Below are 72,089 nucleotides of genomic sequence, written 5' to 3' on the forward strand. Positions count from 1 at the left end.
AAGAAGTTACGAGTCTCTGTGTATGACTATTTATTTCTATGGCAATTTTTACCCCCCTCTAGTAAATTGCCCATATGTTTCCGATCGCTTCTCTGTTTCTTACAAAACTTATATCAAAGCAAAGCCCTAGTTTGGAGAGTGTTTTGCGCTAAGTATAAAGGTGTCTATGAAGGAGGTGCAATGTTTCCTCGGAATGTACCCATCCGACCCAATCAGCCCCTTCAAACTCCTTGATATTTTTCAGTTCATGTCATGTTGAGCCACAAGATCTTCTTTCAACAAACTATCACTCTTCTCTTTGGCGCAGACCGGTTTGGCGCAGACCGGCTTGCTGAGATTATGGCCTCCGCTGATCCTTTCCTTCTCCCTATGCTTGGGTACAACATCTCTTGGGATATTACCATCTTCATTCTCATATAAGGGAGGATAGTATGGTGTGGTCTCTTGGTATAAAAGCTTCTTTTTAATGTCCCTTTCCTAGTGATGAATATCTCTATCACTCAGTTCGAAAGCAGTAGGAAGTGAAGAGGTGTGTGAAGTTTATTACCCCCAACTTCATGTCACATCTTTTGGTGGAGATGCCAGGTATGTTTGGTATCGGATTCATCCCACCTTACTAAATGGTCTCGGGTGTACTTGATTGCATGTTATGCCTAGTATAGGGGACGAGCATTTTCTGAGCGAAATCTTCCGAGCGTCCGAGCGAAGGAAAAAAAAAGCTTCCAACTATGCATAAATATGGCAAAAATCGATCAGAAGAAAACATAGTTTCACTTAGAAATATGCAAAGTATTATAGCAATGCCTATTTTATACAAAAATCTTTAGGTGAATCTGTAGGAATGGTGAGAGCATAATGGGATGGCTTTTGAAGAAACCCACATGTAGAGTAGACTTCTCTATGAAAATTCCCTTATGATCCTTCTTACAACTTTTACTTAATAGGAGGTGACATTGAAAACCCTCTCTCAACCTATCTTCATGAAAGACTTTCTTCAAAGAAAACTTATTGAAGCAAGCCATCCAGGTAGTTTCGCCAGCGAAACCCCTTTGAAGCAAGTCTCCCAAGGTAGTTTCGCTGGCGAAACTACCTTGGACAACACTTTTAAAAGTGACATAACTTTCATATCCAATGTCCAAATATAGTCATTCAACCACTCAAATTGATCGGAACACCCCATTTGAGCACATCTATGGAGTTATATTTTGGAAAATCTTTCATATATAGTATTAAATATTACATGTATTTTATGAGAGTGATATATAAGCCTAAGTTAATACTTATTTATAGTAATTTAAACTTCTTTAGAAACATGTCCATAAATATGCTATAAAAACACTAAAAAGATATTGCCATATGATATAAATGTGTTAATAAGTAATTATATATGCATAGTATTATTACATTGAGAGTGATTATGAGGAATATTTCTTAAAGGAATCAACACTTTTTTAAGGTAATAACAGGGGTACAAAGGGATGTCTCTAAATAAGAAAATTATGTTGTGTAAAAATGAATGAGTGACTAGTCTGTATATTTTTATGATAAAGGGATCTAGTTCTAGTGAAAATAAAAGTGTAAAAACCATGTTTCCTAAAGAAAAACATTTTTAAAAATCTCTTGAAAAACACGCTCGGATAAACCTGCTCATAGGTTTTTGCTCGTAAAATTGACGCATCCCCTAGTATAGGCATGTGTTTCTGATGTGATAAAGAAGATGCCTGGAAGAACTCTGTTAGAAGAGATTGCAGCCCATTTAACAGAGCTTGAAGATTGTAAAGGTGATGCTCAATCTATTCGCATAGTCATTTTGATCATATCATTTATGTTTGCACTCTTGAATATGTTGGTGAATCGACAATGCCTTCAGCAGACACAATGATAGATTGGGGATTGTTTCATGCACTGGTAGCTTGGTGTGAAGAAGAGTTGAGTCTTTGGGTAGTTTTTGACTATAACAATGGAGTGGTGATTCTCAATGCTTTCAGCTTTCTTTGCTATGCAAATGATGAAGAGTACAATATCTTGAAACTGTTAACTTCCAATTGTGAGAAGGGTGATTCTTGAATGCATGTATACACAATGTTTTCATGGTGCTGGTTGGTCACTTATTTTTGAAGATTTTGTTGAGGATCACATTGTGGAGGGTTTTTAACAAGTGGTTATGCATAAGAAGTTGGTCTTGGTATACTAAGGCTCTGTGGGATCTTGTTTGGATCTTGTTTGGGATATTAGTTGGATCTTGGTGTTTCCTTTTTATGTTTCATCATGGTGAAGATTCTAGTGTTTCGAGGGACCCAAGGGGAAGACCCAGAGTTTTATCTTTGAGATTTTGTTCGAGGATGCCGGCTTTCTGGATGGTCCATGAAGGATTGAGTGGAGATTTTGCCTAATTTTCTTGAAGGCGTAGCCTTGAGTTGGCATGAGGCCTTGCCGGACTCTACCAAGGAGGACTGGGACCAAGTGGTGGCTGCAATGAAGCAGAGATTTGGGGTACTAGAGTCGTCAAATGCTTTGATGTTGCAATTGGACCGGTTCTATCAAGGAGAGGGTGAGATGGTGGTCTCTGCATTGGTAATCCGATATGAAACTTTATGGACAAAGTATGAAAGGAAAGCTTTGTGAGCTGTGGCATCTACATCATCGGCCCCTCAAAGTCTCTCAAGGATGGAGCACTTAAAGATGAGAAAATTTGTTATGGCTTAAAAGCCTCGTCTTCGCTCAAAAGTAATGATTAAAGATCCAACAACATACATGGAGGCACTTCGCATTGCGACCAAGAAAGAAGCTTCTCTAAAGATTGAATCCTCTTTTGTGTCTTCAACAACTTCAACTTCTAAGGTGGAGGTAATGGGCACTCCTTAGGTACCAAAGTCCTCTGAGTTAGATCATAATATCTCCCAATTGATGGCAGAGTTTGCTGATTTGAAATTGCATTTGGTTAATTCACGACAACCTAGAGCACCAAAGAGTGAAGATAGGCCTCGAGATAAGAGTGGGGTCACTTGCTATGAATGTAATGAAAAAGGTCACTATCGCCCTGGGTGTCCTAGATTGAGAAAGAAAGAGGAAAAACAAGTATCCTTGTTAGAAGCTTCTTCAGGGGATGAGGAAAGAGAGGTAATGATGGCTAAACGGGGGCGTGGTAAAGCAAAAGAAGAAGAAGAAAGCAAGGAAGAAGAAGAGGAGGAACATTAGGAAGAGGAACACCGTATTAAGAAAAAGAGAGCATCTAGAAGGAGAATTAGCTAGTCAGACTTTCCTTTAGGACAAGGCATTGGAAGCTATGACTTGTTGTCCGACCTTAAAGAAAAGGAAGCTCATATCACCTTTGGTCAATTACTTGCTTTGTCTCCAAAACTACAGAAGAAATGGGGAAAGCTAGCAAGCACAAGAGTGTCAAAGAAGAAAAAGAAGAAAAGTGCCATTCCTGTTGTTAAAAAGGTTGATATAGATGTTGGTGATGATGTACCTGTGGTTGATGTGATCATGATGGTCAAGTGATTTCTAATGTGTACATTGATGGAGGTGCATCGATTAAAGTCATGAGTGAGAAGACCATGTAGATGCTGATTTAAAATACTCTAGTACTACCTCTCCTTATCGCATCAAATTGGCTGACAACACTAGGGTTAAGACCTTGGACTTGTGAAGAATCTAGAAGTGGATGTATGTGAAATTTTTGTGTCGACTACTTTTCACCATGCTGATGGGAGCTCCCAAATATTTGACAACCTTCCTTGATGGATCCAGAGGATAGTTAGGGACTTAGCCCAATCAAACAAGGGATCCAAGGTAGTTCTCAAGGCAAATGATTTTTGCCAACTGCATGATGGCCTCAAATCCTTATAAAAGAGGTCCATAATCCACTTCAAAGCTTCCATTCCTTGCACATTCTCCTAAGCAAAGGTCATAATGTCATCAACAAAAAGCTAAGAACAAATATTGTGCATGTTGTTTAGATAATCATGGACTGATGTAATCTCATGACTTGGGAGTAGAAAAGGACAGCCAAGTCCGGACAGCAATTGAAAGGTCTCAAGAGAAGCATAAAAGAGGTGTAGATAAGCATAGGAGATAGTTAAATCTCAAGGAAGGGGATTGGGTACTTTCAAAGTTCGAGAAAGCTAGGCTCCGCAAGTTTAAAGGCAAACAGAAAGTGTATGCAAAGTTATCTTTCAGATATTATGGCCCTTTCAGGGTTATAGAACGAATAAATAAGGTTGCATACAGGTTGGCATTACTAGAGCAATGGAGGATTCACAATGCATTCCATGTGAGTCTTTTAAAGAAATTCCAGGGGCCAGATCCTATAGAGCCAGTATCAAAGGATCCACTAGAAGTGGATGAGCTAGAGGAGGTCCTTTAGCCATAGCAGATTGTGTACCATATTGTATGCAAAGGCCTTCAGGGCAAAGAGTTTTACAGATATCTTGTAAAATTCAAGAATTATACGGCATTGGATGCCAAGTGGATGGATGAAGACATGTTGTCCGATCATCCACAGCTTTTGGATGTTTACAAGCAGAAAATTATGAGCGTAAGGTTCCACGAGAGAGAGATAGCGATTGCATTGGTCATAGCGATTGCAGAGGGAGCAAAACATAGAAAAGGGCCATTTACTGCTGTTTTCTAGACTTTAAGAAAGCATTTGACACAGTACCATGTAAAAAACTATGGGAGAGACTCCAAGCTCCCCTAGAACTGAGAGAAGCCACGGATAGACTCTACGAGAAGGTTTTAGCTGAGCTAGCACAACCACGTAGATGGATCCAATTCCAAAGGAAAGGTCATCATAAGTAGCGATATAGGGGTCAAGCAGGGATGCCCCTTGTCACCAACTCTCTTTGGTTTCATCATAGACGAGTTGGAGAATTGATGACAAAAAAAAGCAAAGGAGGAGCTTAGGTGGCTAGCTACGCACTGCTATTGCTCATTTATACGGATGGTGTGGTCTTCTTTGCAAAAGATAAGAGCGATATGCAGGCACACTTGGATGCCTTATATAATTTCTGCCAATATTCAAAAATGCTGGTCAACATAGCAAAAACCAAAGTAATGGTGATCGGGTCTTGAAATAAAGACTTTGGAAGTAGTTGCTTCATACAAATATCTAGGGCTGGATTTTACAGATAATTACAAGTGGAATGTATGTGTGGAACATACGATTCTGGGAGGTTTAAAAGCATTGTACGGCTTCCAAAATAAATGCAAAACACATTTGTGGAATTGGGAGATGAGGAAATTTTTATACACCATGCTTGTGCAAATAGTGGTTCTCTATGGATGTCCAGCACGGGCGCCTGGGCTCTCCAGGGCTTATTGGAAAAGGATAGAAATAGTGCATAAATGCTTTATTGTAGGCGAGTCGGGAGTTAAAACATAGACACCATATCCCATCCTGTTAGCTGAAACAGGTATGATACCATTGGAACATGAAGCACTATGCCATTATCTGGGATACCTTAAAACCACTCAAACCTCCCTACCTATTGCGTACGCAACAACTTCAAAACAAAATTTAATCATAAATCTCTCCAAAAAACTCTTCTCATGACACTTTATTACAAATTTCTCTCTTAACCTCAAAACCACTCAAACCTCCCTACCTATTGCATATGCAACAACTTCAAAACAAAATTTAATCATAAATCTTTCCAAAAAACTCTTCTCACGACACTTTATTAATATAAGAAATCCATTTATAATATTTTTACTCCATAATATAATAAATTTTTATTAACTAATATTAAAATATAATTTTGCTAAAAATAAATATTATTAATCTATAAATTAATATAAATATTATATAATTATTATATAAATAAATGTATAAATACATTAATTAAAAAAATATAACTTGAAAGGGAGGTCTTCTAGCATATGTGCTTTATATAATACTTATTCTTAAAACAATGAAGAATTAGTGAATATATTGCTATTCTATACATTATTAACTTAAAAACTAATATAAATATAAATTAATTATTATATAAATTTAAATAAATATATAAATAATTAATATTATACATTAATAACATTTAAAATTATGTAGATTATATACTAATAACCTTTCAATTTTAAAAAGTAGTTAATAAAAGAATTGAATTAATTTTAAAAAAAGAAAATATTAAATTTTACACACTTACTTTTGGCATGTATGCTTTTATTCCATGTGTATAATACTTGTTAGTTAGTCGAAGAATGAAAAATTAGATAATGTATTTGTAAGGTAGGTATTTAAAACCATAGAATCTAGAAGAGGTTTAGCATACTTACTTATCTTTATTACTATGTGTAATACTTTGCAAAAACCTCAAACAAAGTTTAAGGCTTTGCACAAATCTACAGTATCATTGCATCCATATCATTTTTTTACTTTAGCAACCACTCAGCAACCACCAGATATCCATGGTATCCATGATATGGAATACATATTTCTTCTAAATATTTCTTATCACATACTTTTTCATTTCTTCTGATACACCATGCAGCATGAATGTAAGAAAATATGAATCGGTGTGCCTTTAGCCTATGTACTTGTCCCTAATCAATAGGATAATTTGACTAGGTAGACTTATAACTACTTAAAGTAAAGCCTTTGCAAAGGATCGTACCTTCTGATACACCATGCAGCATGAATGTAAGAAAATATGAATCGGTGTGCTTTTAGCCTATGTGCTTGTCCCTAATCAGTAGGATACTTTGACTAGGTAGACTTATACTTACTTAAAGTAAAGCCTTTGCAAAGGATCGTACCTATAAACAAAACACTTTGGAAAGCATATAACATATAGTCTATATATATCTAAACTAAATACTTTAGAATGCATATTTTATATAGTCTATATAACTTAAATCTTACATTTGACCAAAGTAAAAAGGCATAAATATGAGTGTGTGTTTGTATGTGTGGCAATAGTATAATAAAATATGGTGTGCATAGGGCCCAGGGTTGAGGTGGCAGGGCATGACCATGTGCCACCCTTCCACGTAAGAGGACCCATAAGGTGTGATGTACATAATCCATGGTAGTAATATTATAAAATGTAAGGTGGCATGGCTCCTCCATGTGCCACCCCTCCACCTAGGCTGCATTTAATGAGATATGGCCCAAATTCCATGGGAGAAGTAATATAAAATAGGTGGAGATGGATATTATATTGGATTATTCCCTCCATGTAGGATAGGCCCATGTGGGGGAGGTATAGAAGGTCCAAGAATGCAAATTAAATAATGGGGAAAGTAGGATGAGGTGGCAAGATTCCTTGTGCCAACCCTCCACATATCCTCCTAGAGGTTTGAACGTATTATAAAATTGGGGAGAGACCAAGGGAGTATCATAGACTTGAGATATGGGGCTTGATTTATGTGGAAAAATGAGGCAAAGGGTTGTCATACACAATTGAGAGTGCGTAACCACCTAGCCCACATGGGAGACTTTTCCATGCACACCATGCATGTGGGAGGATGCATTTATTAGGAGAGACCCCCTCTCTTGGCTATAAAAGGAGGGGGCTATTCCTTGATGGGACACACTCATTCTTGTAAAGCCACCTAGCTAGTACTTTGATTTCCTCCTTCCCTTCCTTTCAAATAAAGCATGGCCCTCTTCCCTTGATGTCTCCATCTTTACATTCCTCCTCCCATCATGTACATGCTTCTCTCCCCCCTCTCCCTTTCCCCTTGTGCCATAGTCTTCCTCTTCATTCCCTCCCCTTCTAATCCCATTTCCCCTCCCATGATAACGTTTCGCCCTCACGTTCTCCTTTCCTCTATGGCCCTTGAGTGTCGCCATGCTTAGTGTCTAGCCTCTTGTCCTGATTTCTTTTCCAGCTAATAGTGTCCAACCAACAAAAACCCAACTTCAATCTCGTTGAAGATTTGATGAGAGATTAGCATTGAGAAAAATGCAAAAATGAGTACATTCTTATTCTCTCATCTGCAATTGTCTACCTGTATTCTCAAATTTGTTGGTAGTATTAGCCGGAAAAGAAATCAAGACCAGTGGCTAGACACTAAGCATGGCGACTCTCAAGGGCCATAGAGGAAAGGAGAACGTGAGGGCGAAACATTATCATGGGAGGGGAAAAGGGATTAGAAGGGGAGGGAATGAAGAGAGAGACTATGGCACAAGGGAAAAGGGAGAGGGGGAAGAGAAGCATGTACATGAGGGGAGGAGGAATGTAAAGATGGAGACATCAAGGGAAGAGGACCATGCTTTATTTGAAAGGAAGAGAAGGGGGAAATCAAAGTACTAGCTAAGTGGCTTTACAAGAATGAGCGTGTCTCATCAAGGAATAGCCCCCTCCTTTTATAGCCAAAAGAGGTGGTCTCTCCCAATAAATGCATCCTCCCACATGCATGGTGTGTGTGGAAAAGTCTCCCATGTGGGCTAGGCGGTTATGCACTCTCAATTGTGTGCGACAACCCTTTGCGTCAATTTTCCACATAAATTAAGTCCCATATCTCAAGTCTATGATACTCCCTTGGTCTCTTCCCAATTTTATAATATGTTTAGACCTCTAGGAGGACAAGTGGAGGGTTGGCACAAGGAATCTTGCCACCTCATCCTACTTTCCCCATTATTTAACTTGCTCTCTTGGACCTTCTATACCTCCCCCATATGGGCCTATCCCATATGCAGGGAATAACTCAATATAATATCCATCTCGACCTATTTTATATTCCTTCTCCCATGGACTTTGAGCCATATCTCACTAAATGCAGCCTATGTGGAGGGGTAGCACATGGAGAAGCCATGCCACCTTACATTTTATAATATTACCACCATGGATTATGTACAACACACCTTATGGGTCCTCTTACATGGAAGGGTGGCACATGGTTATGCCTTGCCACCTCAACCCTGGGCCCTATGCACACCATATTTTATTATATTATTGCCACACATACAAACACACACTCATATTTATACCTTTTTCCCTTAGACAAATTTATCCATAATAGTAGGCAATCTTTTTCTGCATGTACACTGTCAGTTGCCTTCATAACTAACGTTACAACTTGATTGCTATCATGTAGATGCAATGAATCAATCCATATGTCTACAAAAAATTCAAACCCATGCACTAACACTCCACATAGAGGTGTCTTCAAAAAGTATTTTCCTTGTAGCTTAGGTGGAGTATTAATGAATCGAGGTAATGTTGTTGTGTTTTGATCCATACCATCTATAATAATGCACATGTACTCATTTGGATGAGAAGACGCCAGGGAATAAGGAAAGGGGGATAATACTCCCCCACCCCTTATTCCTTGGTGACTGTGACCGCCAGGGAATAAGGGGAGGAAGATAACCCTCCCCTCCTCTTATTCCTTGGCGGTCGTGGAATAAGGGAAGGGCAAATACCCTGCCCCTAACGATGAGTGGGCGACGGCAATGATGGACTAACGGGGACAAACGACGGTGGGGAGCGACGGACAACACACAGGGAGCGACGGGCCGAACGAGCAATTGCAATGGACGGAGATCGGACGATGGAGACAACAGATGGGCGATCGAGTGGATCAACGATGAATGAAACGGACATTCATACGGTGTTGCGGTCACCACCATGGAATAAGGGAAGGGGATGTTAATTATAATTAGTGAATTAATAAGCTAGTTACTTAATTAATTTGTTAGTTAATTATTAGTTAATCGAGCATAAAGGGTAGAGGGAGGGTTAATTAATTATTAGTTAATTTAAAACTAATTTTTTAAGTTTAAAATTTTATTTTTTATTAGGTTGTATGTATTATTGAATTTAAATTCAAATATTTTTAAATAATGTATTTATATTTTTAATTTTTAATTCATTTAATATAAATGTATATTTAAAGTATATTTAAATTAGCTGAATAAATTTAATTTATTTTAAAATAATTTGCTAAATTAAATATACATGAAATGAATTCCATATATATATACATATATATGCATATATATAAGAGAAAAAAAATGAAGGATTTTCTGGATGTCTACCATTTCACCATCTAGGCTTTACTCCTTATATTATTTCTTGCTTATTAATTAATTTATTTTTATAATCAAATTATTTTATGTTAGTTTATAATTTTATTTTTAATTATTTTACTTTAGTTTATAATTTGTGTTTACATAATCTTTATTAGCACTGCCTTTAGGCAGCGCTCTAGGTACACTTTTGTTAAAAAAGTGTCCCACACACTTTGTTGCCAAGTGGCCCCCTTCCATTTTGGTTTTTCTCTCTCCCACACACACTCGTCGCTCACACACACTTTCTTTTTTTAAGAACTCTCTCTCTCTCTCTCTCTCTCTCTCTCTCTCTCACACACACACACACACACACACACTTACACATGGAGTTTGCAAATCATTCAAACTTTCCTATACATGGCTTCCATCACATGTGTTGCAAATTAATCATTTATTCATCTTGAAAATTGTTTTCCTTTGATAGAACCAACTTGAAGGCAGCTGCCTCTAGGTACTTTTTTGTTAAAAAAGTGTCCCGCACACTTTGTTACCAATTGGCCCCCTTCTATTTTGGTTCTTTCTCTCTTCCACACACACTCACTCACACACACTTTCTTTTCTTAAAAACTCTCTCTCTTGTTAGAGTTATATATAGCTTGCCCTAACTTGAACTAGGTCTCACCTATATATATGTAACTAGTGATCAATATGAATCAGTGTTTGGGAGTCTATTTGGTGTGTCTATCATCTCTTCTTCTTCTCTCTCAAGATGGTATCAGAGCTACAAAGGTGTTGCTATTGTATGCTCACTGTAATGAAGAAAGATAGGAAGTGTTAGTTGTTGATTTGATTACATAGCGCTTTCAGTATCTCATCGCTTATTTTCTCTTGTTGATTTTCACATGTCTAACTTGATGTGGTTTTTTGGAGATCTTATGGTGTGAAATTGAAAAAGTTATCAGTGGCAAATAGATCATATATCATTTGTAGAGTGTAGCTCTCATCGTGCTCTTCATTCTGAGTAATTAAACACCCTAATCAGACTTCGAAGCAGAAAGTTACATTAGTTTTTGTGACGACTACTTTTTTCTTAGTTTCGTGATTGGCATGCTCGTATTGCTTTTTTCCAAGAATCTCGTGGCTTCGTGATAAACGTATTGGTTTCATGATCGGCACAATCGTAGTGTTTTTTGCCAAAATTACTTTTGTTTCGTGATCGACAAGTTCTGCTTTTCTCTAAAAATATTGTGGTTTTGTGATCAACAATCTCAAAGCGCTTTCTTGGCATGCATGCTATTTCTAGTATACTCTCGTCTCACGTTCTATCCTTTTTTGGGGTATCTTGAGTTCTATATTTTCAGAGCAACCATTGGATTCTCGATCATTGTTGTGAGCTCTGACAAACTTATTCTCCTGAAGTATGATGGAAACGACTATAATCATCAACAGCTTTCCTTCTGGCCAACAATATGTTGCTCTGTTTCAAGGAGACACGCTTTTTCTTGGTTGGAAAGTGAAGATGTTATTGATACTCGAAGGTAATAATCTTTTAGATATTGTTCTTGGTGATCTCTATTTCAAGGACACGCTTTTTCTTGGTTGGAAAGTGAAGATGTTATTGATACTCAAAGGTGATAATCTTTCAGATATTGTTCTTGGTTAAAAAAGTGTCCCACACACTTTGTTGCCAAGTGGCCCCCTTGTATTTTGGTTTTTCTCTCTCCCACACACACTCGCTCACACACACTTTCTTTTTTTAAGAACTCTCTCTCTCCCTCTCTCTCTCTCTCTCTCTCTCTCACACACACACACACAGACACACACACACTTACACACAGAGTTTGCAAATCATTCAAACTTTCCTATACACGGCTTCCATCACATGTATTGCAAATTAATCATTTATTCATCTTGACAATTGTTTTCCTTTGATAGAACCAACTTGAAGGCAACTTCCTCTAAGTACATTTTTGTTAAAAAAGTGTCCCACACACTTTGTTGCCAATTGGCCCCCTTCTATTTTGGTTCTTTCTCTCTTCCACACACACTCACTCACACACACTTTCTTTTCTTAAAAACTCTCTCTCTTGTTAGAGCTATATATAGCTTGCCCTAACTTGAACTAGGTCTCACCTATATATATGTAACTAGTGATCAATATGAATCAGTCTTTGGGAGTCTATTTGGTGCTTCTAGGACAACTCATATTGACTCATTCAAGAATATCGTCAATCAACTTGCCACTGCTGGTGCACCTGTTCTACGAAATCAATTGGTGACCTATCTTCTCCACACAGTCCAGGATCCATTATATGATAATATTGTTACCATCCTTTCCAACAAAAACGAGATTGATTTTGATCAAACATGTATTTCTTTGATTGAGTACGCTCAACGACGCGAGCATCATAAAGATCCTCATGAATCTGTCATGATAACAATGGATGATGCAGATTCAGAGATAGCTTGTGTTGCTCACAAGCGTCCTTTCTCCAAATATGGACATGGTGGTCATCTGTATAGAGGTGGCAATTCTTCTCGTCTCAAATATCCTGAGAAACATTGTTCTCGTCTCCAATAATTCTCCTTACGAATATTGTGGTAGAAATAATCCATCCTTTTGGTGTTACAAGAGGTGTTATGATCACGAACATACTCAAGCATATGCTGCTCAACAACAAGATGCCCATACGCATCAAGAGGCAAATCATATCTATTCTGATGTCTCTCCAGAAAGGATACTTCATGTTCGAGATGGTTCCACTTTTATTGTTGATTCTCATGCTACTGGTAATATGACATATCAATCTCAATGGTTACATAATTATCATGCTCTTCCTCACAAGAAATTGGTTTATCTTGCTGATGACACTACTTGTCAAGTCATGGGTGTTGGTGATTTATATCTTGGCACTTTTTCTTCAACAAGAGTCTTGCAAGGCATTCTCCATGTTCCAGAGCTTTAGAGAAATTTTCTTTTTGTTGCATGACTTGTTGATCTTGGTCTCTTTATTGGCTTTGACCACACACAGTGTCAGATTGAAAAAGATGGACATACCATAGCAGTTGCTCCTTGGAATGGTAACCTATTTCAACTTTCCTTAAATGATGATATTGCTAATGTGGTTACAACCCCTGGTGATCTGGACTGCAAGCTATGGCATCATCGTTTTGTTCATTCGGATTTTGCCAAGCTACTTGCTATCAATCGTCATGATCTTATGCATGGTATGAATCTCCCAGCTCATCCTCACATGGGCCTCTGTGAATATTGTGCTCTTGGCAAGCATCATCGAAAACCCTTTCATGCATCTACTTCAACTCATTCATATGCTTTATTGGATCTTGTTCACACTGATATATGTGGACCTTTTCCTCCATCTAAGTCTTTCTACAGGTATTTCATCACTTTCATTGATGATTGGTCAAGATATACAATTGCATTTCTCTTGCGACATAAGTCAGAGGCCTTATAAGTATTCGAGCAATATAAAATTGTTGCAGAACTTCATACTGGTTTTCGGATCAAGACCTTTCATAGTTACAATGGTGGAGAATATATTTCTAATCTTTTTAATAATTATTGCATTGAGTGTGGCATTCATCGTGAATATATTGTTCCATACTCTCCTCAACAAAATGCTCATGCACAGCGTAAGAATCGCACTTCTCTTGATGCTATGCGATGTATGCTCCTTCATTCTAGATTATCTCGAAGCTTTCAGGTAGAAGCACTTCTGATAGCCATCTTTGTGTGAAATCATCTTCCTACAGCTGCACCTTCTGGTCAGATACCAATCATAGCTTGGACAGAGGAGACTCCTTTTGTATCACATTTTTGAACTTTTGGTTGCATTGCTTATATTCATGTACCAAAAGAGACATGAAAAAAGCTAGATCTTCCTGGCAAAAAGGACATATTCATTAGATATTCTCCGAATTCCAAAGGTTATAAATTCTATGATCCCTCTTCTAAGAAGGTGATAATCAATCGTGATGCCATATTCAATGAGTAGTTAATGGGAGGGCATGGTCTACCTAGGATGTAGAGGACATTGAGTCCTTACTTTTTGCCTTTCCTTTCTATTTGATAATGATTCCACTTCTAATGTCAAATGTTACTACTCGTTCATCTGATGGTGTCGCTGCTACTCCATCTGCAGAGCAATGTGTTGACAATATTGATTTGGATCCTGCACATACACAGGCCTCTGATGATATTGTTGATATTTATGTTGATCTACCTATTGATTTTGAACATGGTTCTACTCATGATTGTGTTGATGACTTTGAAATCATTGATCATGCAATGGCTACTCATGAAGACCCTACTACTTACACAGAAGCTATCTCTTCTCTGCACAAAAGAGTCAATGGCAAGAGGCAATGGAAGCTGAATATGATTCTTTGATCTCTAAAGCTACATGGGTTCTTATTGAACTACCTCCTTATCGCTCTCCTATCAAATGCAAGTGGGTTTATAAAACCAAAACTATATGATGGTTCTTTTGACAAGTTTAAAGCTCATCTGGTTGCAAAAGGATACTCACACATTGCAGGAGTTGATTATCCTGATACTTTTTCACCCATTGTTCATAGCACAAGTATTCGGGTACTCTTGGCTTTTGCTTCTCAATTTGATTTGAAGATTCATCAAATGGATGTGAAAACTGCTTTTCTTAATGGAGATCTTAAGAGGAGATTTATATGGAGCAACCAGAAGGGTTCATACTTCCCGGTCAAGACCATCTTGTTTGTCGCCTTCATCGTGCTCTTTATGGCCTAAAACAAGCTTCCCATTCTTGGTACATGAAAATTGATCAGTTTTTAACATCTCAAGGTTTCAACTCTTGTTTCTCTGACCCCAACTTATATGCCAAATGTGATGGTGCTCTTTTTGTCATTCTTGCTCTTTATGTGGATGACACCAGACTTGTTTCCAACAATCTCAATTTCTTGCAACATGTCAAGAAAATCTTATCCTCAGCATTTGATATGGTTGATCTTGGTGGCATTCATTCATGTCTTGGTATTCAAGTTCAGCAATTTCATCACAAGTGAATTCTGCTACTTCGACAAACAAAATCCATTCAAGATGCAGTTCAAAAGTTTGGCTTGATGAATGCTCACTCTGCGACCACTCCTAGTCTTGTGAGCTCTGTCAAAAATACTCGATTGACTCATGATGTTGAGGTTTCACATCAACCTTATGCCAATCTTGTTGGTTGCCTATAGTTTGTTAGTTTGAACACTCGACCAGATATTTGAACTTTCCTATACATGGCTTCCATCACATGTGTTGCAAGTTAATCATTTATTCATCTTAACAATTGTTTTTCTTTGACAGAACCAACTTGAAGGTAGTGCTCACGAGTACATGTACTCACTTGTTTCATTAGTTTGTATATATTTTTGTATTTAAATCAAAATTAGTGAATTTAATATATAATTGTTTTGTATTTTCAAATTTAAATTTAAATATCTTAAATAATTTATTTCTATTTTTAATTTTTAATTCCTTTTATATTAAATGTATATTTAAAGTTTATTTAATTTAGTTTAAAATATTTTGCTAAATTAAATATATGTTAATTATATATGAAAAGAATTAAATTTTGTTTATAACTCTTGTCTTGCAATTAACCTATCAAAATGAATATGAAAAAGAAATGCTTTCTTACCTTTTCTTTGATTTGACAATTGGTATAGCTTAGTTTTCAGCTTGGGCACATTATAGTATGATGGGCAAAATGCATTGTCTTTCAGCTTGGGCACATTACAATATGATGGACAAAATATATTGTCTATTAGTTTGTACTTTAAACCCTTATTGGCTCTTTTATTGAAGCATTGTATCTAAAGTCTTGTGAATTATTTTTCATGTAGGGTTTTCAATTATTATGGAGCACTCTCAAGAGATTAGAGCTTTTGTCTCTATCAGCACCTTACATTTCAATGGAAAAGAGTATGCCTCTGATAACTTTGAAGGGAAGTGGACTCACATGCACATGGGAAGAAAAGTTTGGTTTCTCATTCAAAGAAAAATCGAGCTCATTCAAAGAAAAACTGAGCTACATCTTATGATGTCGAGGAAATGTATGTAGCAACATGAGGAGCCATGGAATTCAAGCTTCTCTAAGAAAGATATAACTTCTAGCATGGTTGTGAGAATTACGATGGAACCAAAGAGCCCATACTTAGATATTTTTGTAAAGTATTCACAACCTAATATTGGGGGCTATCATTTTATCTTATCAAGGGGCCTAAACAGGTTCGCAATGCCACCTCCTCCACCATCAAACTTTACAGAATAACAAATTGCATTGCAGGCTCTCATGGATGAATGGAGGACATTTTCGAGTGCAGAGGCAAGTAGGTTGCATCAAAAGATTGTACTTTAAGATGTCATTACTCAAGATAGACCATGAATTTAGTCAAGAGCAAGGAGGGCACAAGTAGGATGAGAGGGCACGAGAAAGATCAGATGGATGCTAGTTTGGTTCAGAAACAAAGAGGACACAAGTAGGAGGAGAGAGCTCCTAGTTTGGCTTAGAAGCAGCCTAGTCAAGGAGCCCCACATCAAGGGTCTGTATGCAAACTCTTTGAGATAGGAACAAAAGCAGATGCTATGTTCGAACAGAAAAAAAGAAGAAGTAACACAACCATTGTGGCCTAAAGAAATACAAAAGATAGAGGAAGAGGAAGGATGAGCCACGGTCACGTTGGTGCAACCTATCAAAGGAAAAGAAAGATGCTAAATAGAAAATATTAATGCTGCAAGGGCCACAGTTCCAAAGGCTACTTTCAGAAGAAGACAACGTTCCTCCATTCAGAAACTATGGGTAAAAGATAAAGAGGACACAATTCCAAAGGCTACTTTGAAAAAAAGACAACGTTCCTCCGCTCAGAAACTTTAGGTACAAGAGAAAGAGGAGGATACTAGAGAAAATCTAGAGGAAGAAGAGTTAGATCAATAGGTTGAGGAGGATCAAGATGAGCTCATGTCAATAAAGAACCTCAATTTGCATCTTAATGAGATGATCACAGAAGATGATGTCGGATATATATGGGGACAAAAGCCCTATGCTATCAATGCTTGAGATGTCGAGTCAGCAGCTATTTTTACCAATAATAGGAATCTTAATATATCTTATGCGATGCAAATATTCAAGGCTTTGGTGGATGGAAAGAAACCCATGGTCTCTAATGTAGTCTTATGTCCAATCATGTTCTATCCAAATATAGGTAGCCGTGACAAGAATTATGTTTGAAGGACCTACCCATTTTGAGGAGACTTTCAGCAAATTCTTCACACAAAGCCTTCGACAAATTCCACATGAATAGGGTGAAGAGGCCAATTCCAAGAAATTTTTATAATGAACTTGCTAGACAATCAAGGGACTCCAAAAGACTCATTGCAGAGCAAATTTCAATGGTTCTTCCCTTTAATTTTTATATGGCCACAGTATGCATTTTTAAGTATACAATACAATATTTGATTGAGTACGAAAGACTGAATCATGATATTTTTGCAAAATGTAAGATAACCTTAACATTGGAAATCCTAATGATCTATGGACGACACTTGGTTCTTGAGCAACACATTTGAAAAGAACTGCCACAAAAGTGGATGCAGACACATTAGTCACTTTTTATACATGTTTAAGTGCAATTGTACCAAGGGGAAGTCAAGAACGGGAAGAATATCTCACAAGCTTCAAGGTAGTGAGAGATAGATATGTAGACTACACAAGTATAATTTTTTGACCTGATGAGGTGTTTAAGCAAGTTGTGGCAGTTTGCCATGCATACAAGAAGGGTGAGGTTACTTATGAAGGTCCTTTGTTACTATCACAAAAGTTAAAGGTTAAGAAAAAAGAGGTGACAGCAAGAATGTGGAGGCCCGTAAAATATTTGCCAGATAGCTATGTAACAATGGAAATAGAGAAAATCCTCAAGAAAGAATGGTTTTTTGGCAGGAAGGACAAAGATAATTGTGGAGGAGTGCATCAACATATATGTGAAAATGAGATGTAGTGGATAGTGCGATTAGATATTTGCTCACAGAAAAAGATATCCCTACTTGTCAATGCAATATTGACCCTAATATTGTGAAGCATATAGCTGCTTTATCCACAGCTAAGGAAAAGGCATGGGCACATAAGTGGATGAAGAATCAAGAAGATGGGTCTGAAGTAGTCACCTCATTCATGAGGGCCCAAATCCCACCACAACTAATTGCATATGTTGAGAAGCTTGTGAATGAGCATAAACTGAGAATAACAATTATTGCAGTTCATTCAATGTAAACATCACTTCAGAATTTGAAAAGGTTTTAGCGTATAGGGGAATTTCAGTTGAGGGCTTTTCACTTGATGAATTAAGTTGGGATAATCCCCAAGTATTCTTTATTGATGGGGTTTCTTCCAATGATATTCTCCAATTCATCAATAGTATAGTATATACCACCATTAGTAGAGCTACCAGAGATTTGCTCCCAAACTTGAAAAAGGAAAGTAACACTGGTCCTCTTACCAGGACACCACAAACTTGGTTTGCTTTCTTGAGCTCCTTACCATGAACTAGGCTCTAATACCATGTGAAGATAGTGGGAGAGAAGGAAGGAGTCTACTTGCAGCTTTCTCACATACACAATGGGGGAATACACACAAAGGTGGAGGCTGAAAACAGTTTTTCTCTTCTTAGTTGTGAAAGCCAAAGGAACTCTAGTACAAAGAAATAGAAGAACCCTATATGTGGGTCTCAAACCAAACTCAGCTAACTAAGGTGGCATACTAACTGAGCCACGAACTAGAGTACATAAGGATAGCTGACATCCAGCTATTATTCATGGGCGGTGTACTAACCACATCTGTAGCTAACAAGTCGGTGACATAAATGCACAACGGTCACACTGGCATATCACGAGTGGAGCTCGATCCAATGTGCATCATTAATAATACAAGAGAGGTCTCTTATATAGAGAGCCTCTAGATACCATCATGTCGTGTGGCATCATCAAATCCGCATCTCACAAGTGGTAATCTTTCACCCACATCTCTCCATGTAGCCCACATCTCCATATGTGGCTACCATAATTCACTCATACATACCTCTCTAGGGTAGTATCAATAACATCCCAATAAACCCAAGATTACATGTTTCAACAGTCTAGAGGTACTGAGGTGTCATATATGTGGCCACCACATAACATGCATGTGCCATGGGCCACCCTGATGATGGCCATTTTGAAGGCATGGATGCTTGCATTGTGTGGGTGCCACCTTGATCGAGGTATTTATCCCATAAGCAAAGTGTTTTGAGTGTTGACCTAATCTCTACATAAGCCTCTCTTTTGAAAGCTCACACATTTTTCTATTCCCCTCCCATTGATGTGAAGCCCTAGCAGTTTGGCCACCTCAAGCATTACATGCTTGCCTTGTGACCGCCATCTCTAGCCTAGTAGCACTTTTTGCTTGGCTCCTCCTAGCATCCTACACCCTTCACCCCCTTTTCCCCCCTTCATCTCCTTTTCCCCCCTTCACCCCCTTTTCCCCCCTTCACTCCCATATCCCCTTATTCCCACAGCTCTTAGCCCCCTTCTCCCTTAGCTATTCTCCGCTTGACATGGATGGCTCGATGCCTCTTTCCGATGTCATTTCATCTACTAAGAGGGAGGTCTTGAGTATTCGTGCTAGGGCACATGAGAACCCATCCATCCTCCACCTTGTTGTGCTGACCTAGAGTCGATGCTTGCTTCATTGCGCACTTTAGGCAACATGTCAGGCACGGAGGAGTGGATGTGTACTGTGACGCCAAAAATTGATATTTTTAATTTGACATTGGTATTGTTTTTCTCTATGTTTGATAAGAGTTTGAGTATCAAGTGATAGCCTAGCGGCTCTCACTTATTTCTATTTTCTATGATATTGTATGGGATGGAGAGGATGAGTAGAATGGCTCATTGTAAATACCATAGGTATGAATTATAAATACCTTGGTATGGGGTGAGAGTTATTTGTGTATGGGATATTATGGAGTTTTTTAGAAAATAGGAAGAGTGAGTCATATAAAGAGGTGGGCTCATGTCCATCTGTTCCAATAATATAAGAGAGGCCACATGCCAAGCGTGTGGAAGGCATGTGGAGGAGTGTGAAGTCAAGAGGAATCCTTCTAGAACTCCTATGTGGAATAAGGAGGATGTGGACATGTGGAAAAGAGAGGGTCTCTATGGGCTCCATGTGAGGAGACTCTTGACTTTCTTAATATTTTAAGAGTCTTGAGCATCTTTTGATGGGACACATGGCAAGAGTAGCCAAAAAGGACATGGATGGTGACATACGTGCTTATGTGATTGATGGGGAAAGGAATCTACAGGCAGCAATTGTAAATGGGTGAAGGAGGGTAACAAAATCTCTATAAAAGGAGCCCTCCTCTCCCTTGTTCATGAGAATCTCTTCCACCATTAGGCCTCATGTTGCTGTAGCTCTAGTCTCCCCAAGCCTCTTCCATGAGCCTTCTCTCCCTCTTGTAGATATCCTCTTATGTAGACTCTTGAGTCCATCTCTCTCTAGTTTATTCTCTCTCTATGAGTAGTCTTGGAGCTTCCGCTCCCTCTAGTATAGTATGTATGAAACCTCTTCTTCTCCCTTGTGTTTGTAGTGTTGAAGTGGAGTCTCACTCTATTTGTAATGAAGGTCACTCCAGGTTCTCTCTCTCTTGAGTGTCTCGTCCCTTTTCTCTTTCAAAGCCTTGAAACTTCTTTCTATTCGGCCGCTCACTATGCACACATGGTCCATCTGTTTCCCGAGCCACCATGCAAACTTCTTCCCCTCTTCTAGGCAAAATCTATGAGGGGTGGATCGTTGATGAAGGTGGAGTCTTGAGGGAGCATCCTGCTCAGGCGAAATTAGCCTGGGTGGAGGGTAGTTTTCATGATAGTTTGACCCCCTGTTAGTATTTTGCTCATAACTTTCTGCTCGGTAGTCCGATTGTAATGAAATTTATATCAGCGCGAAGCTCTCTTCAAGGCGCATGTTTTAATGTGATCAGATCTTGAATCAGATACTGCTACAAAAAGTTATGAGTCCCTGTGTTTGACAGTCTATTTTCATGATAGTTTTTACCCCCGTCTAATAAACTGTCCATAACTTTTTGGCCGCTTCTCTGTTTCTTACGAAACATATATCAGCGCGAAGCTCTCTTTAAGGCGCATGTCTCTATGTGCTTAGACTTTGAATCAAATACTGCTGCAAAATGTTATGAGTCTCTGTGTTTGACAGTCTATTTTCATGATAGTTTTTATCCCCTTCCAGTAAACTGTCCATATCTCTTCAACCATCTGTCTGTGTTCAATGAAACTTATATCAGCGCGTAGCCCATCTCAAGGCGCATCTTTTTATGTGCTTGAATCTTTTATATCATGTCTCTACTGAAAGTTATAGGCCTCTGTGTCTAATGACAGTTTGTAGAGTGTTTTGAGCTAAGTGTAAAGGTGTCTATGAAGGAGGTGCAATGTTTCCTCGGAATCTACCCATCCGACCCAATCAGCCCCTTCAAACTCCTCGATGTATATCAGTTCATGTTATGTTGAGCCGCAAGATCTTCTTTCAACAACGTATCACTCTTCTCTTTGGCACAGACCGGCTCGCTGAGATTATGGCCTCTGCTGATCCTTTCCTTCACCCTATGCTTGATTACAACATCACTTGGGATGTTACCATCTTCATTCTCATCTGAGGGAGGAAAGTATGGTGTGGTATCATGGCATAAAAGCTTCTTTCTAATGTCCCATTCTCAATGATAAATATCTTTGTCAGTCAGTTCGAAAGCAGTAGGAAGTGAAGAGGTGCGTGAAGTTTATTACCCCCAACTTCATGTCACATCTTTTGGTGGAGACGTCGGGTACGTTTGGTATTGGATTCATCCCACCTTACTAAATGGTCTCGGGTGTACTTGATTGCATGTTATGCCTAGAAGAGGCATGTGTTTTGATGAGATAAAGAAGATGCCTGGAAGAACTCTGTTAGAAGAGATTGCAACCCGTTTAAGAGAACTTGAAGATTGTGAAGGTGATGCTCAAGCTATTCGCACAGTCACCATGATCATATCCTTTATGTTTGCACTGTTGAATATGTTGGTGAATCGACAACGCCGGCAGCAGGCACAATGATAGATTGGGGATTGTTCCATGCACTTGCAGCTTGGTGTGAAGAAGAGTTGAGTCTTTGGGTAGTTTTCGACTATAACAGTGGAGTGGTGATTCTTAATGCTTTCAACTTCTTTTGCTATGCAAATGATGAAGAGTACAATATCTTGAAGCTTTTATGTGCACTTCCTATTGTGAGAAGGGTGATTCTAGAATGCATGTATACACAATGTTTTCATGGTGCTGGTTGGTCACTTATTTTTGAAGATTTTGTTGAGGATCACATTGTAGAGTGTTTTCAGTTTGGTTATGCATAATAAGTTGGTCTTGGTATACTAAGGCTCTGTGGGATCTTGTTCAAATCTTGTTTGGGATATTATTTGGATCTTGGTGTTTCCTTTTTGTGTTTCATCATGGTGAAGATTCCAGTGTTTTGGGGGACCCAAGGGGAAGACCCGGAGTCTTATCTTCGGGATTTTGTTCGAGGATGCCGGCTTTCTGGAGGGTCCATGAAGGATCGGGCAGAGATTTTGCCTAATTTTCTTAAAGGTGTAGCCTTGAGTTGGCATGAGACCTTACCGGACTCTACCAAGGAGGATTGGGACCAAGTGGTGGCAGCAATGAAGCAAAGATTTGGGGTAGTGGAGTCGCCAAATGCTTTGATGTTGCAGTTGGACCGGTTCTATCAAGGAGAGGGTCAGTTGGTCTCTGCATTGGCAATCCGATATGAAACTTTATGGACAAAGTATGAAAGGGCAGCTTTGCGAGCTGTGGCATCTACATCATCGGCCCCTCAAAGTCTCTTAGGGATGGAGCACTTAAAGATGAGCAAATTTGTTATGGCTTTGGAGCCTTGTCTTTGCTCAAAAGTAATGAGTAAAGATCCAACAACATACGTGGAGGCACTTCGCATTGCGACCAAGAAGGAAGCTTCTCTAAAGATCGAATCCTCTTTTGTGTCTTCAACAGCTTCAACTTCTAAGGTGGAGGTAATGGTCACTCCTCAGGTACCAAAGTCCTCTGAGTTAGATCATAATATCTCCCAATTGATGGCAGAGTTTGCTGATTTGAAATTGCATTTGGTTAATGCACGATAACCTAGAGCACCAAAGAGTGAAGATAGGCCTCGAGATAGGAGTGGGGTCACTTGCTATGAATGTAATGCAAAAGGTCACTATCGCCCTGAGTGTCCTAGATTGAGAAAGAAAGAAGAAAAACAAGTATCCTTGTTAGAAGCTTCTTCAGGGGATGAGGAAAGAGAGGTAATGATGGCTAAACGGGGGCGTGGTAAAGCAAAAGAACAAGAAGAAAGCAAGGAGGAAGTAGATGAGGAACATCAGGAAGAGGAACACCATAGTAAGAAAAAGAAGGCATCTAGAAGGAGAATTAGCCAGTCAGACTTTCCTTTAGGACAAGGAATTGGAAGCTATGACTTGTTGTCCGACCTTAACAAAAAGGAAGAGGCGGCAAAACGACAGCCAACAATCTTAGAGTGGCAATGGCAAGTGGCTCGAAGAAAGAACACAAAGTCCAACCCCCACCTCTCAAATGGTCCATATGTTGGAGTAGGCTTTAAGTGCCCAGGAATCAACTGTCGCCTTCCAAACTTTTGGCATACTTTACAACTTCGACACCATTCATATACATCCTTATGGAGGCGTGGCCAAAAGTAACCTGCATTAAGAATTCTCCTAGTTGTGCTTGCTGAAGCAAAATGACCAAAGCATTCATGACACATTTCTAGGATTCTCCTAGTCTCCATGGGATGAACCACCCGACGGAGCACCTTATCTTTTCCCAATTTATAAAGAATGTCATCAACAATAGTATAGGGACAAGCCTTCCTTACCAATCTCTGCTTCTGTTGTGGAGTTAGCCCTCGAGGAAACATGCCTTCTTCCACATATTGCTAAACATCTTGCAGTTCTGGCCATCCAGTGTCTACCAAAGCAACCACCCCCTAGTCTTGGACTACAATGGCTTGAGTAGCTAACTCATCTACCATTTGATTTTCTTTTCTGTTTATATGAATAAACTTGCAAAAATCAAATTGACTACATAGTGCCATATCCTTTTGATTAAGCTCCTTCAAATGAGGACTTCATGTCTTGTAATGCCCTTGCATTTGCTTTATAATAAGCTCAGAATCTCCTCTTACTTCCAATTCTTTAACTTGACTTTGAAGACAACCCTCCAGACCAAGAATCAAAGCATTGTACTCAGCTACATTGTTAGTTGTGATACCTAGAAGCTCTTGTCCTCTTGCCCATACTTCTTGACCTTTAGAATTCATCAAGATCATCCCCTCGGCTCCTTGTTGGCGTGAAGGACTAAAAGCCCCATCAAAATACAAAACAAAAGCTCTTGGTGGTATATCTCTTTCATCTTTAATGTTCTCTTTACATTTCTTTTCTTCTCCTAGATCCTCCCGTCCTGTGAGCAAATCTGCCATAGTGGACCTAGTGGTATTTTCAGTGACAAAAGAGAAAGAGAACTCTTGTAGCTCTAACAACCATTTTGCAAATCTCCCCCCAAGGTTAGGCTTGCGAACTAGATATGCTAATACAGACTGAGAGGTGAGGAAGAAAAATGGCCGAGGTAATAAATAGGAGCAAAACTTTCTGACTAAAAATACCAAAGAGAGAGCTTGCTGCTCCATTTCTTCATACCTTGTTTCCACATCTGTAATTTGTCGGCTGGCATAATAGATGGGTTGCATTCTACCTGCCTCTCCTTTTTGTAGCAATACAGCACCAACTGAATGCAAAGATACACTTGGATTTACATAAAGTCTTGAGACCAATCAGGGGGCTTCAATATTGGGCCCTTACTCATGGCCTCCTTAAGTTGCTGGAAAGACTCTTGTTGCTCCACACCCCATTAGAAAGAAATTCCTTTTCTTCTCAACAAGTTCATGGGATGCACTATCTCTGTGAAATCATCACAAAAGCATTGATAATACTTGCTCTTTCCTAGAATTCTATGAACACCAGTGACACTCTCAGGACTTGGCAATGCCATGATTGCTTGAACCTTGTTAGGATCCATTTTTCAGGCCTTCTTCAGACACAATATGCCCTAATAAGACTACTTTTATTTGAGCCAAATGACACTTGCTAGGATTTAGACACCCTTTTGCTTCATCAATCCTAGCTAAGGCCATCTTTAACTTCTCCATGTGATCTATGCGCCGAGAACAAATGCAAAAATCATCCAAAAACACCCTTATGAACTTTCCCAAGTATGGCTCAAGGACTCGACCCATGAACCTTTGCAATATAGCTGGTGCATTGGTCAACCCAAAAGGCATCACTCTGTAAGCCAAAACTCCCCAAGGTGTGACAAGAGGATTCAATATTTAGAGAAGCTTCTTTCTTGGTCGCAATGCAAAGTGCCTCCACGTATGTTGTTGGATCTTTACTCATTACTTTTGAGCAAACACTAGGCTCCAAAGCCATAACAAATTTGCTCATCTTTAAGTGCTCCATCCCTGAGAGACTTTGAGGGGCCGATGATGCAGATGCCACAGCTCACAAAGCTTCCCTTTCATACTTTGTCCATAAAGTTTCAAATCGGATTGCCAATGCAGAGACCAACTCACCCTCTCCTTGATAGAACTGGTCCAACTGCAACGTTAAAGCATTTGGCGACTCTACTGTCCCAAATCTCTGCTTCATTGCTGCCACCATTTGGTCCCAGTCCTCCTTGGTAGAGTCCGGCAAGGTCTTATGCCAACTCAAGGCTACACCTTCAAGAAAATCAGGCAAAATCTCCGCTCGATCCTTCATGGACCATCCAAAAAGCCGGCATCCTCGAACAAAATCCCAAAGATAAGACTTCAGGTCTTCCCCTTGGGTCCCTCAAAACATTCGAATCTTCACCATGATGAAACACAAAAAGGAAACACCAAGATCCAAATAATATCCCAAACAAGATCCAAACAAGATCCCACAGAGCCTTAGTATACCAAGACCAACTTATTATGCATAACCACTTGTTGAAAACCCTCCGCAATGTGATCCTCAACAAAATCTTCAAAAATAAGTGGCCAACCAGCACCATGAAAACATTGTGTATACATGCATTCCAAAATCACCCTTCGCACAATAGAAAGTGCACATAAAAGCTTCAAGGGATTGTACTCTTCATCATTTGCATAGCAAAAGAAGCTGAAAGCATTGAGAATCACCACTCCATTGTTATAGTCAAAAACTACCCAAAGACTCAACTCTTCTTCACACCCAGCTGCTAGTGCATGGAACAATCCCCAATCTATCATTATGCCTACTGCCGATGTTGTCGATTCACCAACATATTCAACAGTGCAAGCATAAAGGATATGATCATGGTGACTGTGCGAATAGCTTGAGCATCACCTTCGCAATCTTCATGTTCTCTTAAATGGGCTACAATCTCTTCTAACGGAGTTCTTCTAGGCATCTTCTTTATCTCATCAAAACGCATGCCTCTTCTAGGCATAACATGCAATCAAGTACACCTAAGACTGTTTAGTAAGGTGAGATGAATCCAATACCAGACGTACCCGGCGTCTCCACCAAAAGATATGACATGAAGTTGGGGGTAATAAACTTCACGCACCTCTTCACTTCCTGCTGCTTTCGAACTGACCAACAAAGATATTTATCATTGAGAATGGGACATTAAAAAGAAGCTTTTATGCCAAGATACCATACTATACTTTCCCTCCTCAGATGAGAATGAAGATGGTAACATCCCAAGTGATGTTGTAATCAAGCATAGGGAGAAGGAAAGGGTCAGCAGAGGCCATAATCTCAGTGAGCCACTCTGCACCAAAGAGAAGAGCGATACGTTGTTGAAATAAGATCTTGCGGCTCAACATGACATGCACTAATATATATCGAGGAGTTTAAAGGGGCTGATTGGTTCGGATGGGTAGATTCCGAGGAAACATTGCACCTCCTTCATAGACATCTTTACACTAGCTCAAAACACTCTACAAACTATCATTAGACACAGAGGCCTATAACTTTCAGTAGATACATGATAGCAAAGATTTAAGCACACACAGATATGGGCCTTAAGATGGGCTTCGTGCTTATATAAGTTTCGTAAGAAACAAAGAAGCGGCCAAAAAGTTATGGACAGTTTACTAGACGGAGGTAAAAACTATCATAAAAACAGACTATCAGACATAGAGACTCATAAATTTTTGTAGTAGTATTTGATTCAAGATCTGATTACATAGGAACATGCGTGTTAAAGAGAGCTTCGCATTGATATAAATTTCTTAAAAATCGGACTATCGAGTAGAAAGTTATGAGCAAAACACTAACAGGGGGTCAAACTGTCATGAAAACTGCCCTCCACCCATGCTAATTTCGCCTGAGCAGGATGCTCCCTCAAGACTCCACCTTCATCAACGATCCACCCCTCATAGATTTTTCCTAGAAGAGGGAAATAAGTTTGCATGGTGGCTCGGGAAACAGATGGACCATGTGTGCACAGTGGAGCAGCTGAATAGAAAGAACTTTTAAGGCTTGGAAAGAAAGAAAAGGGAAGAGACACTCAAGAGAGAGAGAACCTGAAGTGACCTTCATTACCAATAGAGTGAGACTCCACTCTAATGAAACTCAAAATACTACAAACACAAGGGAGAAGAAGAGGTTTCATATGTACAAGAGGGAGCGGAAGCTCCAAGACTACTCATAGAGAGAGAACGAACTAGAGAGAGATGGACTCAAGAGTCTACATAAGAGAATATCTACAAGAGAGAGAGAAGGCTCATGGAAGAGGCTTAAGGAGACTAGAGCTACAGCAACATGAGGCCTAATGGTGGAAGAGATTGATGAACAAGGGAGAGGAGGGCTCCTTTTATAGAGATTTTATCACCCTCCTTCACCCATTTACAATTGCTGCCTGTAGATTCCTTTCCCCATCAATCACATAAGCACGTATGTCACCATCCATGTCCTTTTTGGCTACTATTGCCATGTGTCCCACCACAAGATGCTCAAGACTCTTAAAATATTAAGAAAGTAAAGAGTCTCCCCACATGGAGCCCATAGGGACCCTCTCTTTTCCACATGTCCACATCCTCCTTATTCCACATAGGAATTCTAGAAGGATTCCTCTTGACTTCACACTCCTCCACATGCCTTCCACATGCTTGGCATGTGGCCTCTCTTATATTATTGGAACACATGGACATGAGCCCACCTCTTTATATCACTCACTCTTCCTATTTTCTAAAAACTCCATAATATCCCATACACAAATAACTCTCACTCCATACCAAGGTACTTATAATTCATACCTATGGTATTTACAATGAGCCATTCCACTCATCCTCTCAATCCCATACAATATCATAGAAAATAGAAATAAGTGAGAGCCGCTAGGCTATCACTTGATACTCAAACTCTTATCAAACATAGAGAAAAACAATACCAATGCCAAATTAAAAATATCAATTTTTGGCATCACAGTACCCATTGGACAAGTTCACATACCAAATGATGCTATAGCACTTGTGGATGCACTATGTATGATTGGGAAGGTCATTACTTTTGAGCGAACACCACGCTCCAAAGCCATAACAAATTTGCTCATCTTTAAGTGCTCCATCCCTGAGAGACTTTGAGGGGCCGATGATGCAGATGCCACAGCTCGCAAAGCTGCCCTTTCATACTTTGTCCATAAAGTTTCATATCGGATTGCCAATGCAGAGACCAACTCACCCTCTCCTTGATAGAACGGGTCCAACTGCAACATCAAAGTATTTGGCGACTCCACTGCCCCAAATCTCTACTTCATTGCTGCCACCATTTGGTCCCAGTCCTCCTTGGTAGAGTCCGGCAAGGTCTTATGCCAACTCAAGGCTACACCTTTAAGAAAATCAAGCAAAATCTCCGCCTGATCCTTCATGGACCATCCAAAAAGCCGGCATCCTCGAACAAAATCCCAAAGATAAGACTTCGGGTCTTCCCCTTGGGTCCCTCGAAACATTCGAATCTTCACCATGATGAAACACAAAAAGGAAACACCAAGATCCAAATAATATCCCAAACAAGATCCAAACAAGATCCCACAGAGCCTTAGTATACCAAGACCAACTTATTATGCATAACCACTTGTTGAAAACCCTCCGCAATGTGATCCTCAACAAAATCTTCAAAAATAAGTGACCAACCAGCACCATGAAAACATTGTGTATACATGCATTCTAGAATCACCATTCGCACAATAGGAAGTGCACATAAAAGCTTCAAGGTATTGTACTCTTCATCATTTGCATAGCAAAAGAGCTCTTATTGACGTGAAGAAGCAAAACGGTAAGAACTTCCATCGACGTTTATCATTAGTAACATAACCTTTCTTATCACTAATCATTTTTTTGTAGTTTCTTAATTGTATCGATAATTGATCTGGAAAGTAGGAGAAATGAAGAGATCGACCAAGGACAAAACTTCATGAAATATATAAATAGGGAGAAGAATTGTAATTAGCACTTTCATCATAGCTGCAATACGACATAGATTGAAGTGTGTGCGACTCTCTAAACGTTGCGTGCTTGTCGAGATTCGAGTACATTACACTTTCCATTACGACAGCATAGCCTGATGTTCGTGCTCATGGATACGTGAAGAACGCACAACAGAAAGATGCGCAAACAAATTAGAGAATAGCGGATCAGTAGTGGAATAGGCGTTACAGTTTATAATAGCCAAGCTTTGTACTGCCCGATAGGAATGGACATATATATTAAGGGACGCATGAGGAATATTGTATATGCATGCATGGTTGCTTTATTCTGCAAATTCTTGTAGAATATAGGCCAGGTGCTGATCACCAAGGGGAACGCCTTTGTTAAAGCCCAACTATCTTCTAAGTTTCAGAGATAGAGCAAGGACATATCTAATATTTCCTCGGCATCCAAATCCAACATGATGGGCTCCATGACACCATAAAAATCCATCAGCAGCGGTATGCCCTTCACATGCTCCAGTGCTACACAATGGGGTCTGAACATTCTCACACACATATATGAAGGTGACTTGGCATTTGTAAAAGTTCATGTCAGTATCTGCAAGATCTAAGGGAGCTTGACTAGATTGAAGGAAACATATCTTTTGAGTCTTGCTAGACGTAACGACTATTGGCATTACCTATCCTACTGATTCGTCGTTTTCGTTAGTTGGTTGGTATGACCCGACTAAGCAAGGGACCTTGACATCAAGAAATCAACCATGGTTTTTTTGTTCCTTTTAGCTGGTGGCCCACATTTATTAGAGTAAGAAAACTAGAACAAGGGCCTTATCCTTTTAGCAAACAAAGCATAGTATGTGGTGGTCACTACGCCACGTGTGATGGACTTTGGTTGTGTGAACTTCTCAAGAAGCTTGGACTCCCACCTACATTTCTGTAATACATTCATTGTGATAATCAATCCTCAATTGAAATTGTGAACAATACTCATCAAGAGATCAAACTAAACATGTGGCAATAAAAGGGGCACCTCCTTTTTTAATTTCTTCTCATCAATAAAAGGGGCACTAGATGTTGCACATAGGAAGTCATACTCAGTTCCCTTTTTCTCTTCTTTTTTCTTGTGCACGCTTTCACCTTTCTCATAATTCATTGCCTCAAGTATATTTTGTTGTAAATTGACCACCATTGTTGGAAAAAGCCACTCAAAGGAGGTGATCTTTATCTCAAGGGGTAATTTCTTTATCTCAAACTAGATCTACTAACCTACTAGATCTAATAATGGCTATTCAAACTCGCAAAACTTGTTAGTCATTGTCCTAGATCATATTAGACTAGTACATCCTATTGTAAATAAGTGAGATATGTAGTTTATATTATCCTATATTCTTAATTGCAATGGTGTATTGTACTTAGTGCCCATGTATATAAGGCACACTTAGTCTACTTTGTATGTGTGGAGTTCAAGAGTTGAAGAAGAATATTTTCTCCCTTTGTTGATGTATGATACTTGCCTCTCCACCTTCATGACATGGTATTAGAGCTGCCAAGTTCTACATTGTTTCCCTCACCTCATCCACTCTAACCTTACGAGACCTCATCTAGGCATTTTGAGCAATCACTCGGTGAGAGGAAGTAAGGGGAGTCATGGAGGGATCAAAGAGTGGCATCGCATTCTATTGAATGAAAGAGGAAAGAGGAACACCTATAGACCATTGGAGAAGTCTAAAAAGCACCACAATGCCAGAGAGAGAGAGAGAGAGAGAGAGAGAGAGAGAGACAGTGAAGTATAAAACACACCACAATGCGAGGAAGTTCTCCCGAAGTTGGTTCAAGGCTTCTTATCGTGTTCTGGTGAAGTGCATGAAACTTTCTGTGTAGATCATCACAACGCGATAGGGGGCGGCAGTGAGGGGCTTAGTAGTGATATCACATTCTAGTGATATACGGAGAAATATGCAAATTTGGAAAGATTTCGTCCACATCACTACAACACGATAAGAGCCCTAAGCAAAGGGTCGAGGACTAAGATTGCATTGTGGTGAACACTTGAGTTGAGTTGGAGTGTTGGGGCCAAATATCATTAAAATGTGATAAGGGGAGTCAGGGAGGCTTCAAAGAGTGGGATTGCATTCGATTGAATGAAAGAGGAAAGAGAAACACATACAGAAGATTGGAGAAGTCTAAAAAGCACCACAATGCGAGAGAGAGAGAGAGAGAGAGAGAGAGAGAGAGAGAGAGAGAGAGAGGTGGGTATAAAACACACCACAATGCGATGAGGGTTCCTGATGTTGGTTCAAGGGCTTCTTATCATGTGGTGGTGAAGTGGATGAAACTTTTTTTCAAGATCATCACAATGCAATAGGGGGCGTCAGTGAGGGGCTTAGTAGTGATATCGCATTCTAGTGATATACGAAGAAATATGTAAATTTGGAAAGATTTTGTCCACATCACTACAACGTGATAAGAGCCCTAAGCAAAGGGTCAACGATCAAGATTGCATTGTGATGAGCACTTGAGTTGAGTTGGAGTGTTGGGGTCAAATATCATTAAAACGTGATAAAGGGAGTCACGGAGGGGTCAAAGAGTGGGATCACATTCTATTAAATGAAAGAGGAAAGAGGAACACCTACAGACCAGTGGAGAAGTCTAAAAAGCACCACAATGCCACAGAGAGAGAGAGAGAGAGAGAGAGAGAGAGAGAGAGAGAGAGTGAAGTATAAAACACACCACAATGCGAGGAGGGTTCTCGAACTTGGTTCAAGGCTTCTTATCGTGTTGTGGTGAAGTGCATGAAACTTTTTATCCAGATCATCACAACGCGATAGGGGGCAGCACTGACGGGCTTAGTAGTGATATCACGTTCTAGTGATATCGCCCACATCACTACAACACGATAAGATCCTTAAGCAAAGGGTCAACGACCAAGATTTTGTTGTGGTGAGCACTTGAGTTGAGCTGGAGTGTTGGGGTCAAATATAATTAAAACGTGATAAGGGGAGTCATGAAGGGGTCAAAGAGTGGGATCGCATTCTATTGAATAAAAGAGGTAAGAGGAACACCTACAGACGATTGGAGAAGTCTAAAAAGCACCACAATGCCAGAGAGAGAGAGAGAGAGAGAGAGAGAGAGAGAGGTATAAAACACACCACAACGCGAGGAGGGTTTTTGAATTTGGTTCAAAGGATTCTCATCGTGTTGTGGTGAAATGGATGAAACTTTTTGTCGAGATCATCACAATAAGATAGGGGGCGTCAGTGAGGGGCTTAGTAGTGATATCGCATTCTAGTGATATACGGAGAAATATGGAATGATTTCATCCACATCACTACAACACAATAAGAGACGTAAGCAAAGGGTCAAGGACCAAGATCACGTTGTGGTGTGCACTTGAGTTGGAGTGTTGGGGTCAAATATCATTAAAACGTGATAAGGGGAGTCAGGGAGGGGTCAAAGAGAGGGATCACATTCTATTGAATGAAAGAGGAAAGAGGAACACCTACAGACTATTGAAGAAGTCTAAAAAGCACCACAATGCAAGAGAGAGAGAGAGAGAGAGAGAGAGAGAGAGAAGTATAAAACACACAACGATGAGGGTTCCTGAAGATGGTTCAAGGGCTTCTTATCGTGTTGTGGTGAAGTGGATGAAAAGTTGTCCAGATCATCATCACAACGCAATAGGGGGTGGCAGTGAGGGGCTTAGAAGTGATATCGCGTTCTAGTGATATACGAAGAAATATGCAAATTTGGAACGATTTCGTCCTCATCACTACAACGCAATAAGAGCCCTAAGCAAAGGGTGAACGACAAAGATTGCGTTGTCGTGAGCACTTGAGTTGAGTTGGAGTGTTGGGGTAAAATATCATTAAAACGTGATAAGGGGAGTCACGGAGGCATCAAAGAGCAGGATTGCATTCTATTGAGTGAAAGAGGAAAGAGGAACGTTCACCTACAGACAACTTACCAAGCATCATGCATGTATTCAACAAGAGGACTCAAGAAATACAGTAGTATGTAAGCTGTTTTTAATAGCAACAAAGAAAGCATACACACATGAATACAAAAAAAAACATAGTTATATATTTTATGGTTGGTTTTAGTCTAGGAGAAGGCCAAGTTTCACATTAAAAGCCACACTTGCTTGAACCATAAGTATGATGTTTCGAACTTTTTTAAAAATGGGAGTATTCTTCATCGTATACAAATGACAGTAACACTTAAGAAACTGTTATCTGAAAATGAACCAATATGATGGGCTACAAAAAGGTGTTATTTCATAGCACAACAATGCTAGGTAGGATTGTCAATTTTTTGCATAACATTTCATTTTTATACATTCATGTGTTGCCTTGTACATAGCACTACTAATTCAAAGTCACAATGTAGACCTCACAATGAAATGTTTGCCAAGATTGATTCGTGCACATCCATGGGCACATGATGCACTACATTGTGGCCTTTAACCTTGTCCTTTACTTGCACCATCTGGAACTTAATGGCCAACATGGCCTCAGCATGCACTATAGCAGGTGGAGCATCATGACATAGATAATAACTACTTCTTCATGTTGGGATTTTTTCATAGTTGAATGTTGAACACATTACCCCAACCATCCTTGACTTGCTCTAATAGGACTGTTTTGGGTTTCTTGCATATCACCGCTTAGTAGTCGTCACCACTGACATCTTCAGAGGATATAAGCACTGCAAAATGGTCACCCATCTCAAGAAAATCTACCATCTTCTCTTTATCCATCGAGTATATTGCTATACATTCTCTATGCCTGTTGCTTTATCACCATTGATAGCCTCTAGCCTATGCAAGGTCCACACACCTAGATGAGATAAATTGGTGCAGATGTCCCATTTTTCATCCATGCAGAATGAACAAAAGCATGATAACATTCTGAACAAGGCCTACATAGGATCCTTTCGATTGAAACCGCAAATGCAATGTATTGATCGAGTTCCTTTCATGGTCTAGCAATCCCCCTTAGTCCTGTCAACATCACCCACCTTTACTTCCACAAACAGTCTTTGCTTCACATCATCTCCCATCTTCCAAGTCAACTAGTCCACAATGTCATGAGCATTCTATAATTTTATTCCATTTACATCCAATTGCTCAACAGTTAGTGCATGCTTTATCACTACGCTAGCACCATCATGTTCTTGCCATGGCCATTACTAAAAAAGATCCACATGTGCTGCCTTATACTGAGATGTTGCCCCATCTGACCAAACCCAATGTCTTTTTATCTTCAACCCTTTAGACAATATCCATTGGTAGTGAAGCATAAAGCAATGCTGCACAAATAGTGTGTCATGTTGTTTATCATCTGAAATGTAAAAGATGGATTGCTTCTTTATCTCTCCCATCTCCCAATAATAGCAAATGTGAACCAAGATGGTACATTAGTCATTACGCCAATACATCGAATGAATTTCATTCTGCACTTTAAACATGTAGTTCTTTGCAAAATCAACAGCAGAAACCACCACATCCTCTAGAAAATGTTTGATGCACTCTTTAAATTGAGATTTCTACCAATAACTACAAAAGTTGTGGGTGATATAAACCGGAAAGTGGTGCAAGAATGTTGGACGATGGTGGATGGAGTTGTTTCCTTGTAGACAAGTTTTATTCTCTTCTTTTCATTCTTACTTCTACTTGACAGAGCTGAATATTGTTTGCATTTCCATTGCAGCCCTGAGGTGCTAATCATTTAGTATGAAAATGTATTGTTAAGTATTTAGTACTACTGAATCTTTTTTTGTACTTTTTTTTTTGTTGAGTATGTTCAGATGCTCAGGACCACTATCATGGTATTTAGTACTATTTAGAAACTACTATCATATTCTCTGAAATGCTCCTGAAATGCTAAGTACAATTGTCATTTGCTATTTAGTACTGAATACTACCACTTAAGATACTACCATCATATTCGCTCAAATGCTAAGTACTAGTCATATGCTACATACTACTATTTAGTTGCTATTGTCATGTCCTCTTAGATGCTCGGTACCATTGACATATTATTTAGTACTTTTTAGAACTACTTAAGAACTATTTAGTACTATTTAGATATATTTAGTACTAGTGTCATTTTCTCTCACATGATAAGTACTATTCTCATATGCTATTTAGTATTCTCATGTTCTCATATTCTCATTTGATAAGTACTATTTAGTATTGACTCATACTATTTAATATTAACTACTATTGCTTACTAAAAATTACTATTTAGTACTAAATAGTAGTATAGTACTATGGCCCTTAGTACTAGTTAGTCCTTCTCTACTATTCAAGAATATTGTCTACTATTCAAGGGCCATATTGACAAGGACCACTATTTTACTACTATTTAGTCCTTGAGTAAATAGTACTAAATAGTAGTATAGTACTATGGCACTTACTACTATTTAGTCATTGCACTAAATACTAGTATAGTACTTTTTCCCTTATTACTATTTAGTACTACTTAGGAAGTGCTGTCGTGTTTGCTGAGATACTAAAGGCCTTATGTCATCTAAAGGCCTTATATCATGGAAGGGAAAAATAAAATTTCTTCAAATCCACCTCTAATTATCTTCTTATGCCATGTTAATTCCTCCTCTTGAGCACGGAATCTATTTTACAGAGCTGCTCCAATGCTTTGATTGTGTAAGTACTAATCATGTTGTCCTGAAAAACACAAATTTATGTTGTGATTAGAGCTAGACAGAAAATTGAATTACAGTTGTATGAGGTTCAATATTGGCTTCCGCTCATTTCAGAATCTTAAGCCATACTATGTTAGAAAACTAAAGGAAAGGAATACTTGTTGCTATGTTCATCATACAAGGATGGATTCGTTGCGACTAGTTGTGAATTCCATGAAACAAGACACGATACCTTTGCATGGGCCCATGTGCGATTGTGTATGTAAGGTCTGTAGGCCAACAGGGGAAGAAACATGTGTTGCAACTTGCCAATATAAACACCTACTCTTATGTGTCTCTATCATGTGGAGGTCGGCAATATGTCCAAAGAATGAGCATAGTGAATGGCATAATCTTGACTGCTTGCATCGCAAATGCTCATAATGTTCTAAACCTTTATTTTGTCCACGTGAGCTAAATGATGCAAATGGTGCATTGATAAGGTGGAAGACTTATGAGTATGTCACTGCCTATAATATTTGTCCTTCTAAAAACTAAATATTGTGTGGCACACTTCTGTTACAAGTGGTACTAATAGTCCTATTGTTGGCTCAAGTCAACAAGCACATGATGATGTCACTTTGTAAAAGAAGGCAAATGTACCTGTGTAAGCTCCAAGGGATGTTCTGCATACTGATGTGGACTAAGCCTTTGCTTGTGAACATCCTTTTTGTTTAGAGACACCTAGTGTTCTCTCCAAAAGTCGATAACACATTCAACAACCTCAAAACTCAAGCAATCTTGCTTATGGCTTCGAGTTCCATCAGCCCATTTGAAATTTGATTCTTCTATGTTCACACAATGCTTCTTAAAATTGCGTGGTTGAATACCAAGGGCTTTAGCCATCTTGGTGTAACTAAATGGTTTTCCCACCTATTTGTTGGCAACCATGTGGAGCGCCGCTCTGATCTTAGCAGTCAACTTATACGCACTTTGCACTCCTTTGACAACACCCAGGGATGCCTTCAAGTTATTAACAATCGCAATTGATAATGACTCATTTGGAAATTTTGTCTCTTTCACCACCTCTTTCACTTATGGATGTCGTGGAATCCTGGTCAAAATGTCTGCCTTCGCACTCAAGGTTTCTGGTCGCTTTCTTGAAATGTTGCACAATTGTGAATGGCAAGTGTTGCATGCTCCTTTCGGAGTAGTTTTTCATTTTCACTTAGCACATCTATGTTAGTTATCTGGGCTCAAGGGACGACATTGTTAAGAACAACTTCAGCTTCCATTGCATTTAAAATTGAATCATCCATGGCTACTCTTCAATGCTCTATCCTGCATGCAAATAAGGGAGTTCATCAATGGATACCAAGAATTAACATTGACATAAGCATGCATGTATTCCGTAATATCGACCTTTGCGATCAATTCAAATAAAAAAACATGTGTCCTTCACCTATGAGAGAGAGAGAGAGACAGAGAGACAGAGAGCCTGGAGATAGGTTGGGAGCGAGGTAGGGACATATGCAAGATAATGAGACCTCCAGATAACAAAAGCCTGCAAGACAACACGATGAGGAAGCCTAAGAGACAAAAGGATAGGCAAGAGAGGTAGGGAACGAGGGAGGGACAAGGAAAGGACGAATGCAAGATGACAAGAGAGAGAGGATCGTGCAAGACAACTGGAGAGACAACAAGAGAGATTGCACACAAAGATATACTACCATTTACTGGAGGCGATACAAAAAATCTTTGTTCTGTGGGGGATTTAGTTTCCTCATTCTGACATGTTTGTCAATTGTTTCCACAATCTACGGGAGAGGACTTTTCATTCTACGCAACACTACTATACTAGTTAGTATTGGATGTTGTCTTAGAACTTCTCCATTTTTTGCTAAAAATAGTATACACTGTAGCGTGCATCCACCCATAAGTTCCCTTTTAGCCTATGGCGCATGTATTTTTTTAGTGCAATTAAATAACCATCATCATAAACCATCCTCCTGAATCATGAATCATGTATTTTTCTCCCTACTGCTACCAAGAACATTATGCATCCTCCTCCACCACTACTTATAAGCGGCTATCTTGATCCAATTGTTGTACCCTTCCTTTGTTTCTCTTAGTAGTGCTTCACTGCCTATCCACAACTCTCTCGACAGCTTTATTCGCAACCCGATGGTGTTATACTCACCACATGTCTTATTCCCTACCATCTTGACTTAGCTCGTAGAATCCTTCCTGCTGTATTAATTGTTGTTACCTTCTTTCTCGGTATTTTTGGTGCATTCTCTCCCTCTTATCTCAGTTGGTTCCCTTTTCTCCATAGGGCTGGTCATGTTGACGATGTCCTTCTCTTTGATAATACTATTGACCGGTGTTGTAGGTTGTTCTTGTTTCTCTTGGGTAGCTGCTTTTGTCTTGCACCCAATGTAAGTTGACGAGTTGGCGTCCCTTTTTGGAACTTTGGTTTCTTGTTGGAGGCTATTATTGTTTCTCTTGGGTAGGTGCTTTTGTCTTGCACTCTCTCTCTCTCTCTCTCCCCCCCTTATGACCACGGTTTACATTCTCCTTGCTCCCTGCAAGTTTCATCATCCGAATCCCTCGTGACCTCACATGGCATCATCTTCGCAAGTCACTACAAGGGTTTGGCCCATTTTCAACGCTTATTATCGACATCTTTAACTCTAATTTTAATTAAGTGCAAAAAGCGTCGGTACATTTCTATTTTACAACTAAGGGCCTGGTTTCAATTGTAAGATGACTGAAGTAATTAGCTCACGTGAGTATTTGGGCATCTCCTATCCTGTTCCTATCCCCTCCGTTAGTCTCCGATTGGTTGGATTGCTCCTTCACCTTGTGGTCTCATTCACATAGCCATCACAATCTATCCTCTTGGTGTGGGCACCTATTTTTTCTATACATGTGCGATCTTGGCTCATGCTCCCTCGAAACTCATCGAACGTTCCTTTTTTCCTTGAATTTAAAACCACATGTCACGCTGACTGAAGATAAGTGCCAAATCTCTAGTTGATTCTAGAATCTCATCGTGCCTTCCTTTGTTGCTTGCATTCAAACAGTGTTGAAATGTCCCACGTTAAGCTCCTAAACTTCGAGGGAGTCCAGCTATCTCTTGGTTCATTAAACCTTCTTGGTCTCTTGGACTCCAAACCACGAAAGTCATGCTGGAAGATGGTTAAATTTGTTTTGTGGAGGCTCGAGAAGGCCACTCAAAATTATGTAAGATAGCACGTGAGTTCAGTAGAAGGGGTTTTTTAAATTCGTGGAGTTACAGTCATGTTGCCCTTCCATCCACCTTGAGGTTCTATTCTCCCCCTCACGTCTACCATGATTTCTATCATGGTACGTATCAAAGCCACAGACACTCTCCCATGATCTATCCCCATGAGTCTCTCATCCTCTTCTCTTTTCCACCTCATGATCGTTAATTTTCTAATTTAGTTCTTTCCTCTCAATAGCTATATTTGCCTCTGCTCCAAGCAATGCGCATGCTTGAAATTTGCTTCTTTTCCAAAGAGGAGAACTCATCTTTCCTTGCAAATGTCTCTTCTGCTTTCTTACCCTTGCCAACTCCTTAAGCAAACTTTTACGCAATGCTTGAGGGGGAGTGTTGGAGATCAAGCATTATCCAAGTATGTGCAACAAATATGAGAGTGCTAGTTGAGAGTGGTCTAAGGATGAAAAATATGTTGTGGAGAAGAATAGTGAGATGTGGACATATTTGGAGCCATATGTGTGGCAAGACGTGGTTCACATATTATGAGAAAATGACCTAAGCAATGATGCAAAGGAAGAAGTCCAAGTGGCTATAAAATATACGTATTTGATTGGAGAAGATCTTGTTTATCTTATGCATATCTCTTTACAGTCATGTTGCCCTTCCATCCACCTTGAGGTTCTATTCTCCCCCTCACATCTACCATGATTTATATTATATCTAAACCTAGAATAAAATAGTGGGTTTTCATATAGTGACCTCCTCGAGTGTGAAGGGAGGACATATGTGGTTTTCATATAGTGACCTCCTCAAGTGTGAAGAGACTGACAATATTTTTTTTTTTTTCCAAGAAAAAGACTTCTATTAAGTAAGAAAAAAACCCGCGAGAGCAAGCTCAAAGCGGAATACATCATGAAATCATGAGGATAAATAAAAAATCCCTCAGAGTGAGGTGGAAAACAACCAAGGCTGAGGCTGAAAGTGCCATCTCAACCCTGTAGTAGTTTCAGAGAAGAAAGGAGAATCCTTTCATTCCCTGAAGAAAGAAGCCCTCCTAGCTGAGGCTGCACGGGAGTCCCCCTGCATACCCGTCCATACGGCCATCAAAGTATGTACGATGTCTGTCCAGATACTAGCCAATGTGTGCGAGGGATGAACCTGAGTACCCTCCATAGCCTCTGTGCATCTGGCTCTCCAGATATGCCAGGCTGCAATGCTCGCTAGAACCTCCCAAGACGAGCTGACAATATTGGCCGCGATTAGAAAGGCAAAATGGTGCCCATGGTATTAGAAAGGCAAAAATGAGATGGTATTAGCAAGGAGACTAGTAAAAGTACAACTAATGTAACGAAATTCAATGCAAAGAATATATAAAAATTAGAATAAGCATAAGGAATAATACTTGAAAACACATTAAGCAATAAGCACTATGGGCGTCACATTGTAGGTATGGGAGTCAATGGGAGCCTCGTCTCTATGGGCACCAGAAGATCATGATGATGTTGTCGTCATTGGCAAAGTAGTGGGAAAATGTGTAATGGAAACTTCTTGTGTGACGTCTTCCCACCTACTAGACGACTCATGAGAGGAAGGTGTCATCAGTTGTAACCGAAAAACCCGAGTTTAGTGTTAAGTGAACGGAAGAAATTTGATTTTGACTGGATGAAAAAAACATTGGAGGTGAAAAAACCTTCAAATTTTTTGAAATAATTTAGGTTAAAACCTCCAAATTAATGGAAATCTATCTCCAATTTTAAGAGCTATTATTTACCGTGAACGTGTACGTGACAGGTTTATTTTTGGAGATTATACTTTTCGCGCTGGCACACTTTCAGGTATCCATATCCGTTAACTTTTCACCAGTACGGAGCCACAGGCCCACAAGACATCTTTGAAAATTTTGTCACCTTAAATCGCTATAAGTCCACATGGCATCTGTAATCGCTATAAGTCACGAGCTTTGAAAAATCGCCAATTCAATCGCACTTGTATATATAAGTCATGAGCCTGCTTCACATTTCTGTAATGTCACAATCATTTCCCCCCGCATCTGTGAGGTTTGCAGAATTCAAGACTTCCAGCAGCTTTGTTGGTGATAAGATCGACCTACCTTCGACTCTTCAACATGGTAGGGAAGGCGGAAATGACCATCTTAGCGGTTAACATCGCGAATGTGGAGCAGAAGCCCGCCGAGAGCAGCCAAATTGGGCACCAATTCGACCTAAACGCCAGGGTGAAAGTGAGCAAGCGCAAGGCGGGCGCCTTGTCCGGCGAAGGAATCGACTGCCCGGATCTCGAGTGGAAAGAGACCATCGAATGGTTCGAGCGACACACAGACGGGACCTGGCACTACGAAGGGAAAGACCAGAAAGACATGTACAAAGAGGAACCCGATTCCAACACCTTCAGACGATGGCGAGATGGGCGCTACGTAGTCGCCTCTGACACTCTCAACAATGCCCCGCAGGCCCTCAAAGACGCAGTCAGGAGCGCGGCAGACGCAAACAAGGCTGCCAAGCACTGGATTGCCGAGAACGGCTTTGAATGGACCATTCACGTTGCCAGGGACATACCAGCACTCGGCCTTACGCCAACAGCTGCTTCCCATGGTGGAGGCGGTGCGAGCCGTGTGACTTCCAACTCGCGCCGACGCGTCGTCTACTTCGACCTTGGCTTCAAAGGCAGCTCCATTCGCGCCACAGCAACGCAAATATTGGAGACTGTCAACGGCAGTACAACAATTATACAGTTCTTCCACCCCGCGATCTCCAAGGCTGATGCTGACAACGCCAACAAACTTGCTGGCTGGCGCATTCAGTAAGGCCAACCGGCAGCTTCCAAAAAACCTTGATTTCCTCGCACATGTAAAGATATCACTGTATATGGAAAATTAGAATGGAAATTTGTACTAAGAAATATACTAGATGGGATGTGGAGATCCAACAGATAGCCTCAGCCAATACAAGTGGCTCTTTAGGTCGTGGCCAGCAAAGGAACAGAACGATGAGCTGCTGCAGATATGGGCTGTACTACACAGAGAGTGAAGAGAGTTTTCAGCATGGTAGCTTAGTACTATGATTAGTATGTTTTTGTCCCATGTTTTTCTTTCCCTCTGTTACTGGTCTTTGTTATGATTCCTAGCTAGTGGGCTTTGAAGGAAATACATGAGAAACCAAAAAAAAAAGAGAGGATATCACTGTACGTTGTTTCAGCGTATGGGTTTTTTGGAGATCTCCTTTCTCTTTCAAGCCTGCCATAGGTTGTAGTATGGTTGAAGGATGTTGTTTCTATTCCACAGATGGGGGCACGATGCATTAAACGTTTTCGTGATCCTTTTCTAGGCTTGCATGTTTGAACAAAACATGCCACGAACCTGGCATCAAAGTCTGTATTACCAGCTAAGTTTACGACGCCTAGTAACCATTTCTCTCTCGCACTTTCATCGAGTCCCATGTAATCCACAGTGGCATCGCTTACAACAACCATGATTTTTTCCAACATGAATTCCTTGTTTGCAATGTCGTAGTACTTGTGAAGCGGTGTTAGAAGAAACTTGGACAAAGGACACACCATATAAAATTCAAGTCTTAAAGAAGTAACTCATCCAAGTTCAAAGTAAATATTTGAAAGACCCGAGTATAGAAATATATAACCGATAATATTTTAACTGGGTATCTCAGAGAAATAGTTCGTGCTACGCTTGTCGACTTGGGCGATTACTATAGTTTGCCACAATCAGCTAGCCCAGGATGATGTGATAGTATCCCGGTAGTGTTTGAAGGTTCTGTGGTTCAACGGGCCACACAGGAACCAAGCAACTGCTCCCTCTTCGTTTTGAAGTGAGACGCCTGAGGCGGCGAGATTTAGTGCACACAGAAAAGCTCCAATGAGGTCTCATGTTGCGTGGGCTCTTAAACATCTAGCTTGTCTACTTTGTTCCGTCCTCTCACAACTACACATGTCTAGCTATATACTAAGCAATATTTGTAAAAACAAATGCTTAAAGGCCGAACTTGCCATTCCACATCTCTGAAAGACTGTGTAACCTTGTTTTGACATTTTTGTCTAACATGGAATAGAAAGGGCAAGAGGGTTGTCACGTGCTCCCTCGGATTCGGTGAAGGCGAAGCAGCTTCACGATGGCGAACCCTGGTACTCGCCTAGCTCAATGTTGCCCAACCACGCGAGGTGAAAGGACTCTGCAAACCACCTCCGAACCCTCCCGATCAAGTGTTTCACCCAACTTGACCCACTTGGCTAAAACTTCGAATTAGCCCGCGAAACCTGCTCCATCTCTTCTCCCCAACATTTGAATTCTTACCCACGCCCAAACAAACCATGCGCCCTCCTTCCTCTCTTCAGCAACCAGGCTCGTGCTGCATTCTCCCTTCTCTGTTCAACATCCACGATGAAGCTCTCTTCTTCCCCTCCTGCTCCTTCACGTTGTGTCTTGAGTATTTCCTCACGCTGTCTTGTTCTCCCAGCTACTAAAACGTGCAAGCACCCATGAGATCATTCCTGCACACAACCGTTTAGCCAGCCGTGAGAGCAGTCGGGCTTCTCCTCATCTGTATACATCGCAACGCATCTACTTTTCCCATTCCAATGCCTATGCCACCCCTACCCCCTCCTCTTCGCAATGCCCCACCGTTCCACTGTCATAACACTCTTGCTCGCCATGATGCTTGCCCTTCAAGCCATGTTTTGTCATCGACATGAGGCAGTATATGGCCTCTCATGTATAGAGTCTCTTCCAGGATTGCGTCGTCGCTGTCAAGCTGCTAAGAGAACATATGCAGATCGTGCTCCCTTGCTCATGACAATCATCCATGATCTCACGAGGCTCCACCTCATGGATCTTATCTCCCAGCGAGGGGCCGTGCAAACAATTTTGGATTTCTACGTCAAGCCTCGATCACTACAGTGATGGAACCATTACATACAGTTCACACGAGGAGACGATGTCCGCTCCCGCGAGATTTTCTGTCTGCCCATCTCCTTGTTCGAGAACTTATGTTGTCTTTTACAGGAAGACTTGCAACATGGGGACATTCCTACATCTCTCGCTTCCATAAGTGCTCGTCTCATCTCCATCGAGAAGCAAGTTCCAGTGGGTCTTCTTCGTCTAGCCTGCGGGACACACATTGTGGAGATTAGTGAGCATTTTGGCTTGGGCAAATCCACAATCACAAAGATCACCCACAAGTTTGTGACGGCCTTGTTGTCTCATCGTCCTCTTTTTATTGCTTGGCCGACCAATACCAATTCCAATGCCAAGGTCAAGCAAGCATTCCGACTACAACAGGGATTCCTCAACTGTTGCGGAGCAGTGAATGTCACCCATGTCCAGATTGACTACCCAGCAGATGAGGCAGGTCCAGATTGGTATGATTGCAACAAGAGGTACTCCATGTGTCTTCAAGCTATTGTAGACATGGATATGCGCTTCCTTGATGTGTTTGCAGGGTGGCCTGGGTCCTCAAACGACCAAAGGATATTTAGTAACTCGCCTTTCTATCAACTTGTTGAGCAAGGCAAATTGCTCAACGGTCTTGAGTTTGTTGATGGTGAGTTCCGCATTCGAGAGTACATCCTAGCCTCTAGGTGATGGCAAATACATGTTCCGACTTTGATTTTTCATTCCATATAAGAACCCACAAACTGCCCACCACCATCGCTTAAACTTCAAACTCTCCTCCACCCGTATTGTTGTAGAGCATGCATTTGGGCGTTTGAAGATGACATGGCAATACTTGAACAACAAAACTCTCAACCCGAAGCCCAAGTTGGTGTCAAGGTGTATTGTCGCTTGTTGCATCTTGCACGACATGCTCATAATGGTGGGAGAGCTGCCAGATGTCAAGGACACGCTTATGGTTCTGCCACCATGTCCACCACAACCACATGTCCCTCCCAGAACCACTAGTGCTCGTGCTCGTCGTCTCCGTGCCTTGGCTCAGCGGGACGCCTTAGCTACCTATGTTGAGTAAATCAGTCCCTGCTCATGCTTTGTACACTGCTCATGCTTTGTATCTCACATATGAGGGAAATGTTTGCATGGTAAGATCATGTTTTTTGTATTTCCAAAATATGGTCATTGTATTAGAAATCCACATTCTTATTCTTCATATCAATTTACCTCTTGGGTTGAGATGGATTATGGTTTTAATGAAGGCCTATAAAGCATGTTTTTGTTTTTCTCTTTACGGGAATGGGAATGGGACACTATGTAATGAGAGTTATGTATAAAAGAAACAAACAAAATTCTATATGGGGAGTAGTAGTCACGAAGGTTCTAAGATTGCGAAGGTGAAGTAACGAACGGTGGTTACATTATGCCTAAATCCTTCCCATCATGTTTCGGGGAACATGGAAGTCCACGTTCCGACCTCTGAGGAAGTGTTCGGACTTCTCAGAATTCAGTTATGTGCCTATACCAAGTGAAGGTAAAGGATCTTGCTAGTCCGTGTCTATTACTTGGTGTAAAAGCCTCCTGGGGCAGGGTTTCAGTGTAGGCATAGACGATGCATCAAATCAGTATGTTTGTAAAATTGACATGAGACCATGGCTTTTCTGGAAGAAGCAAGGCTCAAAGAGTATACACGTTGAGGGAAAGAGAATGGAAGTATTTTAGGATCTCTCTTCTTCCAAATACGTCTGTGGTCCCGCTAAGAAGGGTTTTATGTAGCCATAGTTTGTGAGCAGGAGATCATTCTGCTACTGGGCGACATGCATAAGGAGGCTTTCAAGAAAACCAGAATAGGTCCCTCGTTGATGATGGCCACATTGTTGTCAAGGAAAGAAAATCTCTTTGGAAACAAAACGTACAACACGAAGGCTCAATTTGGGGAGAGCGGACCAACTCATGACATTGCAATTGAGTGCCATATTCGGGACGTCAAGGAGCCAAGGTTGTGCGTAAGAGTGGACAAACAGGCTGTAATACAAGTTCATCATCTCATGTGGAAATTTCGTGGTAATCAGACAATTTTAGTGGACATGTGCTAGCAATGGGCATGCGGTTTTCATGTTTCAGACCCCTGTGTTGCAAATGAGAAGCTGTGATTGAGGGAGGTGGGTGTGCCTCCTGTTTCACAATGGGCTGCTACGCATAGCTTTACAAATAGAGACAGTAAACAGTGGCTAACAAAGAATGCATCATTGATTGATTATTGACTTGGTCATCTTTCGGCCATCACAAATATGCTGTCTATGGAAGTGGTACATCTCACATACCTTTGGTGCTTTCTTGTTCATTATATGACAGCAGATATGCTGTCCTGTGTATGACGCATACTTGGCATGCTGATCAAGCCTTTATTTTGGGTCCAACTGTTACTTAGAGCATGTACATTGGTGTCCTTCAATATTGGCTTGAATTGAATAGCATATCTACAGCTTAGTGAATACCTACTTCTCATTTAAATGTAAAGTTACAACCTCACAAGTGACAGGCTCCCCTTGCTTGGAACAGTTGGCTTTCTGTTCGATCGGTCTAAGTGCCTTGAAGAGAAGCAACTGGTATTATAAAAGTATCCTGCATTTTTGTTTACCCTAATTGAACAAGATTCCTATCCTCTCATATGCCTCCCCATCTCCCTACATATCCCCTTCCTCTATCTTCCTACATATCCCCACATCACCCACATTCAGCCCATTCCTTTATCTCTATCCCTCATGCTCACCCCCTCCTCTCATATTCCTCATGTTGTGTCCCTCATATGCCTCCCCATCCTCTCATATGCCTCCCCATCCCCTCATATGCCTTTCATATCCCTCCCCATCCTCTCATATGCCTCCCCATCTCCCTACATATCCCCTTCCTCTATCTCCCTACATATCCCTTCCTATATCCCTACCGTTATCCCACATATCAATTTTCGGCTACCTCTCCATCCCCCATATCCACCACCCCATCCCTTAAATCCACCCCCTCATTCATCCAAATTTTCAACCCATCCCTCTCATGCCCATCACCTATACCCACCCCCTCTCAAAACTGAAATTTTCACCCCATTCCTCCGCTACCTCTCCAAACACTATACCCACCTCTCCATCCCCTATACTCACCCCCTCATCCATCTACATTTTCAGCCCATTCCTCTCATGCCCAACCTCTATACCCACCCCTTCTCTAAACTGAAATTTTCAGCCCATCCCTCCACTATCTCTATGTCCCCTAAATCCACCCCCCCATACCTCCACTACCCCTCCATTCCCTCATCCATCTCGATTTTCAGCCCATCCCTCTTGTGCTTTATATCAACCCCCTCATCCATCTCAATTTTTAGCCCATCCCTCTTGTGCCCAACCATTATATCAACCCCCTCATCCAGCTCAATTTTCAGCCCATCCCTCTCATGCCCAACCCCTATATCCACCCCCTCATCCATGTCGATATGCTACTCATCCCTCTCATCCCCATCCCCTAAACCCTAACCCCTTCATCCACCTCAATTTTCAGCCCATCCCCCTCATGCCCATCCCCTAAACCCTGACCCCTTCGTCCATCTCGATTTTCAGCCCATCCCTCTCATGCCCATCCCCTATACCTACCCCCTTTCAGCCCATCCCTCCACTACCTCTCCATCCCCTACAGTCACCCCCCCTTCCCTTAGATCCACCCCCTCGAACTACTTTTATTTTCAGCCCATCCCTCTTCACACCCCTCTCATGACCCCCTCTTACATCTCAATTTTCAGCCCATCCCACCTCTAACCCCCCCCATCCCTTATATCCACCCCCTCATACATCTCAATTTTCAGCCCATCCCACCTCTACCTCCCCATCCCTTATATCCACCTCCTCCTACATCTCAATTTTCAGCCCATCCCTCCTCTACCCCCCCATCCCCTCATCCATCTCAATTTCCAGCCCATCCCTCTCGTGCCCAAACCTTATATCCACCCCCTCATCTCAATTTTCAGCCCATCCCTCTCATGCCCAACCCCTATATCCATGCCCTTATCCATATCGATTTTCAGCCCATCCTGCCCAACCCCTATATCCACACCCTTATCCATATCGATTTTCAGCCCATCCCTCTCATGCCCAACCCCTGTATCCAACCCCTCATCCATTTCACAGTCATGCCCATCCCTTAAACCCTAACCCTTTCATTCATCGCGATTTTCAGCCCATCACTCTCATGCCCATCCCCTATACCTACCCCCTTTCAGTCCATCCGTCTCATGCCCATCTCTCTGCTTTAAGTTGGCCTCTTCTAATGCTGGCTGGCTAACAGTCGGTTGGTCTTTCTAGTATCATCTCTCTAAATTCCTCTCTATATGAACCCAAATCATCTCTTACATTTCTCTGCATCATTCTCTCATACTCTTGTGTTGGCTTTGGATATGGGAAACGCCACTGGAAATGCTTTGACATCTTTTAGGAATAGGACAAGAGATCGAGAGTTCTGTGTCTTGGATAAGTTTCTACAGTGGGTTGGTGATCACATGAACAGACCTACAAAAGTTCAAGCAGGATTGCAAAGCAAAGGTGACCTACAAGAAGATACCTGAAATGATTTCTCAACAAGTAAAGCCACTTAACAAGAAAGGTTCTCAGAGACTAAAGCATGGGCAGTCCTTGAGGATAAAAAGACATTATGTATGAATGAGAGAATGTGAATCCATTATGTATAAAAGAAGCAAACAAAATTCTACATGGGAAATAGTAGTCATCTTCCACGTCTCCACTATGTGACATAAGACCTAAAGGAGAGGGAGTGACATGAAGAACATTTGCTGGCCCAATTCCTTCATCCTTGAAGCCATCTCCCCTTCTAGGCAGCCTGTCTCTGCATGGACGGTCAGTGCTATTTCTATGTACTTCCATAATTCCTAACAATGCATATAATGGAAAGAAATTTTATCTAAATCTAAGGTGAGAAGAGATGAAACCATTATATCCAAACCCTCAATATAGTCAAATTTATAAGGCATTCATATAATGTTGCATGCGTAAAAATCGACAGCAAAGTTGGGACATTGCAATACAAATTGGAGGATGAACCCATACTATTTACTTCGAAATCATGACATTACAATATTCAGGAGCACTCAAATACAGCACCAAACTAGTGAAAAGTATGTGTACTCCTTGCAGCATACATACTTGCTGCTAAAAAAGTACAGGTACATTGCAAATTGAGCCCAATTGAATACATAAAGGTATTAGGATAGACCAACTAATTCCCATTGGTAGACCATTGTTTGATTGTAGTGGCAATCTCAAACAATGCAAGGTTGCTCTCTCTCTCTCTATGGTGACCCGCTCCCGATGCAAGCGCAAGGAATTGCTCCTTTGTAATCTCCACCAAGTCCTTATCGAGGTCCAAACGTTCTTTGTCTAGCGCAGTACTGGCACCATCCATGCTCTAAAAACATCCTATGAGCTGCCGCGAGGTCTCCTCAAACTCCTTCACTATACTCATACGTCCTTTCCTATGACGCCTTTTTCCACTTGTCTTCATCGGTTTGGAAGGTGGGTGGGCTGCATCTTAATGATCGTTGCTACTCACACAAGTCGACTTGTCTTCTGAAGCACGGTCGTCAGTCTACGGGGTAGTATTCTCAGGCCGAAGATCCCCTGTATTCTCAAGTTGAAGATCGCCTGTATGCAGGGAAGCAGGAATGAGCAAACCTGAGTAAAAAAATGCATGATCATCAAAAGGGAAATGAGAGCATTATAGCAAAGGCACGAGGCACAGAAACCTATGAACTCCTATGCGGTATGAACGAGGAGAGACCTGGCGCTGGCGACCGAACCTTGCTTCCATTGCTGCAAATAGGTCCTTATCAAAGACTCTAGGCGAGAGCAAGGACCTTGTACTCTTTAGCAGCCTAGAAGGAGTCATGGCCAAAAGGAATCGCCCTTTCATAATCCGAGATGGCTTTGAAGGGTTTCTACAAACGGTTCCATCGATTCTCACATTGCAAAGCGCTCTTCCTCACACCAACAGAGGCACACAATGTAGCAACGAACTCCCCTTCTTCGAGCGGATCTATTTCATGAGGAAGCTCGAGTTCATATCCTCGAGCAACTTCTTGCGTGCATCGAGTAGGACTAACGTCTCGGACTTGGACCACAGTAGGCCAGCGCTCGGTGCACCAGCTTCGACCACATTAGGTGACGGGTTCTCTTTTGCAACAATGTCCAAATTTCCTGACAAAAATAATCTGCCCAATTGGTTTTGTATAACTACGGCTTGCATAACCTCACGACAAAACTCGGAGCTAATATGTTGTGGTGATTAGCTGGCTCTATGCAAGTGACGGGTTCAGAATATCCTCAAACGGCACCCCGCCTCTATGCTTTTGCCTGTCCACTAATACTTCGAACCGCGTCAATCTCCATTGTGAATTCTTTAACCTGTCCCTCTGGGCCTTTTATCCTTGTAGTGTTTGTCAGGCTATTGTAGTTATGTATGAACTGTGACACCATTTTCAAGTCCAAATAACAAGGTAGTTTCCATCAAAGTGTGGACAACCCCTGGCTCTCGAGATGCGGCACTACATCTAGATCCTGTAATTCTTTATAGCAATTTGCATTGTGGTAAATAACCTTGAAAACCTGCGGCTTCTCGGTCGTGAACTTGCTATGAATGACAACGCCGTCCAACTCATTGACCCAATCTGAGCCTAAGGGAGAATGTGTTTCTCTCCTTAGCTGGCATTTCGTGTACGGTGTGGGAGCCTCTTGCTTTGAATGTGGTCTCTTCTTGGGTGGTCGGGTAGAACTTTGGGCTGCTGAATAGGAAGAAACCTATGGCTGATCTTCTGGCTGTTCTGTCTGCTATCTACCATGTGTTTCCTCAAGTTCTTCCTCCTCAATCTTCCCTGGCATTGTGACTATAGGTGTGCGGGAGGAAAATGGTTGGCTCTCCATTCCAACCACAGGTGGTTGAGATGGTTCTGGAACGGGTTCTTCAGCAATAGGATTGCCTTCTTTGTCATATTGCTTGAACAGCCTGGTAACGGAGTCACCGCTGTCCTGAGACACTGTAGGTTGTAATGATGGTGGAAGAGGGTATTCTGGGATCTAGAAATAGTAAGGATAAATTTTGGGGAGAATCTGGTAGAGTATGGCTGCAAATGTTATAGCAGCATCCTGCATCCTCGCCTCTTTATAGGGGTACTGTTTCTAAAGCAGTGCGCTGCCATGCTATAGCAACGCGCTTGTCATTTTTGCTTTAGTTTGATCTGTTCAGCCTTGATATGAAGCTTTTACCGTCCTTAGCCCCTCATTGATGATGTGGCACTCTTACTGATCACTCCCTGTCGGGGTACAGCAGCACTGTAGCTGTCCAGGGCACCGATCCTTGAGTTGATATCATTTCAACATTACACTTGGAAAAATAATCATTTGTCAAAATCCTTGAGACCTTGTGACTGCATGAAAATCCTTTTGAGGTGCACATTCGGGCTAGATTGCTGCTATAGCTATAGAAGCAGCCTGTTTATTTGTACCACCTGGAGATGATTCTGAGGGGCAATATGCATTGATGAGGAATCTAATGATAATATTTGGGTCCTCGTAGAAACAATGCACAATATGATAAATTGGTACATCAGTGCACTGCGCTATGTTAAGGCAGCACACTGGAAGAAGTTGCCTGTGAACATGATTGTTGACAAAATATAGGGTTTCTAAGACTGACGCAAGTGAGATGGGGACTTTTTGACACCAGATTGAGGTATTATTATAGCAATGCATTGCTATAAAGGAGGGCCTGTTTGGTACTAGACTTGGACTCTAGAACCTGACTTTGCTTGAAATGAACTTTATTGACTCAATTGGTTGACTTGGGGCCTATTTTGACCTTTTGGAGCTCCTCGGTATAGTAGCGCGCTACTATAACTAAGTGAGTGACTGACACTTGACTTGGGCTCTGGAATGTACTTTTACTGGAAATGAAGCTAGAATCACTTTTGGACTTGATTCAATATGATTTTCTAGCTTGGGTGATGCTATAGCACTTGTGGATGCACTATCGAGGACTGGCACCTATGAGTTGATTGGACCCTAGAAGTGTGTCTAGACCTGACATGATTATGGGTGAGTGCTAAATCTTGGTTCAAGTAAGACAATAAAAATGACATGGACTGACTATAGACACTTGAATGACTCTGGATGTAGTCTATCCTAGGCTATACACAACCTATCTATGATGCAATGTGACTCAATCATGGCTTAAACAATTGAATTGTACTTGGAAGTTAGCCATGAAGAGTACTTTTGGAATGTGTCCTTGACTTGCCGCTTCACCCAATCTTGACTTTTTGGCGAGAAGATATTGTCGGTGAAGTCGATGTTCAGCTTTCCTTGCATCCAAGTAGCCAAGTCTCCACAACTGGGTAACATCACAGTTAAACCTAGAGTCCGAGGTAGACCAGGCTCAAGAAGAAGAAGCCAATTCCCAACTTGATTTCATGGGTAGGTCCTTCTATGGCTTTGATGAGCCGGAATCACAAGGAATGGGCCAAGCAGAAGGACCAAGGGACATAGCAAGTCTCACTACCTTCCTGCCCACTGAGGTACAAATGCCCATATCCACATTACTGCAAGGATGTTCGACCCTTTGGAGAGACCTCTCTGACTGGATGAACGGGTGGCTTCCTGCACCAAGAGGCCAAGGCTAGGCCAAGAAATCTCCAGAGTCAACCCCCTCATTTCACAATGATGGTACTCAATCAAAAGGGAAACCTCTTCCTAAGGTGCCATTCAACAAGCTAGGTCACTACTTTGAGGGTGAGGACACTAATGCCGTGATACCTATATCTTACCATAACCACAAAGCTACGACAATATTAGATGGAGGGGTAGGAGTAAGCCTTATCATGAGGCAATGTTGGGAAGCCTGGGGAAAGCCGAAAATTCAACCAACCAGCCTGCTAGTCAACCTAGCAGATGGGGCGACGACAAATCCACTAGGTGAATGGGATGCCTCTATGCAAGCTGACTTGTATTGTTGTGTGGAAGCTTCTTGTGGTTTTAACCTTTTTTTCAGGTTAGGTTCTTGTGGCACTTCCACAGCCCTTGATGATTGCTATTGAGTTGGAAGCCCTTGAAATGATGCAAAATGTCAAAAAGGGTTTTCTTCCATATGTTGGGAATGTGTAATCTCAACGGTACGTTCTTGTGTGGCTACCTTTGTGATTTTGGCCTTCCATGTTTTTGTAGGTACAATAGGTTCTTGTGCCACTAACCCTTTTTTCAGGTTAGGTTCTTATGTGACTACTACTTGTTTTTGAGTTTGAATTTCTTTGGGTCTCCAAAGCATCCTTGGGATTATAGCTTGTTGAGGAGGACGGTTGGAGGGATTTCGGGTGGCTGGAACATTTAGAGGAGTAGCCTTTGGCACCCATATTAAGGTGTTCCCCTAATAGTACCCTTGGGCCCTTAGGAGGTCCTTGTATACCCATTGAGTGGATATATTCCTTAGTCCTAAAGAGGTTCTTCTTCGGTTGTAATGGGGCTTGCAGGTGTGGCCTCGGGGTTGGCTAGGATGATGAGGTTTGCGTGGTAGCCATACTTGATTGTTACCTTCATAATACCCTTGGGCTTTTAATAGATCTTTTTTCACCCAAACTTTGTTTGTTGTCTTTGGAACTTTTGATGGAGCAGATTGATGTATGCCTTTGTGGATGCTGACTGCTGTTGGCTTTAGTGTTGGTACTTGTGCGGTAGATGGATCATCCTCTTTGATCAACTCGATTACCGACATGCGGCCATCATTTGTAAGTGTAGTTGTACGGGTTCTCCAATCAATTTGGCAATTGACTTGGTAGCACCAAGTCCACCCAAGTACTATGTTTTCTTCTAGCATACCTGTAGGCATCACGTGGAATTTACAAGTTAGCTCATGTTTGTTTAAGCTAATTGGCAAACTTATCGATCCCAGTACTTTTCATAAATTTTTGTTTGTCGAATGTACTGAAGCAGAGATAGAGGTGAGAGGTACCTGAGGTAGGCTTTCCCAAACCTCTTGTGAGATGAAATTGTTGCTTGCCCCTAGATCGATTAGCACATCGCAACTCACAAATGAAGACTTTGAAACATGTAACTCAATCATCAATCTAGCAGCGTCAATAACATGTTCTTCTACGGATTCATTGCCTTGTATGGTTGCTTTGTATAGGGTCATTTTCTTGTTTCTTTGACTTTTTGTTATCCGTTTCTTGGCTTCCTCTTGAGCCTTTTGTTTAAGAGATTTTTCCTATTTCTTTTTCTCTTGGTCACGATGGATAGCCTATAAGGCTTCTAGGGTGAGTGGACCATAAAACCTTTTAAGTTTGCTTCCATTGAGGAAGCCGTCGATTATCACTCCATCCAAGATGGCAATTCTAATTGCTCCTTGTAGCGTTATCTCCACTACTTTATAAGGACCCATGCCTTGATATTTCAACTTAAGTTTTTCGTTACAAACACTAAACAATAGGGCAAGCTCACCCTCTTGAAGATCCGTGTTCTTTAGGTTTCGATCAAACCATCGCTTGCACTGTAATTTTTTGACTCTCATGCCATAAGCTGCACGCAAGCGCATTTCCTCTAACTGTTCTAAGTCCTCTAGTGTTTCGGCTAAGGCTTCTTCAGTAAGTCGTTCCTTCAGTGCTACTCTCAAGCTTGGCACAAGGTATTGCATGGGCATTACTGCCTCAACACCAAATGATAAATTGAACGGTGTATAGTTGGTGGCAACTTTGTATGCTGTCCTATAAGCCCAGAGAGCAGTTGTTAGCTTATGCTCCCAATCCGTTCAACTAGCTTCAACTGTCTTGGTCATGATAAGACAAAATGTCTTCAGCCTGACCATTAACTCCTGGATAGTAAGGTGTTGACTTTCTATGGATTATCATGAATTCACTGGTCAACACTGTGATGACGTCGTTGATAAAGTGTGAGCCGATCACTCACCAACTCCAGCGAACATCCAAATCGTGAGATTACTTGTTCATACAAGAACTTGGCTGTCCAGCGTGCATCATTCTTTTTTGTTGCTCGAGCCTCTACCCACTTGGTAAAGTAATCCGTAGCATCGATAATGTATCGCACTTGTGTGTTCTTTGCAGCTGGACTAATGGGACCCACGAAATCTATCCCCCACTTCTCAAAATGTTGAATAGATAGGATTGCTTGTAAGGGCATTATGTCCCATTTCTACGGTTTTGCCACTCTTTGTCAAGGGTCACATCTTTTAACAAATTCTACAGCATCGCTAAACATCGCATGCCACCATAAGCTGGCATGTAATATTTTTCTTGTAGTGGTATCCGTTGCAAAATGACCTCCTGCAATACCTGAATGGGCTTCTTCTAAGACGACTATGAAGTCATCTTCACTGACACATTTTCGAAGTATTTTGTCCTTACCCATTTTGTACAACTGGCCTGCAATGAGTTGATAAGGGGCTGCATCCCTAATCAACCACTTTGTTGTAATCGGTTGATATCCCTCTCTTGGACACAATGTCCTAGGGTCACACCATTTGCAATTCATTCGAGGTCTACATCCAAACATCTGTTTCCCCGTATGAAATTTTGACCCGCAATCTTGCGAACGAGCACTAGTCCTCACACAGAATCAAGAGATGATGCTGAATGGGGATAAGCCCAATTAGGTCCTATCAAGTGCAAAGCCCTTGCAGGCACCAGTCATCACCCCAGGTGGGTAAAGGAGCACAACAAAAGGACAACAAAGAAGTGAACAAAGACAATCAAGGCACATTCAGAGGTAAGAAAGAATCTAAGCCTAAAAAGACACTGAACGAGAGCACGGGTGGTTTCCTCCATCTTGATGAACAGAAGCGGTATCGGAAGAAGAATAGATGCTTCTTTTACCACACCATTGGGCATGGCAAGAAGGATTGTTCCAAGTGGCAAGCCGAAAAGGCTACCAAAGCACCAGCTTCCACCATCGCGCAGCAGCTAAGGTGACTCCCGCATCTCAAAATTCTGCCATGCATGCAGTCTTGTTATCGTTAAACCCTATCCCTCTAGTCATATTTGAAGGTAAGAAGGAGGGCAAGGCTAGAGGATGCCATATCCCCACAACTGGCCAAGAAGATGGATTACACGTTTGTGCCACATCATCTCTCTCACCTCTATGTGTGATGAAGCATTCTTCCTCTCCCCCTAAATCTCACCTCTCAATCTATGATAACTGAGATACATATAGGAATTATCATACCCTTTGGGTTACTTTACAACCTTAAGTTGGGTTAATTGACACTTAACTGAATTAACAGTGTTGAATCTATAACTCACACTTTTGGGTTCTCACTTGACATTTTTACTCACAGGTGTTGTATACCATCTCAAAGCTTACATCAAGCACTATGCATCATTTTGATAAATATGGTAAGATATCTCTCATTTGGTAGTATTGTGCAGATATAGGACTGCAGATATGCCTACACCAAGCTATCTTGCATATGACTCCATACATGTACATCCTGTAACTATGTTCCCATCAACACAACTGACATCATCAATTCCTATCAATCCAATAGGACCAATCGTGATGACAACCATAGCAAGGCCTAGAATTAGCATGCCAATGCCTAGAGGATTTATACCCTCTACTAGACCAACCCCAGTTCCTATGCCAATTCCATCAAATCCAAGACCGTATACAACATCTGCATCTTATGGTCCATATCCTCCATAATACCCTCCTGAGTATCGTCCACAATTCCCACCACCTGTATATTTGCCACCCAGCACCCATATCACAAATTGTAGTCACAAACGATGCTATGAGAGTCTTAGTGCAAGCACTAGGAAGGGGGGCACCTACTCCCAATACTGCAACACCAGCTACTACTAGAGATACTCATGCATCCAGGAATAGACCAATTGACATCAGCAAGCTTCTTACCAAGTACGTAGGAGAAGTTGATCCCATCTCCCATGCGGAAATTTTTGAGCAATTTTGTGAAGCATTTGGCGATGTTGGTGATCTATAGAAAGTAAATGCTTTTGGACTTACTCTTGACGAAAAGGCAGGACCATGGTTCCGAGGATTGGAGCCAGAGTCTAAGATCAGCTGGGCTGAATTAAAGAAAGCCTTTATAGTAGGATTTGCTCCTAGCGGTCCTAAATGGAGTCCAATCAACCAGTTCTACCAAGTAGTACAAGAGAGCTTGTCAATAAGGGATTATATTGCTAGGATTAAGCACTTGAATCCCGAATGCAAGGCACATGAAAAGCTAAATGATGCTCAATTGTTGCCAAGGTTCTTACTTGGTTTGAAAAGCAAGAAACTTCATGATCTATTATTCTCACCCACATCATTCAAATTGGGTAGTAAGGTAGCCATAAAACTGAGTGATAACATGATGGACAAGGACCGTGAAGACACCTTGCCAACTCCCTCAGTAATTGGCTCATCCTTGTTTGGAACATCATCTGCTAAAAAGCCTAAAGACGTTGATAAGCACAAAAAGATGGCAGAATTAATAGTGGCCAGACTAAACCAAAAAGGGTCAGGAGCGGTACCCACAGAGAGCCTAGCACTACCACATTTATACCCATGAAGAGATCATGTTTGGTGTGGAGTGTGTTCACAAAATCATCCTAATAATGAATGTCCTCGTTTGAGGGAAAGACATGCAATTCTACAGACATTGTGTCCACTGGGGTAATCATGGCACATCACAATGTCGGTTTCCAAGACCAGACAACTTGCTTATAAAGCAAGACCACAGCTCACTTTACCAACACCACCTTTACAACCCAATGCAGTAGGATCAGCAAGCAAGATCAAGGAGCTTATAAGCCTTAAACTTTGCCATTAAGGGCCACCTGTGCTAGGACCTCAACCACCACCTCCATGCATAACACCAATGAACCAAGTCTTGGTGGAAGAAATGTTGCAAGACTGGGTAGAACTTGAACACATAACGGAAGTATTGCATGAACATCTGATGCCTTTGGAGGAAGAGTATGACTGCGTTACATACCTAATTCATTACGTCACCCATGGAGATTAACACATTCCAATATATCATATTACTCTAGTCAATACTAGATCAAGGGACATGAATGCAACTGCACCTATTGCTGATATAGGCTTCTTGCTGACGATGTAAGCAATCATGATACAAATTTGAATAGTCATTTTTGGTGAGCAACATTCAAAAGATTGGACACATTATTAAGTATGAGCTCAACTAACCATTCACAGAGTTAACCAAACCCTTGAAGATATGCTACATGCCTACATAAATAAAAAAGCAAACTAATTGGTAAGACTGTTTGCTTGTATTAGAGTTTATTTATAATAGTTCAAAGCATTGGGATAAATTCTTTAGTCCATGTTAATGTATGGGTTTCAACCTTGAGTTCCCATGACCATTGGACTAGAGAAGGGAAAAGTCCAAAAAGCAAAGGCTTTTTTTGAAGATCTTAATGATATGTTGAAAATTGCAAAAGATAATGTAAAAGGAGCACAAGATCGTGCTAAAATCTATGTTGAGAAAAGCTATAGACGAGTTGTCATCAAAGAAGGAGATAATGTCTACTAAAGGGTCCTGATCGTTCAAAATTCTTAAAGAGTGGGTAGTTCCAAAATTGTTGCCGCAATATTGTGGACCATTCATAATAATTAAAAAAGCTAAAGAAGTTTCTAACAAGCTATCTTTACTTGAAGGCTGTAGAGTTCATCCATTCTTCCATGTGAGAAGGATTTTTTTAAATAGTGTTGATGATTACATATTCGACAACAAAGTTTTAATAGAGTTGATTGAGTTGCCATCCTTGCCACACAAGCCTAAAAAGATATTAGACTTTTAGAAGAAGCAAACTACGCATTTGGTGAGACATGAATGTTTAGTCAAATGGAAGGATAGGCAAAAGTTTACTTAGGTAAGCACTATCCTAAGAAGGTTTTTGAATTCTATTTTGGAGGATGAAAACTCTCCATGATGTGGGGGCTATGTTATTAAATTGATAAGATCGAGCTGAGGAGAGCTAAGACCAATAGTAGACACGTAAAGAAGGATAGCACCAAGGAGGCATGATTGTGAGGTTATAACTAGTGTCCACTAGTTTGGGTTTAGTGGGATGCAGTGTAGTCTATCATAAGTGGTGTGCACTAAGTTAGTGTTTACACATGTAAAGGAAAGACACATTAAGTTTGGCAAGGAGTAACCAAGTACAACATACTTAGCTATATAGAGTATGCTAGGCTAACTATGGCTAAATCAAAGGTCAAAGAATAAGCCCATGACCAACTATATAGTGGCATTGTTGGGTGGTGAATCAATAAGCTCTTAGTGCATCTCTTTTGTGTTGCAACAAAATAAGCCGTGGATACAAGTAAACACAAATGGCCAATGTGTTAACCCAAAAACAAGTAAACATGTCCCCACCTTTGAAGTATGTTCCATGATCAAAATGTGAAAAATATAGAAGTGATATGCAAATTACAGGGGGTATGTAAATGTGTATCAAGGGGGAAAACCTTCTTGATAAGGATATGTAAGATCCATGTCAATATCGATTGAGGTGAGGGATGATCTTCGCCCACTAAGATACAACTTGCTCATCCTTGGGCCCAAATGAAGATGGGCAAGTAAAGTGGGTTCCTAAGTGGAGGCTCATGAAAATCTGAAGTCAATGATTTTTTTTGTTGATGAACTACAAGTCGAATCTCCAAGGTACATGCCTAAATAGCACAGACTGATTGTAAGAATTGAGGCTCTAGCAATGAACAATTTGATAAGTATATAACAAAGGAACTTGACGGAGCAAACACCTCTAGATTTGACAAGGAATTGATCATGTGTGGAAATAGAATCTCCCTCAAATTATGTGGCAAAGAATTGATGCTCTAGCAATGAACAATATGATAAGCATACAACAAAGGAACTTGATGGAGCCAACACCTCTAGATTTGACAAGTAATTGACCATGGATGTGCAAATAGGCTCTCCCTCAAATTATGTGGCAATGAGAGGTGGAGTCTACAACATCAGGTTGTGAAGGGGTGCTTGAAGTTAAAGGCGACATGTTGAGTGGTGGAAGATCATGATGGCTTAGCAAGATATACAATGGTGAGGATAACCCTATGGAGCCTCACTAAAGAAGTACCATAATCAGGACATACTATTGAGCTCATGGTGGAAAAAGTGGAGATGATCTTGAGGACAAATCCTAGGGTGCCTCACTAACAAAGGATCAAAGTACATGACATCCCAGTGAGCTCATGGTGGAAAAAGTGGGGAGGTTATTGGAGGCATGGCAAGAAACAAAGTAAACCCAAATATTTTATCACGAGTAATGACTATCAAAAGTTTCAATTGTGATGTGGAAACTAATGGACAAGACACTATCTTACTAAGATTATGAAATGTATACTAAGAAAATATCATCTCCTACAAATATTGATAGCTATGTACATGTAGCTAAGTAGGGAATTATCCCAATTCATAGGTGGAATGTGAAGGAGTATGTTGGTGAGGGGGGGCAAATACATTGATCAAGGGCGTTGTCACCTTGATCCAAATATGCAAGGAAAGGTTTGAGGCAATCAATAGAGAAAAACTTCATATCAAGTAACTTTGACCATCGAGGGAGGTAGCATGAAATTCTTGGTAAAATAAAGTGGGAAAAAGTAAGAGTGGCAAGAGTGAAGGGCAAAAAAGGGAGGGAAATAAAATAAGAGTGCAAGTGCATGTGGGCATTTCCTCCTACTATATGACCTCGTAGTGGAGGCATTTTTGGATGCAAATCATAAAGTAAATAGCTTTTTGGTCGGTTGGACTATCAACAAAAAAGAGAATCCAACTCTCCAGTATAGCAATCCCTCTAAGGAGGAAATGTTGATAGAGTTACTTGACAAAAGACCACAATGTGTGTGGCCCTACTTTCTAGTATAGTGTGCTTTTAGATGCAAAGGAGAAATATATGATTTGAAAAGTGCATTGGGCTATTTGTAGGATGAACCCAGTAACACCACTTTGTAATGCACAATTGAATTAAATTTCTTCAAAACAATACACTTCACAAAAAGAGAGTCCAAATCTACACTATAGAAGTACCTTTGAGAGGTAGTGTTAATAATTGGGTAATGTGAAAAACGAGGGTGGTTGTTAACAAGGCTAGTACTTTTGCATGCTCCAAGTTGTTGATTTTTCTCCACCCATGCTCGTGTTTCTACCCGACGACTATCTCCCTTCCTATTGCATGTCTACCCCTGATTTTTGCTTAGCCTTCCACTGTTGCTACATTGCAAGGATACTTGCTTCGTTCTCTATTGTGGGGCTATCTTTTGTTGGAATCAGGGTGAGAGAGAGATCGATCACATAATGGAGACAATCATGAGGCAATGGAACTGATGTTGATTGATACGAATCACAACACGTACATAGCCTCATTTATAGGCTAGGCAAGCCTTATCTTCCCACACACGACACCTCATAGATGAGGTCATACACACAAGAATCTAGATCCTATAATCTAGGAGAGGAATCTTACATGACACCTGCCACCAGAGGTGGCACCTACACCTACTAGCACACATGTGGTCACACCACACTAACATACTAGGACTCCGAGATATCCAACAAACCCCCCTTTGGAGCTAGGGTGAGAAACAATGACATCTCTAGACTATGCATCCCATGCAATCTCAGAGGCTAATGTTTGAGCATAATTCAGAGGTTGAACCAAGCACTCTCATGGCTTAGGTGTCAACATGATCAGAGACTCTAAGCATGGATGCATGACCAACTCATAGGTCTAGGGACTACACCAAGATCCTGGAACTCCGCCATGCCTGATAGATGGAAAGAACATAACCCCCCCCTCTCTCCTAACTGGATACATGGAAATAAGTGGAGCCTTTTATGAAATAAGGCGCACACAAAATGAAAGACAATTATTACATCATTTTAGGGGGACTACCCAAGGCAAAGTACCTATCACACATGACTCTAGAAATACATTCATTTTATGCATAGCAAAGGCAGAGAACCCGACACACAGAAATAAATGTAGATCTCTCTAAATGAGAGATGTCCTTCGCACAACTGTTGCATACAGGTGTATGCACATCCTGAATCCGAGTGTCGATGTAGATCTTGGCATGAATGCCCTTGAAGAATATGTCAGTGAGTGTAGCAATCATAGCATGACTCTTAAAATTGAGAATGAATCCCTCCTCAATGAAAGAGATGTCGATGAAGTTTTGTGGTGTCGTCACCATTGCTTATTCCCAAAGATTATGAAGAAAACTCACTATGCACTCCATGGTGAAGTTATTGACCAGAATGTCAATTGTTTCAGCACCTTTGTTGGAGGAGATTGATGTCCCCCAAAAACTCTATGTAGATGTCTGAAATAATGTTTGATCTTTTGAGCAAACAAGGGGATGAAGCGAGCGTCTTCAATTCCAACACATGAAAAAAGTGCCCTCGGCTTCCACTGTGGCTTTGTACCAATTCATCACTTTTAGGAAACAAAGACCGCATAAAAATTTTAGGTGCAAGGATGGTGTCAAGGTTTCTACCATCCTTAGTGCAAGCAATAGGAAAACTAGACGTCACTCTGCTGAGAGATACGACAAGGAAGTTATAAAGATCATATTCCCAAATACTATTATGGTGGGGAGCAATAGGAGAGCTGTCAGTTGCAGGATTGGCACAAGGAGAAATTAATGGTGAGACATCGTAGATCACTTGTCTTGAGATTACAATCGTTGCATAAAATTGTTTGTATAAAAACGTTTGTTTCATGGAGATGACCCACAATGATGATTCCGAAGGACACCAGCCACACTCCATCCCGGGGGATTCACTCTTCATTAAAGGGAGACGTCACCTGCATGCATGAACTTCAAGAAAACCCCCTATTTAAGATCCATGTAGGATGATAAAACACCCCTATTTAAGCTTATAATATACCAGCAAAATTCTATTATGTCCCCCCCTTTCCTTAAATCTACGTTCTTTCTCAAGAATTTAGATTACACAATAAGAAAATTTAGATTACTTTCCTTGTCACTATTTAAAACCATACACAAAACCAAACTTGTTCGGACTAGTTACCCAAGGTAGCCTATACTATGTCCCCTCCTCTTAAATATGGCATGGGCCCCCTAACTTAAATTCAATATTGGGAAAAAATAAAAAGGCCCCCCACCCCTAATGTATAAGCTTATTCCTCATTTCAAAAAACCCCCCTATTGTACACTCACGTGATATCATAAGTTCCCCCATGTGAATCCCCGGGCACTCCATAAGCGTGGAGACATTAACAGTTTTCCCATGTTTCACTTTTGCTATTCTAAAGACTTGCATAAAAGCTAAGCAAGCATCCAGCACTATTGTAATGAGACGTTCGTTCTCCCAGAAATGCACAAGACTCATTGAATGTAGCACTGCCCATTGAATGGTCTTGCAATAACACTCTGGTAGCTTCCATATCCCGTATAAAACCCAGATTTGTTAGAACTATGTGAGTCATGGCTCGAATGCAGCGAAGAGTGGGAGATGGGGGAATTGTTGTCAGGCTCAAGGGGTTGGAAGCAGATCTTCTTTCTTGAGATAGTCCAACATGCTCATGAAAGTTTACACGAGCAGTACTTGGTTTTCAAGAGAAGCAACATGCACTTTATAGCCAAAGTTGAAGAAAGAACACAGATGTAGCTGGAGTATGTTATAACAACGAGCCCTTCAGGATACAGGCAACGCCCTTTGTCAATGACCCAAAAATGACATCTGCTGCTCTTGGCTCTCCTTCATATGAAAGCTGACAGAAGATAGAGAGAAAACGAGCTGAAAGTGCCCATGAAAGCGCCATATGATGCTATGAGTCGGCGCTAGTAAAAAAAACATTGGGAATTTCAGAGAAGATATGGGATGATAACAAAATCTGGACCGCAGTTAAATGAACAAGGAGGTTACTCGATTTGCTTCCATTAGATTTCTCGTGAGACAACTGACGGTAACATGCTCAAGAAAAATCTCCCTTTAAGTACGACAGCAGGTCTGCTCCAAGTCGGGTCAACAAGAGAAGATAGATAGCACACTGATTCTTCAAAGTCTGGGCAGCAAACTGTAGCGCATTCTGGAACAATGGTAGTCTTCTATGAATGTAAGCGATGAAATGCAATATCAGCCACGATCTCAAGCAAGATAATCCATGAACTGATTCAAGAAACCACAGGGTAGAATGTCGTTGTATCTTCAGGAAGAAAATGCATACAGCTTCAGGTTATCAAAAGTATGCAGATTTTTTTGAGAGTGATTCCATTACAATCCAAGGAGGATTCAAAAGTATGCAGATTTTTTTGAGAGTGATTCCATCACAATCCAAGGAGGATGCAGCCTTATCTTCCCACGCACAACACCTCATAGATGAGGTCACACACAAGAATCTAGATCCTATAATCTAGGAGAGGAATCTCCCATCACACCTACCACTAGAGGTACACGTACTAGCACACGTGGTCACACCACACTACCACACTGGTCCAACACCTATTACTACTTTCTATGTTGTGCTGGAGTAATCGCCTATATTTTGATTAGTGGGTTAGCTTGCCTTGCACATATTCTTGTGGCTTGTGCTACTTTGCTTTGCTTCACCATTGTGGGATTGAGATTGTTTTATTGTTTTTGTGCTCTTTCAGTCCCTTTTTTGCCATGTGTCTTGATAATATTGCTAGTACAAACCACATTCTTGCTATGAGCTAGTTTTGTTTCATGCTATGCATTGTCTACTTGCTATTATTTTTATTGTATTTTATTCAACTACAAAGCATGATAGACCAGGCAATGATCTTCATTGCTATAGTGTCATGATTTTGTCATGTGGAACCATGTTTGATTGTTCTTTTGAAACTAGTAGTGCACCAACCATAACATGTTTTCACACCTTAAATTAATTTGTAAAGCTACTTATGCAAACAAATATTAGAGCCAGCTCGCCTATCCCCAACCATGTGTGAAATTGATTGGGTTACTACAACCGTACAAATAGATATATCACATCATAGGCATGCATATTACATGCATGGGATACTTTGTTGATGCTTACCTTACTAAGCAAATTGATTCCACTTGACGATAGGATATCGACCTAGTTCGTACCTCACAAGCAAGTTATATAGCCTTGTTGAGAGGACCAATCTACTATAGCTATCTCAACTAGAAGGTATTATTGATTACTATGTTGCAACTACATACAATCCTCATACAATATGCAAAATAGAAATTTTATGCGGCAATGCTGAATATGATCTATTGTTCCAAAGTTGAGCAATTTCATCCACAACTAAAAGTAGTAGGTGATGAGAACCCAAAATTTGCATACAGAAAACAAGCCTTGGAAATTACACCAATAAGACCAGATGGATGAAATTATGAATAAAAACAATGGCAATAACTTCAACTTCAACAACAAGTATTAGAATCAATCACTAGACATGCATCATTCCTCGATGAATTCAAGTCTTAGCTAATGAAAGATTGAGGACATGCTACAACTACATATTTTAAATCAACGAAGTAAGAGAGATCCTAAGCCCTAGTTATATAGCCTACTTGTAGTGATGATATAGAGCACAACTTGAGATTTGCAAGCAATGTGAGGGATTGAAAAGTAGGATTATAAGGGAAGCAAGTGTGTGTAGTGGAAATTGGTGGATGAGAACTACTTGATTTTGACAATGATGGATACAATGTAGTAGGATTGTTTGTACATATAGACGGAGGAGGGAAGGGTTAGAAGGATAGATTTTGTAAAAGGTGGTGATGGTGATGATAGTGATGCATTGGTGTGTTCCATGTAGATGGAATAAATAATAAGAGACAATTGAGGAAGAAGGCCCACCCACCTTTCAGAAAGCAAGTGACAAAGCTACATGAATAGCCTAATTCTTCATCACAATAAAGTTTCCTCAGTGCGTAGGCAGAAACAAAATTGCAAATCCGAAGACCAAAATTGCAAATCCGAAGACCACGATTTATGTAGGTTGTAGCCAAAAGAGAATTTGCATGTTCAATCTCATGAGCATTGAAAACAAACAAGAAACATTCCAAAAATTGTCATGAAGACCCGAACAATGAAGTATGAAGTGATCACAAATGAGAGTCCTTCATAAAAATTCAAGAAATTGACATAATTTGGAAAATAAAATTTCTGCATCTATTAGGTGAATTCTATTAGCTAGATGCATTTTATTTATATGGAGATGTAATGTGCTTATTTTGAATGCAAAGTGTAGTGAAATAGTGAACATGTGTAAGATACATGCATAAGAATCTACAAAAAATTTGACGCTAAAATGCAGAGTTGAAATGACATTTAATGATTACAAAGGAGCAATTCCCAAAAAAAAAAAAACTATTTGATTTGCAAAGAGTGTAATGAAATATTTTACTTAAATTTTTTGATTTTTCACATAGCAATACTTTTTTTGGTAGGGTGGATGTCCTTTCCTACTGTAGTATGTTAAGATTAGAATTCCTTTTAATAATGAAAGAAAGAAAGAAAGAAACTTATATGATTTCATAATATATCATCTTATTGTATTTATTAATTGGTTGAATCTGATATCCTATGGTTTCACTTTGTTATGGAGCACATAATTGCTAATTTTAAACATAAACTCAACTTTATTTCAAAATTTCTTAGAAAGAGGCACAAAAACAATTAGGTGGATTATAGACATTGGATGCAATACAAGATCCATTGGAACTGGTCCTCCTTTTAATTACCAGGGGTAGTCCTTTCATTATTCATGATGAACATAAATTAGTTCTTTTTGGGAATTAAATCCCAACCAATAAATGTATAAAGCTTGTGAGTTTTTTCTTTGATAACATGGAAGCAATCATCATTGTGATTTTTAAGATATTATGGGTTGGACTATGATCACATGAATGTTTGTGTTATTATACATATATTTTTATCTACCAAGGTCATTTTGTTCCATTCTCTAATGCCCACTCACCGACAAGAACATGCATGGAAAAGAGAGGGCTAGTTAGTTTCTTGTAGCATCATTTTAAGCAGGTACAAGGGATTAATTATACATGTTAAGTTGGTAAGTAGGAATCTCCTCCCCTTTCAGAAAAACCCAAAATAATGAAAATTTTAAGTGAAAATATTTAAAAATTATCAAATAAGAATATTGTAAAAGAAAGAACACAAATCTATATACAATGTATGGGGAGAGGTGTCACACTTCCTTTCTAGTTATGTATAGGATGAGCGAGTGTGCCCCTCTCTCATTAGCTTTTCTAAATTTTACTGTCCATTTTTTTGTTTTTTGTTTTCTACTATTTGTTCTCTGCATAGATTTTTGTTTTTTTTCTTTAGTTGCTTTAGATGGCAAAAGGTTGTCAAGAATGTGGGATCGTGCTAAGCCTAGGGCACATAAGTTCATTGTAATAACTATGGAGGCTCAAGGCATACAAGGTAAGCCATAAGGGAGAGACACAGGATGTAGGCACACTCAAGCAACTCTGTACCAAGATGTGATCACAATATAATGTAGGCTAGTTATATAGCTAGACTCAAGATGCAATCAACCCATGTGGCACAAGGTGCACTTTCCACTCGTTCAGATTGTTGACTCCCAAGATAAAGTACATCTCGTGGCCCCGCATCTTACAGGTGAGGCGGTTGCGTGGTGGCAGCATTGGTTAGGTACGTTTATAGACCCGATCTCTAAAGTTACGTATTATGAGTGCGCAAGATTCGTTTCAAATCTCAAAGCTCATTTTCTTCCTCAGTTTTTAACTGACTTGGAAGACGAGTTCGCTCATCTAGCCCAAAATAGTTTGCCTGTGTTGACGTACAACAATAAGGTCATCACAATGGCGCAACTGTTAGGGGTGACGGAAGCCGAGAAGTTGAAGCAGTTCATTCGAGGTCTCGATTCGACTATTCGTTTTGCCATGCGGAACTTTGAACCCACCACGTACGATAGGGCGCTTGTCCTCGCGTAGAATCAAGAGATGTAGCTGAACGGAGGCAAGCCCAAGCATGTACAGTCACAGTCCAACCCTCGACCATCACAGCAGTCTACTCTGCAGGCAGGGTCAGGCACACGGACCAGAGAGCACTAGAAGGAGCCCAAGAAAGATGATGCTAGTGGCTCGCATGAAAGGATGCGGAAGATGTCTCTCGACGAGAAATCAAAGGCAGGCATTACAAGGGGCTATTTATTCCCAGAAGAACAGAAGCGGTACATGAACCAAAACCGGTGTTTCTTTTATCATAGTATTAGGCATGGCAAGAGGGATTGTCCAAAATGGGTCACAGTAAAAGCTTCCAAAGGGCCCGTTTTGACCATCGCAGTAGCCACAGCCGCCCCAGGTGACTCCCGATCCCCCCCATCCACCAATGCTATGTTCCCCGCTTGGAACCCCATCCCAGAGATACGGTTTGAAGCTAAGAAGAAGGGCGCAGCCGAAGTAGAGCCGAAAGAATTGATCCACGCTCACGGGATAGCCAAGGAACACCGGTTTGTCATTCTTTTTGACCCTAGGAGTTCTGAGGATGCCATCACTCCCCGGTTGGCAAAGCAAGCAGAGTGCACCTTGATTTCGCATCGATTTATGGTAGACGGGTTTGCTCCTGATCTCCGCACCCAAGTCACTCAGACAGCTCAGAAGTTCACATTTCAGGTACAGAAGGCCACCTTTGCACAGGACTTCATCATCACCCCATTGCTCAAGTGTGAGATGATATGTTACGCTCTAGCTGAGGTGGCATGACCTCAGAAGAATTAGTTGACATTTCCCTTACGGATCTATGTTTGTAATATATTTGTTTGCGCTTCATGTAAATGATCGAGAGGGAATTAATGTCAAGGTCCTAGGTGAGGGCTGATAGCACCAGACTAGGTGGATTTAAGGCTAAGGGCCTAATCCAAGAAATGTGCCTAGGGGCAAAGGATTTCAAAGTATCCCAAGAGAGGGGTAAAAAAAAGATGCATTAGGAAAGGCCCTATAATGATGGCATGTGGCATCTAGATCCATCTAAGGAGATGGGGCTTGTTGGAGTTAGTGAGAGAATGAGAAGGGACCTTCACGTATGTTTCAGATTTTGATTTTCTTTGTGTGTACTCTCATGTTCCAGCAAGGTTGGATGGGTGGAAAGTTATGGTGCTAGCTCCTGTGATTATTAGTAGTTAGTTGAGATTCTGTAACATTTGGTATCAGAGCACATGGTGTGGCAATTCGGGGGATCACGCTTGTGAAGGGGTGTAGTTTGTCGTCAGCGAAATGTAGCTTTCATTGATCCTGAGCGTGGTTTGTGAAGAAACTATGAACATAATATTGTTTTGCTGAATTGAAGAGGAGTCTAAATCAGATACGGTAGCGAGCAGGCCGTGGAAGCGAGAGCTAGTCCGTCGTCACGAGATGGTGCATCAGTGAAACTTGGAATGCTCTGCGTTGGTTACGTGTAAGGGATGAATTTTTGTAGCGTGATGCATTCGAGGTAACAGATCGTTGGTAGTAGGCAGATAATTCGAAGGGCGTAATTGTATAGCGATTCGAATGTACCTGCATGCAGCTAACGAGATCACCATCAGAGTTGCGCAATAAAATTTTATGGTGTTGCTGCCCGTGATCTACGACCATCTACTGGTTCAACAGTAGCAGGAAGATCGTATACACAGGGGACCATGACAAATTAGCAGATATTGCAAGTGTTGATATCCGGCGTCGTGATCTAGTACAATATCAAATCGGGTGGTTGGAGCGAACAGACCACGGGGCTTTCGACATCATTTGCTCTTGTTTTCATCATTTTGTTTTTTTTCCTGAACTTAGCTTGTGTGGAATATTCAGCTTGCATGAAGGGATAGCCAGCCCGTATGTAGGCTTGTGGTTCAAAGCAGGGTCAGATTATGCTTGTGTATATGCCTCTGTGCTTGAGTCAGAATTGATTGCCGGAACGGGAAAAGCCAGATTTTGGATTATGCTTGGTCAGTGTAGTTGTCAGGATTGCAGGTATTCCCTAGTATAGGGAATTGTGTCAGAATATTGTCAGTTTGTAATTACAGTTTCTAGCAGTGTTTATTTATTTATCAAAAAAAAAAATCAAAACACCCATTGACCTGAATGGAAGCAGAAAAAGGATCTTCCAAGATGGACCCTGTAGAGTCAGGAGTCCGGCCGACCTAGCAGGTGTCACGCCCAGTAGTTCACACCTTATCTGGTAGGATTGCATTACTTGAGGATGCCTTGCAGTAGATATTATTGTAACAGTTACAGGAAAATGCAGGGCAGTCTCAACTTAGAAGAGTGATACACATTATGTTTGCCAGACCTTCTCGAGATGAGAAAGGAAAGGCTCCAATGGAACCGGAGTCTAATGTCCATACGCTCGAAGCCTAGGAGGGCTAAAGTACCTAATATTGCCAATTATAGGCCGAAAAAGTATTCTGGTCAGATGAATGACCGTAGTTCTGATGTCATTGAGACATGGTTACACAAATGGGATGAGGCGTTCACAATTTGTGAAATCAGAAATGATATCAAGAAAATCCACGAGGCCACCCACATGTTTAGTGAGGTAGTGGATCGGTGGTGGATTAAACAACAGAAAGATGGTATTGCATCCACTACCTGGGAGGGGTTTAAAAGGGAATTTAGAAAACACTTCTTACCTCCTGACGAAGCATCCCGCGCTTGGGATCAGTATAGAAACCTTCATCAAAGAAATTTGTCAATGGCAGAATACACTGATAAGTTTTGATACAGCATAATGAAGGTTGATGAACCCCTACCTCAATCAATCCAAGTGAAAGATTTCATATTTGGATTGAATGATCGGATTAAAATGGAAGTTCGGGCTAAGTATGCGAACACGTTGGATGATGCAATAGGCATAGCCCTGAACTATGAAGATGACAAGAAAGCAGGCCAAGTGGGTTTGCGTATGTCAGAACCCAGTATGGGTACTAGAAGAAATCTGGGTTTAAGAAGAAGTGGATTAGTAAAGGGAGTGGTTCTCAGTCGAGTGGTCAAGCCAAGCAGGCAAAACCAACTGAAACTCCTAAATCAAGTACCACCATTGGAGTGAAGAGGAAAGCCAATGGCAGCCGGGGCTTGGTCAAAGTCTCCCTTAAACCCAGAGCAAAGAGAAAAAGTGAGGAGAGAAGGCTTGTGTTTTGGTTGCCTTCAACCTCATCAGTGGAAAGATTGTCCACGAAATAAGGATCGTCGGATGGCTGAGATGGTAGTCTCAGAATGCGACGTGGAAATGGAGGGAAGTCCCAAAGCGGAACAAATGCAGATTCAGCTAACGGGATCTTCTCAAAGGTCAGTACCTTGTTTGTTATGTGTGTCTGTTGCTAAGCTAGTAACGAGTGCACCTGATAACATCCTATCTAAGCCCGCAGCAATGGGGTATACAGCCTTTAATGATACGGAGTTAATTAAGATGAAAGGGCAAGTGGCCAATCATGATGTCATTGTGTTATTTGACTCGGCATCAACTCACAATGTAATTAACTCCAAGATCATGAAGAGGCTGAAGTTAAAGACTAGCCCATCTAACTATGCGTATATAGTCAGGATGGCAGATGGAAGTTCAAGTGAAGTATGGGACCAAAGGGTTACCCAATTGGAGCTTTGTATTCAGGACTATGCTGAGAAG

At 40.8% G+C, this 72,089-nt stretch overlaps 2 protein-coding genes, 1 long non-coding RNA gene and 1 pseudogene across 3 annotated transcripts; 2 read left to right on the forward strand and 2 right to left on the reverse strand.

Annotated features, from left to right (window-relative positions):
- The first annotated feature begins 41,515 nt into the window (after positions 1-41,515).
- On the forward strand, positions 41,516-42,569 carry LOC147879951 (uncharacterized). Its single transcript, XM_087372135.1, has one exon. The coding sequence runs from the start codon at positions 41,588-41,590 to the stop codon at positions 42,281-42,283; it is 696 nt and encodes a 231-aa protein (XP_087228261.1). The 5' UTR covers positions 41,516-41,587; the 3' UTR covers positions 42,284-42,569.
- Positions 42,570-45,797: 3,228 nt separating this feature from the next.
- LOC147879952 (uncharacterized) lies at positions 45,798-46,638 on the forward strand (annotated as a pseudogene).
- A 2,839-nt stretch (positions 46,639-49,477) lies between these two features.
- LOC147879953 (uncharacterized) lies at positions 49,478-51,040 on the reverse strand. Its single transcript, XR_015540689.1, has 2 exons — positions 50,213-51,040; positions 49,478-50,076 (listed from the first exon to the last, which is right to left on the reverse strand). It is a non-coding gene; the product is annotated as an uncharacterized LOC147879953 (long non-coding RNA).
- Positions 51,041-54,715: 3,675 nt separating this feature from the next.
- On the reverse strand, positions 54,716-55,114 carry LOC147879954 (uncharacterized). The gene has a single exon (XM_087371625.1). The coding sequence runs from the start codon at positions 55,112-55,114 to the stop codon at positions 54,716-54,718; it is 399 nt and encodes a 132-aa protein (XP_087227751.1).
- Positions 55,115-72,089: the final 16,975 nt, after the last annotated feature.

The sequence above is a fragment of the Dipteris shenzhenensis genome, chromosome 33 (genome assembly GCF_047967505.1).
Source record: "Dipteris shenzhenensis isolate YYH24624 ecotype China chromosome 33, Dip_SZ_1.0, whole genome shotgun sequence".
NCBI lineage: Eukaryota > Viridiplantae > Streptophyta > Polypodiopsida > Gleicheniales > Dipteridaceae > Dipteris > Dipteris shenzhenensis.

Excerpts from the sequence above, each read along its gene's own strand:
- LOC147879951 (XM_087372135.1), top strand. The coding sequence starts at position 41,588 with ATGGTAGGGAAGGCGGAAATGACCATCTTAGCGGTTAACATCGCGAAT.
- LOC147879954 (XM_087371625.1), bottom strand. The coding sequence starts at position 55,114 with ATGCCCATGCAATACCTTGTGCCAAGCTTGAGAGTAGCACTGAAGGAA.